General features: G+C 31.9%; 1 protein-coding gene and 5 long non-coding RNA genes across 6 annotated transcripts; 3 read left to right on the top strand and 3 right to left on the bottom strand.

Moving 5' to 3' along the window:
- Positions 1-2372: 2372 nt before the first annotated feature.
- Positions 2373-3679, bottom strand: LOC116025741. Its single transcript, XR_004099717.1, has 3 exons — positions 3429-3679; positions 2999-3065; positions 2373-2625 (listed from the first exon to the last, which is right to left on the bottom strand). It is a non-coding gene; the product is annotated as an uncharacterized LOC116025741 (long non-coding RNA).
- Positions 3680-19734: 16055 nt separating this feature from the next.
- Positions 19735-21593, top strand: LOC116025849. The gene is made up of 2 exons (XR_004099727.1): positions 19735-19881; positions 21143-21593. It is a non-coding gene; the product is annotated as an uncharacterized LOC116025849 (long non-coding RNA).
- Positions 21594-23371: 1778 nt separating this feature from the next.
- LOC116025903 lies at positions 23372-25336 on the top strand. Its single transcript, XR_004099743.1, has 2 exons — positions 23372-23521; positions 24895-25336. It is a non-coding gene; the product is annotated as an uncharacterized LOC116025903 (long non-coding RNA).
- A 3767-nt stretch (positions 25337-29103) lies between these two features.
- Positions 29104-29798, top strand: LOC116025773. Its single transcript, XR_004099720.1, has 2 exons — positions 29104-29257; positions 29381-29798. It is a non-coding gene; the product is annotated as an uncharacterized LOC116025773 (long non-coding RNA).
- An 830-nt stretch (positions 29799-30628) lies between these two features.
- LOC116025844 lies at positions 30629-31873 on the bottom strand. Its single transcript, XR_004099724.1, has 2 exons — positions 31659-31873; positions 30629-30862 (listed from the first exon to the last, which is right to left on the bottom strand). It is a non-coding gene; the product is annotated as an uncharacterized LOC116025844 (long non-coding RNA).
- A 2994-nt stretch (positions 31874-34867) lies between these two features.
- LOC116025625 (ABC transporter G family member 21) lies at positions 34868-40854 on the bottom strand. Its single transcript, XM_031266926.1, has 5 exons — positions 40423-40854; positions 39298-40099; positions 36711-36896; positions 35821-35999; positions 34868-35698 (listed from the first exon to the last, which is right to left on the bottom strand). Exons 1-5 carry the CDS (start codon positions 40642-40644, stop codon positions 35057-35059), a joined length of 2031 nt encoding a protein of 676 aa, XP_031122786.1. The 5' UTR covers positions 40645-40854; the 3' UTR covers positions 34868-35056.
- Positions 40855-72089: the final 31235 nt, after the last annotated feature.

Genomic DNA, 72089 nt, shown 5'->3' with positions numbered 1-72089 from the left:
CAAATTAACCAATGTCCAATGCATAAAATAAAACAAATAAATAAAAGATAATCGCTAAAACAAATGTTGATTAACTATAATTTACACTACAGAAAATTTTTAGTTATTCAAAAATAGCTATGGTCATCCTTTGTAGAAGATGGCGCCGGATAGAGTTCCAAGACCAAAAACCATACCTTTCCCAGTTTTGTTAGTATTTGTGGACTTAATTACAAACCATGGTTTAATTTGGGGGCGTTTTTTTCCGGTTTTTTTTCAGTTGGTTTTTGTTTGATATTTTAAAAATGATACCATTTTCTAATTAGTTCAGTCGACTATTCGGTTTGGAATAAACTCAATCCTCAACATTCCCTAAATTACTAGTGCGAATTATTATTTATTTATTTTTATTTACAATAATAATTTAAATCTTAAAATCTTAAAATATAAACAAAGCAAATAAGTAAAATAACCAATAATTTTCATTCCAGTGCTAGCAATGGAATTTCATTGACTTTGAGAACCTAAAGCTATGAAGCTCCAATACACTTGTGCAGTTTCTTGAAATGGTAATCAATTGCATAAATAGATCGACTTCGTAGTTCACTCAATAGCAGATTGGTCAATGGGCAAAAATCAAGTGGATTGAGTAATTTTAAGGTAATTCTCCTTTAAGAATTACGTTTGTCATCAAAAACAGGAGTTTATTCAATTTCTTAATTATTTTTTAAACATAAAATATGAGAAACAGTCCAAAGGAGTTTCTTTCAGGTCTCTAAGAACTGATCTTTTATTAAGCACATAGCAGATAGCAACTTTCACAATATTCCACAGGACATATTTTGAGCATGTAGTTCAAGTCACCTAAAAACCCCATGACCATAATGAATTTACGTGTACTAAAAAATCGTGCTTGGCCATTCAGATAAACACAACAGATATTCAAACATGCTGATATCTGTGCACATTACAATCATAAAATGAAGTATGAAGTGTAGTTAACAGACCAATACGATGCCAGATCTCTGAGGTAAATCTCAGAGCAAAGATTATTGAGTAATTTTGTGAACTCATTAATAGCATTGAAAAAGAAAAGACCCTTCACTGTATCCATAGGTTTCAATACACTTAAAGAGTTGGGCATTCCTCATCATGAGGAAGCACAATTATTTACAAGTAAACAATATAGAGAATGAACTATGGATACACTCATACATGGAAGAGAAAATTGCAAACAAGACATTAGACAATTGACAAATACCATATACATATATGGATTACATTATATGCAAGCATTAACTAAGTAACCATCTTACTAGACAATTAAATGCAAGTCAATTAAACAAATGTACTAGGCATAACTAATAATCAAAGCACCCAAGCCACCATAAAGAAGACAAACAAAGAACATTTCACCTTAATTACAGCAGTGAGTCAAAAATAACACAACTCAATATATCAAAACCACATGAACAAATAATGAACAAAAAAAAAAAGCCAAAGCAGCATCAAGTATAAGAATTCACCTCAGTTAATCTAAAACACAACTCAATATATCAAAAACACATAGAACAAATAATGAACAGAAAAACCCAAAGCCCCATCAAGCATAAGAATTCACCTCAGGTTATCTAAGCAGACAGGAATCAATCAAGAATACAATTCACCTTATATTACAGTACAATTTATCAAAATAAAACAATTCAATATATCCAAAAATGAAACACTTGATGATAAAAGCACAAAAACCACAACCGAAAAGAGAATCAAATATCAATTCACCTTATATATTTAAGCACACGGTCAAAATAATCCAATTCACTATATAAAAAACAAAGGAACTCCAAAACACACAAATAATTAATCAACATTGCCACATAGACAAACGTACACAATAACATATACAATTGAATTTATTACCAACCGTATTCAGTGAAAAAATAATACTTGAAAGATTATAAATCAAAAATAAAAAGAACCATTCAAAACACTGGAAAAATTAGTTCAACTAGAAGCTAAATTGAAAATTAAAAAGAACCATTCAAAACACTGAACAAATAATACTTGACAGAAACTACATTAAAGGAACCAAAAAATAATACTTGAAAGAAGCTAAATTGAAAATTAAAAAGAACCATTCAAAACACTGCAAAATTAGTTCAGTAAGAAGCTAAATTAAAAATTAAAAAGAACCATTCAAAACACTCAAAAAGGAACACTTAAAAACGCTGCACATCATTTTAACAACTAAAAAAGAATACTTAAAAATGTTGAACATCATTTCAAAAACTAAAAAGAATACTAATGCTGAATCATTTCAAAAACAAGTCAAACACCTCAACCCACTGAAAATCATTCACAATTAGCCTTACTTACTGCAATTTACTGCAATGTGTCAAAACATCACAATTCAATATATCAAAAACACATTTGAACAAATAATGATCAAAGAACCCAAAGCCTCATCAACACAGAATCAATAAGAATTCACCTTAAATTACAACACACTGTCAAAATAACCCAATGAGTAGAACACAGACTCGAACGAGAAGAACCCATAACTCACCTTATATTAAGGCACAGAAGCACAGAAGTCCCCACCAAAATGAATAAATAACGACCCAACATATATTGAAGCGCCGCACTCTGTAAAAATAGCAAAATTCACTATACAAAATTCACTATACAAAAAAAAAAAAAAAAAAAAAAAAAAAAAAAAAAAAAAAACAAAGGAGCTCCAAAACCCACAAATAATTACAACGAATAAACAGAACCCTATTAATAAATACTTCAACAGAGACAAAACCATACACAACATTAATAAATACAATTGAATTTACCAGTGGAAGATAAACACCCCAAAAAAAAACAGAATTCTTGAATTCGAAAACTCAGAACCCATCCAACCGGTTATTTGCATAGATCTACAGATCTTTGTATAAAATTAACCCAAAATGTTTTCGTCCACCAAGCAATGAAAAAAGACGGAGGTAAAGGATGGGGGATATGATGAATTTACCTCAAAAGTTTTTCGGATAAGAACGCTGGCTTGGGAGGGGCAGATTACCAAAACCCACAAATAATTACTATGAATAAACAGAACCCTATTAGTAAATACTTCAACAGAGACAAAACCATACACAACATTAATAAATACAATTGAATTAACCAGAGGAAGATAAACCCCCCAAAAAAACCCAGAATTCTTGAATTCAAAAACTCAGAACAAAACCATACACAACATTAATAAATACAATTGAATTTACCAGTGGAAGATAAACCCCCCAAAAAACCCAGAATTCTTGAATTCAAAAACAGAATTCTTGAATTCAAAACCGGTTATTTGCAGAGATCTAGAGATTTGTATAAAATTAAACAACCCAGAATGTTTTCATCCAAACAATGAAAAAAGACCGGAGGTAAAGGATGGGGGGATATGATGAATTTACCTCAAGTTTTTCGGAGAAGAACGCTGGCTTGCGAGGGCAGATGAGATCCTTGACAGAGAGGGGGCAAGGTGTCAGCAACCTTTCGTCGCAAGTGCAAAGATAGTGTTCAAAAAATATTTACTACTATGAAGCCGAACTATTTCGGCTCCATGAATGCACGAGCCAGTTAGTCCAGCTCACTGCGTGCCCATGAAGTGATGGGGCATTGTGAATAAATTGGAGCCTTGAGGCTCCTTTTATAGAAGCCTCAAGGCTCCCATGTCAGTTTTCCCACCGATGTGGGAAAGGTGGCAAAACCACCGGCTCCCCTTTTTGTTTTTGTTTTTATTTTTCCTTTTTTTTTATAAAAAGTTATATCTTTTAAATAATAATAATAATAACAATTATTTGCTGATACGGCTGATCAAACTCGCTAATATAATCCGTTATTTGTTAACCGTTGATTGCCAAACAAGGTTAGGGAAAGATCTAAGTATAGTGGTGGAGAGAGTATGGCGCCTAAATACTTTTTTATTTTGCTTATCTATACACATTATGGTCTAATCTTTCCCAACAACTCAATCTTCATCATCTCCACGAATTGGTACTTGCAAGCCAATCTTTCACTCCAAGCTTCAACAAATCATCATCGAGCCTCAACAAATAAACCAAATCCACTCACACATTTTATATGCTGTTCGTATAGCAATAGTATGTAAGAAAATAGAAAATCAATTAATATAAGAATTAGCCTTTGGAATGCAGCAAGCTCTTCTTTCCCATCCACTTTCGAATTTCCCTTCAAATTAACATGTAGACTTAGCTAATCAAAAGAATATTTAGAATTGGAATGCAGTAGCTTCTCCATTGAAATTATCATCCACGCTCCTTTATATAATAATCAACTTTAAATGCAGCCATCCTTGTTTCTAGCTGCAATATTTCCTTAAAATAATGAGAATCACTCATTTCAAAATCTTGCCGGAAGACTTATCTTTATCTTTATAACAATTAAATTCTGTTAGCAATCCTCGTATGTTATCCTTTGAAGCAGATACAGACAGTAGTATAGAGTCTAAAAAATAGCATAACAAGACAAACTAAGTTTTGATGACAAATAATATGCCAATAAATATATATTATCATATGTACCATTTTTACACTTACAATCTCCTTTTTTGGCAATTATTTGTCAAAAACAAAACACATACATTCTTAAAAAATCATTAGAATTTTATTTATTATAACAAAAGCCTTAAAAGACATGTTGTGTGGATAAGCAAAATATCATATAATATAATAAAGATAGCTAGAGACTGAGAAATGAAATCTGCCAAGAAAATGATGATTCAAACATACCATGTCCAATCATTCACCATATTAATCAATACCAAGTCATGTGTTACACTATTTATTTTTTGATCTCACCATAGAATTTCTCAATCAATTAAGTAATTAACTTTGGTTTAACCAGAGACTTTTAGTTAAACGGGAAGAGACTAACTTCCATCATTTCATCCACACTTCCATAGGTGTCATGTGTTACGCTATATTATTTACTCTTGATTTCACTTATGTAAGCAATTTTCAGCGATAGACAATAAGTATCTAATTGTGATTCATGCACGGTTTTCCTTCTTACGGTGCACTTTTTTTCTTTTTAAAGTGTGTCGGTCTAAAGCTTTAGGTGTGTGGTTTTCTTCTTAAGGTGCATTGTTTTTCTTCTTAAAGTGTTTTTGTTTTCCTTCTTAAGGTACGTTGTTTTCCTTCTTAAGGTGCGTGATTTTCACAGTTTTTTTTTTCACTCAATAGTATGTATATATATAATTATAATCATATAAGAATCACTCCAAGTGAGAACTTATGGACAAATCAAAACCATTAATATGCAAGCTAAGGATCTTAGAATTTGGGTGGACTTGTCAAGACCGATAGCGTTTGAACCGTCTTAGTCCTTCCATGTGACCATGCATGTGTAGTGTGTGAAGACTTATATGTTGACTAGTGTTACAATTCTAATAAAATCGTAACGGATAGGTAAATTTTACGTAGACGCCATCTTTATATGCTTACACTTTGAACGTGTGATGATTCCCGAAAAGGGGCCGAATAGGATAAGGAATGAGTGGGAGGGAAACAGAAGTTAATTGGAGCAAGAATAGATGATTCCATTTAATGTCTAAATATATCACTATTTATACAATTAAACTATTGCATATACAAATTTTCGGGCACAGTTCAATTTGGATTTAGCTTAGCATTAATTGTAGCTTGTTGACAGGTTGAGACACATCTCATGATTTACTTCATCCACTGATCTCCACAACAGTAGCCGGGTAAATATGGTAATGATGATCATAGCATAATGTCTTGTAATATGTCATGATTATATTGTCATGGGGCATCACCTTGCAAGTTGCAAAAATAATGAATGATGGAGAACAATCACAATAGATATTTCCAGGCATGCCAGTGTGGAAAAGTCTTGTGTTTTGAGAAATGTTAGATGCACAATATGCCTATAAAAGGGGGCATATATATAGCTCAATTGTGTGTATACACAAAATCTACACTCTACACATATACATATCAGCCCTGAATGCCAAGCTCTTTTCTCTTTTCTTCATACTTCTCTTCATTGTTTCTCCCCTCACATGTGCTCGAGAACTGTCCGATGAAACTCACGGTATATTTCTATTTCTATTTCTATTTCTATTTTGAATATACATTGCAGATTATATAAACACACACATACACACATACCGTTAACTTCATGCTACTCAAGGTCTTTGAATTGATCGATCGATCTTACTATAAATTTTGATTATTTAATTTATCACAGGAGGTCATATAGTTTCCAACAATCCTTTTAAAAAAGGGCCATATGTAATAAAGGTAGATATGGCAACTGTATTGGTGCCACCCCAAAGCCTAAAAGAAGTTGCAACTTCCACAATCGCGCTTGCACTCCTCCATCAGAGCCATCCAATTAAACCAAGCAACCATGTAACGAGAGACATATAGTATTGTGTGGGATTGTCTCATATAAGACCGTGTAATACTTTTAGTTAAAATGTATATTTTTTTTATAAATTTATAAAAAAAAATATTACATTTTAAAAAAAGTACGTATTACACGTCTTAGTATTACCAGCTTTATTTAAACATTATTGTACTTCGCATATTTTAGTAAAAAAGTATTACGCATCTACATAATAACAGTGGTGTCATCACACTACATAGTAATAGTTGATAGCCCCAGCTTTATTAATTTGTCATTATATTTGCTTATAGAAATATTCCTGCATGCATCTTTTTTCTTTTTTTTTTTTTGGAAAATAAACGGGGATGAAATATCATTAAAAAATCAAATATTCAGAAATACAACCAGGCGGAATAGAAAACCACGAATCCAGGCCAGACCATGAACCAGTTGCCATTAATTAGCTCCTCTGATCTTGTATGAATATTGAATAATAGTCTAAATGTTTATGGCTATTTTCTTTTGTCCAGTATGGTGGTAATTATTCATACAATTTAGGGGCGGAGGTACGTGGGTGCGTAGGGGAGCCTTTGCCCCCTCCCCCCTACCCCGGCCCAATAATGTTAATAAATATTTATGTATGTATTATTATATTAGAAATAAAGATTCTCTTTTGTCCCTCTCAATTATTTTTTTAAAATTATACTGTATATATTAAATAAGTCCAAAACATATATTGAAGTCCAAATTCACCAAATAAAAAATAAATCAAGTAATAATTAATTATTTAGTTATTATGTACTTTTATTATTTATTTACACTTTTAAGATGTACATTTGCTAATTCAAAAGATTAGTTTTGAAATTGGAAAAACTAATTTTAATATTGATTCTTTAATTTGTGATTTTGAGTTTTGTCATCATACCTTAAAGTTTAGGATATTAAGTTAATTAATAAAATGAATATCATTTAATTATGTAAAAGAATATGCCAACAAAATAATTAACAGCTTTTATTTGATAAAAGAGTGATAAGCAAGATTATTATTATATGTATTTGGTGTTATGTGAAAAAATATAAAATATCAATTGACATCGATACCAATTGTTACATAAAGTATCATTAAAAATTATTATTGATAATATATAATATAATTATGTATGGTATATATATATATATATGATATCATAAATGATCAGATATTGATTGACATTGTAAAATTTTACTATAATTTTACCCTTTATATAAATTTTCTGGCTCTACTCTTACATACATATATACGATTTTTCAGGATCGTTCCAAAATATATATATGAGTGGATGGAAGATGGGAAGTGAGGAATTTGCGTGGACTTGTCAAGACAGATGGGATTTCAACTGTCTTGGTCCTTCCATGTGGCCATGCATGCATGTCTACACTACAAGAAAAATGCACATAGACAACACTAAAACGACAACAGTTTTTGACAAAAGTGTTGTCTTTTTTGTAAAAGACAGCAATTTAGGACAAAACCGTTGTCTTTAACGCAACACTTTTATAAAAGACAACGGTTTTTACCGAACCGTTGTCTTTAGTATGTTGTCTTTGTGCATTTTATCAAAAGACAACACCGCAAAGACAACGGTTTTTAAAAACCATTGTCTATGTGCATTTTTTTAAATAAAAGACAATAGTTTTATTTACCGTTGTTGTTGGTGTGTTGTCTTTAAGCGCACTTGAATACACAACACTATAAAGACTACAGTTTTTTTAAGACCGTTGTCTTTGCGCAATTTTTTTTAAAAATGACAACGGTTTTATTTAACTGTTGTCGTTTGTGTGTTGTCTTTAAGCACACTTGAATAGACAACACTTCAACAACAACGGTTTATTAAAATCGTTGTCTTTGTGCACCCATTTTTATTTTTAGACAACAGTTGTATTTAACCGTTGTTGTTGGTGTGTTGTCTTTAAGCACACTTGAATAGACAACACTGCAACGACAACGGTTTATTAAAACCGTTGTCTTTGTGCACCCGTTTTTATTTTTAGACAATGGTTGTATAAACCATTGTTACTGGTGTGTTGTCTTTAAGCACACTTGAATAGACAACACTTCAACGACAACGGTTTATTAAAACCGTTGTCTTTGTGCACCCGTTTTTATTTTTAGACAACGGTTGTATTTAACCGCTATTGTTGGTGTGTTGTCTTTTAGCACATTTGAATAGACAACAATTCAACGACAACGGTTTATTAAAACCGTTGTCTTTGTGCACCCGTTTTTATTTTTAGACAACGGCTGTATTTAACCGTTGTTGTCGGTGTGTTGTCTTTAAGTGCACTTGAATACATAACACTACAAAGACAACAGTTTTTTCTTTGTGAGTTTTTTTTTAAAGACAACAATTTTATTTACCTATTTTCGTTGGTGTGTTGTTATTATACTTAAAACCGTTGTCTATTTGAACACATAACCTTCCTTAAACCACATACATCCTTATCCACTAAACAATTACATCAATTAGTTACCTAAGCGCTGCTTAATGCATTTATTCCTTCAGTTGTGGCTAAGCTATTAGAAACATTGGTGTAAAATATAAAAATAGAATGCTACAAGTAGAATTAAACCCACAACCTCTCACATTACACACAAAAACTTAACCACCAAGCCACTTTATCACCTTATTATTAAAAGGCTGCACCTAATATTTAAATCCAAATTTCCGGGAGGGTAGACTTACAAACTGGCTACTGGCTGCCTGGCTATGGCGCCCCAACGGCGCCGGGGGTGCTCTGTGGAGTGGCAACAACACCCCAAGCAGGGCAGGCTCAACGATGGTTCACCAAGTTAAATCTGGTGGTTTGGCCTCCTCAAGGAAAGGGTCTTCTCTTGAAGACACACCTCAAGTCACGAAGACAGAAGACTTTCCGAGTCTGGTTGTTTGGCCTCCTCCCTCCTACTGGCATGCCTACCTAGGTTCAAATCCTAGTGGTAATATAGTTAGACTATTTTATATTTATTCATTAGTCATTCAATTATTTATTTATTTATTATTTGGGTCGCATTTGTCTTTTGGGCCAGTATTTGTGGGCTTTGTACATATCATATTGGGCCTCACACCCCAATTAATAATATTATTATTTTCCTATTCCGCTCAATATTGTTATGACATTGTTTTGCAATTAGCGGTTAGCGAATTATGTTAGCGGTAATTAACAATAAAAAATACATAAAATTATATGTTTTGGATTAGCGGATAACATGTAAAATAACATATATATGTAAGGACATTAGTGCATTGTTGTTTTCTTAATTGTTATGGGTAATAGTTTTATAACCTTTTAGAACATATTTGAGTACGAAGATTTGCAATGGTCGTTAGTGTATGTGTTGTCAATATATTTAGATAATTATTATATTTTATCTACTTATACTTAATTTTTTTTTAAAAAAGGCCTTTTATAAAAAAAAATGAAGACTTTATTATATGTTAAATGACTTATTATAAAAAAAATTAATAAAGTCCTAATTATATGTTATAAGATTTTAAAAGAAATAAAAGTTAAAATAATTATATTTTGATTTTCAAGACTTTGTTAAAAAATTTTCTTATTCTCTCTCAAATAAAAATTTTCCTTATTCCCTNATTTTCTTATTCTCTCTCAAATAAAAATTTTCCTTATTCCCTCTCAAATAAAAATTTTCCTTTTTCAATTCCCACCTTAAATTACGTGACCCTTCAGTTTTGAAAAAAAAAAAAAAAAACAAAAGAAGAAAGGAGAAGAAACTGCCTTCTCAATTACATACGTTGCTGCTCTGCAAACCCTGCTCAGTCACGTCGTCGACAGCCGCATTCCGCCGCCCCTCTCTTCGACAACTCGCCGTCCACAGCCTCTCTCAGTCGCAGCCCGTCCTCCACCGGCCAGTTCTCTCCGACAACATCGCCCGGCCTCCCCAAACTTCGCTCAACCGCAGCTCGCCCTCCGCCGGCCCTCTCTCCGGAAGCCTCGCCGTCAACAGCCTCGGTCAGTCGCAGCCAACCCTCCACTGTCCTCACACTTGGGATACTGTATTTAAGGTAAGTTTTAGTTTCTTGTAATATAATTTATGTTTTTATTTTTTTTAACAAAAAATTTCCATAGATTTTTCATTTTTTTTTTGGAAACAAAAATTCCAGTAGGTTATGAATTGGTTTGTTTATTTGTTTGTTTTTTTTTTTTTTTTTTTTGAAAATTTCCATAGGTTTTTGTTATTTCCATTTGTTTTTATACCAGTTTGTTTGTTTGTTTCCAGTGTTTGTTTGGTTTCCGTGGATAGAATGTGTGAACTTGAAAGTGAACCCTCTATGCTTTTGACTTGTTTATGATACAATGTAGTATGTATATATTTACAAACTCATAGAATGTGTGAACTTGAAGGTGAATCCTCTATGCTTTTGACATGTTTATGATACAATGTAGTATGTATATATTTACAAACTCATTTTTGTACTCCGTATTTTAATTAAGGTTTCATAGAACAAGAAGATTAAGACATTAACTTTAGCTAGCATGTGATTGTTGTTTGGTTTCTTCAATATCTTTTTCTATTATGACCTGTTCACTACCTGTCAAAGATTGGAGAAAAGGAAAATGTTTTATAGGGAAAAGTTTGTAAAAGCTTTTTAGTTTATATTGTGGGAAAACATTTTACACTTGTTTAGTTAGGAATATTTTTAGGATAAAAAAAAGAAGAAGCATAAAACATCAACATCTTGATCTGTCACTAAAAGGTTATTTACAGGCATAAAAAGTGAGGTTTCCAGGATAACTATTGTAGTCAAATGAATAGTGTAAGATAGTAGTTGTAAAATGTTTAATGTGAAAAAATTTGTGCCTGTTTTATGCAAAGTGAATGGGGGCATAAATAAATGGGACACAATTATGGTTCATATTGCATCAAATACTTCCACATTTCACTATGTGCAATGTGCCATTCAAAAACATAAATTAATTACTCTCAATAAGTGTCTCTGAACTACTTTTCTTAGTTATACTAGGTGGGAAGAAAAAGTCAGTGATTAATGAAAAACATTGAGCTGGAGAAAGATGTATTAACTTTATTGTGGGTGACACACTGCTAGTGCTCATTTTTGCTTTTATCATTTTTACATGAATCAAGTGATGTTATAATAATATCTTGTCCTTAAATTAAATGGCTTGCTTTGCGTGATGCTGCTGGTATAACATCATTGATTCCCTCTTGCAGGCAACATTAACATCTTTTGTAAAACAAGGTGGTTCTGCTCAGGACCAAGCAGAGGAAACTGCTTCCTGGGAGACGGCCTCTGACACAGTTGCAAGGACCCCACCTCCTAAAGCTACAGTGGCTAGTTCTTTTCTTCCAACAACACCTTCAAGTAAACACATGACTTCCAGTACTAGTCATCTCAAAACTTATGAGTATCAACTACTTCAAGTATGTATGCATTTGATAAGAACTTAGTGAACATTGACTTAGTGATTGGAATTGTTCATTGTATTTTGAAGTAGATGATGAATTTTTGTGTATTTTGAAATACTTTAAAGATTATTATAATAATGAATTGATGCTTTGGTATTTATGGTGTTTAGATAAATTGTTTTTATTATATTATGCTTAAAATCAAAACAGGTTAAAAACAACGGTTTAAAACCGTTGTCTATACTCCTAAAAAAAAACCGTTGTCTATAAATGTGGGAATAATGAATTTTAACCGTTGTCTTATATATCAAAGACAACGGTTTAAAATCGTTGTCTATCGGTGTGACTTTCAACAACGCTTGTTTTAACAACACATAATAGCAACGGTTAAAAACCGTTGTTTTATATAGAAAACACAACGGTTAAAAATCGTTGTCTATGCCTGTGACTATAAACAACACCCGTTTCAACAACACTCAATAGACAACGGTTAAAAAACCGTTGCCTTTTATAGAAAAGACAACGGTTAAAAACTGTTGTCTATGTGCATGATTTTTAACAACACCGGTTTCAACAACACTCAATAGACAACGGTTAAAAACCGTTGTCTATGTGCGTGACTTTCAACAACAACGGCTTCAACAACACTCAATAGACAACGGTTAAAAAACTGTTGTCTTTTCTAGAAAAGACAACAGTTAAAAACCGTTGTCTTTGCGCGAGACTTACAACAACACCGGCTTCAACAACAAAACTTTTACCTCATAGACAACGGTTTTTAACCGTTGTCTATGAGCATTTTTCTTGTAGTGCTAGTTGTGTAAAAATTTATATAGTGACATCTGTTACCATTTCAATCATAACGAATATGTATCTTTTGACTTTATATTGACACCAAATGCAATTGTTATACAATGGAACATGGTCCACAGGACACATCGTTGTATGGTCCATCTTTTGATCTAAATAAATGTAAATATGAAATCTACTAACACAAAAAAAAAATATTATTATTATTATTTTAATAAATCTAACGGACCTTTCTCCGTCTGTTTAACGGTTCGAGCCCACTCAAGTTCTCTCCGAAAGACACATGAGCTGGCCCGGCGGGAATCGTCACTAATTTATTATTATTATTATTATATTCAAGTGTTTTGAAATTTACCACTTTTGCCTTAATCTATTATTTACCAAACACTAATTTTTGTAGTTTGATTTAGATAAATTTCTATTCACTATTCACCAAACACACTCAGTTTCAAATATATATATTTTTTGAAAGCAGTTTCATATTTTTTTTCTTTGTAAAAGAAAAAATTATTCTCATTAGATATTCTCATTATCAACAAATATTTGGCCTATATTTCTTGGCCATTTTTGCCTTCTTTCGCCATCCTATTGATTTGATTTTTTTTTTTTGGTGACAAAAAATTCGCAATCCCTATCCGAAGGTATCTATGGAATAAATCATATGTAACACATTTTTATTGGCTAACCTTATTTCATATTTTATTGTGTTTTTTTCTAATTTATTGATTAAGGCATATATATAATTAGAATTGTTAAAAATAAAATATTAATTATGATAATGATTATTAGGCCAATTTGCGGGCTATACTCGCGTTTTATCTATCAATAGTTTTCATGGCCCTAACTCACCTCATCGTGGGTTGGTCCCCGAGTTTTGACCCACTTTGACACCTCTAGGATAGGTAATTAACCTATATTGATTTACCTTCTTGTGGTGTTTTGTTAAGTAAGGTCACAAGGCATGAATTTACTTGGAGCACACCTTCGAGTAGCAACTGCTAACTTTCCGTAAATCAATTGTGTTACCTTTAAAGAAAGTGAATATTATGAATCCTTATATGTGAGACGATCAAGTCATTATGAAAATGTAATATTTATGCTGAAAAATGTAAGTAATAAATTGCTTGTTTTTTAGGGTATAGAAATTTATTGTTACTTATAAGGAAAAGTGCAATAATATATTTGAAGAAAAATGTAATACTTTTAAATCAAAATGTAATGTTTAGGGTTGAATACTTATTTATGAGAAAAAAATGTAATACTAATCATAGATAAATTGTTTAATTGTTATTTATGAGAAAAAAGTGTAATACTTATAACGAAAAATGTGATACTTTTGATGAAAAATGTATTATATTTTTTAAATAAAAAAATATATTATTAAGATTTGAAAAGTTACTTATAATGAAAATTGTAATACTTACTCGTAAAAAGTGTAATATTTGAAAAAAATGTAAGTCTTTGTATCAAAAACTCAACCCGTCTCACGAATGAGGATCCATGGGACAATTTCATAGGAGAATTTGTCTAAAAAATATCGATTATAAACTTTTTAATTAACTATTGAAAATGATTCATACATGATTTTTAATGAATGATGAAAAATATATGAGTGATATATTTCCATCAAAATTAGAAAATGAATGAGAAGCTAGGATAGAATTTACGTAGACCTGTCAAGACGGTCTTATTCCTTCCATGTCTACTGCGCGAAGACTTGGACATTGACTTGCAAGTTGCAAGAAAAATAATGCATAAATTGAAGGACAGGAGGCATTTATTGCATCAAGATACTTATGATTAGATCAGAGCTAATACATCTGGTAACATGAATGACAGACAAATGTAAAACTTCTCATTTTATATTAAATATTTCATTTGAACTACCAACTACTATGTAAGGTGATGCCTAATATTTTAATAAAATAATAAAAACAAGATTATTACAATTTTTTTAATTTATAATGATCAATATTTTTATTATTTGACGTCGTATACTTTTTCAGGATCGATATTTCAGTTTAAGGGCTTCCCTGGCCTATTGGCGAGTTTTCTTTTTGAGTTTTTAGTGATGTAGAGAAGAGAGAGGAGAAAGGAGAAAGCGAATGGGGAGGGGGTGAGGTTTATTAATGGGGTTTTTGGTTAGAGTAAAAAAAAAAATATCAAAGAAATTACGTGTGGCTGCGAGCCCCTTCTACTCGTCAAATGGTCGCCGACTTGCGATCACTTGACTTTTTTATTTATTATCTTTTATTTCTGTTTCCTCTTTTACAACTTGGCTCCAAAAAGTTGAAAAAGTTCTAATCATTATTACGCAGAATATTGTTTCTTTAATAGCACCTCTATCAATATTTTTTAAGAGGTTTTTTACTTGGGGGAGAAAAGAGGTGAAGTGAAGGGAAGAGAAGAGATGAGAGAGAGCATTTTTGTGTTTGTATTAATTTGATTTTTTGTGTCTCAAAAAAAAAAATTAATTCACTAGTGCCTTTCTCGCGCAGTTAAGCCCACCATTGCCCGGTGCATAAAAGATTTTTTTAATTATTATTCTTCTCTTTTTTTCCCTCATTTTTCCACTTCTCCTCCTTATGTGGCAAAAATTTCTAAAAAAAAAAAATCAAAGCTGTTGGAAATTGAAGTAGAAAATGGGAGTGAGGAATTTGCGTTGACTTGTGAAGACTGACAGCATTCCCGACAGTGAATGTCTACTGTGCCAACACTTAATGACTTGCGAAAATAATTTACAAACAGATTTTCGTAAATTTGTAAACAAAAATTTACCATTATAAAAATTTGTAAATATATTACTGAAATTCGTATATATTTAATTTACAAACAGATTTTCGTAATTGAAACACTATATATGTATTTAAATTGTAGCTATTTATCTATTGGTAAATTTGTTGGTATTTTTTATAGTGACAGAAATTTAGAACTAGAATTTCCAGTCAAGTTAATCAGATTGTTGACTTAGTAATCACAAGGTTCCAAGTTTCCATCTCCATTGAATTACTTGTCCTTCTTAATTTGAGCCGATCAGCTATAAGCACAGGTGAGCCATATGGAATTTGATTATCCGTAAAAGTTTTAAAAAAAAAAATCTATAACTAGCTTAGAGAGTAAAACAACTAATGCAGTATAAGAAGTAGTACAGTTATTTTTCCTATTATTAAATTTGATATTCAATAATTTTACCTAACGTTGTTCCACTTGTTCATGTGGATCTTTTATCTTCCACATCAGTGCATAGTATGCCCTATAAAAGGGAGGTCAGTTCAGTTGTTTGTATACACAAATCTACACACATATATCCAATATAGTATATAAGCCATGAACTCCAAGCCATTTTCTTTTTCTTTCATACTTCTCTTGATGATCACAACACTTCTTGTTTCACCCTTAGCATGTGCTCGAAAAATGTTGTGTGAAAATTCTGCTTCTCATTTTTATTCTATATTTATGTCACCAAACTATAAAGTTTTCGACATTGGTATTTTTATTTTTTAAAATTTATCTTTAATGTTTTGTTTAGTTGATGAACTTATGGTCTATGTTAAGTTTCAAATAAGTTATATATATTAGCTTCATCTGTTTGGTAAATAAAAATGTATTTAAAATACAAGCTTATTTGAACCATTATCTCTATAATGTTTAATCTGCTGAGCTTTGAGCTTTTAATTTTTTTTAATTTATGAACTCTATTAATTTACAAAATTAACACTCTTTGTCTGCTGACATTAAAACCTAATTTTTCTCAATTTGCACATAAAATTCATATGTATTCATCATTTCAAAATTACACATTATTAATAAATTTTTATATATATCTTAAATAAATATTTCTTTTCAAAATATAAGATAAACGGTGTATGTGACACATTGACATATTTATTATACAAAGATATCTTTTGGGTTTTTTTACATATGTTAATTTACTCAACAGTTCAATTTTACCAAACATTTTTAAATCTAATAAAATAGTTTAAAAACTATTCATTCTCAACTTTTAACTTTTACAATGTATTTGATTCACTGATTGAATTTTGAGGGAATAGCTGAATAAGAATCCAAATAGAAAATGGAATAAATAAAGAATATAATATGAACAATTTTTTTTAGTGACAAGAAAAATTCACAACCAGTATGAAGAATATGCACTGATAAATTACATCCTATGACCCTAGACGGTAAAAGACCGGCTCAAACCAAAAAATCTAATAGGCTGCTCTCATTGAGAGTTGAACTTATAACCTTATTGTTACGAAGTTAACAATCTGACCAAGTTGGCTAAGATTGCCCCAAGTTGAATTAATTCTGGTATCGTTTGCAGGAGACACAACGACAAGGAGTGATGTAATAAGTTATGGGATCACATCGAGTCCAGCTTCAGCTCCGAAAGCCATGAGAAATCCCCGCCGGCGAAGATGCGACTTAGTCTACAGTCGCTCCTGTAATCCGCCGGAGCCGTCAAATTAAACCGTGCAAGTAACCGGGTAAACCGGCCGACGGCCAGCTTATAGATGAAAATAAATAAGCAAATGAGCTGAGCACAAAACCTCAGCTTTAATTTATATATTGTACTGCTTTCTTTTATTTGCTTATCGCACTTATTCCTCTATATATCTTTCCACCTAATTGTGCTTAGCTTCTCTTGTATGAATATTAAATAACAATCCACTCCGGTTGAGGCATATCCCATAATCATCTTATCTACCACTTTCAGAGTAGAAATGGAAAAGAGTTCTTAAGTTTGAAGTTCAAACTTATATTAAATATAATGAAAAGGCATATCCTGCAATCATTTATCTACCAGTTTCACAGTAGAAACGGAGAAATGTGCTTAAGTTTGGAGTTCAAACTTGTATTAAATATATATAATGAAATATAAAAGTTTATGACTATTTTCTTAAATCTTGCAGCAGGTAAAAAAGGGACAAAAGGGGGACCAATAATGGTAAAAAAGCATAAATTTTGTTGTTGGTGTTGTTATCAATAAGAGAAAATTACAATTTTGGTCCTATGATGGCTATTGGAGTCTTGTTAATTTAAGTGCTTGACTTTAAAAATTAACAATTTAGTCCCGTAATTATGCAATTTTTAACACATTTGGTCCACCCGGCCAAATGTTACCGGAAAATATAAATAAATCATTTTTAATTATTAAATCACAAGGGTAAATCGGTCATTTATTTATCTAGCGTTAGTTGTTGAAACCATCGCTAAATAATTGAAGTTTTGGTTTGTATTTATTTATGAAAAAAATCAAATTAATCATCGAACTACACTTTAAAATGCAATTGGGTCATCCAATTTAAATTTACAATTGACTCCCTGAGCTATCCAAAATTATACAATTCAACCAAAATTGACATGTTCCGATCCTCCGATTAATAGTGATATGACAGTCATACTATTAAAAAAATTATTTTTACAATTTATGTTAACAATTTTAAATGAAATAAAATTAATTTCTAAAAAAAAAAAAAAGAAAAGCACAACCTTCTCTCTCTTCATCGCTGGTCGGAGACAAAGAAAACGTCATCATCTTTGACCAGAGTCGAAGAAACTTCTTCGTCCTTGACCAAAGACAAAGAATTCTCTTTGTCTCTGGCAGCCGGAGACGAAGACGGGAAGGGTGGTTTTATTTAGTTTTAATTTTATTTTATTTAAAATTATTAAAATAAATTTTAAAAATAATTTTTAATAAGATCCACACGTGAACGATAATCAAAAGAAAAACTCATTTTAATCAAATTGCATAATTTTGATCAGTTTAAGGATCGAATAAGGGTCTGTGAGACGGTCTCACACAAGTGTGATCCTTTAATTTTTTTTATTAGATGACGTAATTACATTTACGTGTATATATCAGTGACTAATTTGAAATTTTTTTTCTTTGTTTACTTTTTGTATTGATGCGGAACTTGTCAAGACCGACGGCTTTCGAACTTAGTTTTCCATGTGACTAGTGTGCGACGACTTGCATGTTGACTTGGAAAAAGTAATGCATGTGGGAGAGAATTCTGCAGAACCGATAATTCCACCCACGCCACTGTCAATATATACATATTTTTATTTTTAGTGAAGAAGGAAATTTGCCATCTTTATTAAAAGTATGTAAATAAATCTCACTTTATTATAATAATATAACTGACAAATGATCACAAGAAATCAGTCTAGGTAAGTTGCTCATAGTTAATCATTTCATATCGAGAAAGTTACGTTAATAGACTGCTCCGTTGAGAGTTGAACTTGTAACCTTATAATTATCAAGTCAATAGTTTGACCAACATGGCTAAATTGACCCCAACATATAGAAAATGTTAGATGGACTCCCAAGGTGTATATATAACTCCCGCCACATGTACATATTTTATTGAATAAAGAAAATTGAGTGAATAAAAATAGTAGTCTCCTATTGTTTTTTAATCAATCATTATATGATACATCATAGAGAGTAGAAAATTAAATGAAGTATAAAATATGAGTAGATGTAATATTGCTCCCAATATATTTATGAATGTATAAAGTGTGGAAAAGTCTTCTGTGCAAATTAAAGTCTTTATATTGGAAAATGGAAATATAAAAAAAAATGAACACAATTTAATATATGTTGATGTGAACTCATTAAATATTTAATTCATAATATATAGTCCATAAATAACAGGACTCGTGAAATTAAGGTTGTTATATTAATTAAGCGCTTACTATTACGCCAAAAGTTTAAAATTATAACTAGTAATAAAGGCACAATATTATGAAAATAGATCAGAAAAGTTATGACAAAAGACTATAACCGGAGACAATCTAACATAACCAAGTTGGTCAGATTATTGATTTGGTAATCACAAAGTTTCAAGTTTAACTCATAATAATTTCTTATTTTGAGTCGATCAGGTATAAACAATCTGCTTGTGATCGTTTGCTTACTAGGTCACAATGTGCTGTTTATCCTATACACTAATACACATAACGGTAGATACGGATTTTTCCATAGACCAAAGATTTTTAATTATTTCACGTTGTCATTTTGATGTCGATTTTCCACGCATCTTCCTAGCTCGTCACTGCACAGCATGCCAGTATGCCTATAAAATGGGGCATAGCTCATTACCTGTGAGCATACACAAAATCTACACACACACATATATTAGCCATGAATCCCAAGCCCTTTTCTCTATTTGTCATACTTTTCTTGATCGGAACAGTACTTGTTTCGCCCATAACATGTGCCCGGGAACTATCCACTAAAGATCAAGGTAAATTTCTAGCTTTCTTTCAAATATAAATAGTATATATTAATAAATTATATACTAAATAGTAGAGGGGCCACACACTTAGCTTGGCTTGGGTCGAGCTCGTGTTGATTTGAGCTTGGCCCTCCTTAGAGGGGCTCAGGGCTAGCCCTATAAATACAGGGCTAGTCTTGGGCCCGAGTTTCTAATGGGTCGGGCCAATATTATTAAATTCTTTACATTTTAATTTATAAAAAATATTATTTTTATATACTTTCTAAACTTATATAGTTTCGATATTAAATGTTATATAACTTAATATCCTTATTTTAAAGATTTTCAAATATTTAGTATAATTTTTAAATGGTCCAACCATGACTAGTTTCACCCCAATTGCTATATCATGGACCACTATCCACCTTATATTGTAGACCCTGGTACAAAATGACGTTCAGATAATATGTCTACGATTAACATATTATGGCCTTGTTTGGTAAATAATTAGCCTATCAGCAAATTTTGGCTTATTTGACCACTATTAGTTGTTTGGTTAATAAACTTTTTGTAACTCTAAAATGCTAAAATTCAAAAGGCTACTCAAAGCAGCCTTTTCAATTAGTTTTTTGAGAAAATAAATTATACCAAATAGCTATCAACTAACAGCTAATTTATCAAACAACTTTCTACAATCAGCTAATATTATCAACAAATCATTCATTCTAACCCAAACAGCCAACCCAATCAGCCAACAACCATTTACCAAACAGGGCCTATGTATTTTTAATTAATAAATTATGTGCATGCTACACTTAGCAAATTATGTATATGCAGTTAACATATTATGTGCCTGTAATTAATCAATTGTATACATGCAATCAACACATTCTGTACCTTTAATTTATTTGTAGATAAATAATCTGTTAACTGCAAGTTTGCAACACGTAATATGTTAACCTCATACACAATATTCATTTTCGATCGGTGACCACAATGCAAGGTGGACATGGTCCATTGTATAATTTGTTGCTCCGCAATGGGCGGCCTTGGTCCATGCCTATGTTGGCCTAGGAATCACTAGGTCCAAGCCCTTTTTTCTCGGGCCAGTTTAGGGCTAGTTCAGTCTTGAACCGGCTAATGACCACTTCTACCAAGTAGTTCCATATATTAATGAATCGGATGGACATATCATTAATAAATTATATAAATGTGTTTGAGATGACTAATAATAGAATTTTACCTTAATTCGCTAGAATTTTACCTTAATTCGCCCCTCTATTAATTGCAGATGTTGGTCACAAGCCTATAAGTTATGGGGCATTAAGTCCGCCAGCCATATGCAACAAACTAAGATATAGGAGCTGTGTTGAGCCACCAAAGAAGAAGTGCCCTAATCCCTACAGCCGGAACTGTAGTCCGTGAGAGAGCCGTCCGATTTGCCGGCCGGCAAGTCGCCGGAGTCGCCTGGCCAGGCTAAACAACGATGGATATACGAATGGAATAAATAAATGAGCTGAGCAGAAAATCTCAGCTTCAGTTTAATGTGTATGCATATTGTAGTGTGTTGTTATATTTGCTTGTTGCAATTGTCCTTCGTTCCCATCTATCGATCTCTCTAGCTCATTTTCATTAGCTACTGTCCTTTGCTTATGTAAGAATATATATATGGAGTACACAAATCTAATAATGGCTATGAGTTTATCTCGTCATGTAATAAAAAATATAAAAGTTTGTACTTATTTCTGTTTAATTTGTTAATACTTAATAAGTATGATAATTGCCAAGGACCTTGTAGTCCAGTAGTATCAAAAAAAAAAAGTATGATAATTAAATCTTAATAAACACAATTATTGCAACGAATTAAAAATGTCATTCGATCTTCTATATTAAAATCATTACATAATTCTCAAGAAAAATTGTAAGTTATGTCTTTCATGTATAGTCCAATTATAAATGTCACCCTTGAATTCCAGGTGATAGAAATGTTATCCCTAAATTACCAAAATGTGATCATATATTGCCTCATATAGGCATTAACAATTGACCAATCTAACTGACTTGCAATTTGCAATAATAATAATAATAAGGGACACACTTGTGTGAGACCGTCTCACGGATCCTTATTCGTGAGACGGGTGGGGTCGGGTCAAAGCACCATGCAAATGTCATACTTATATGTGCAAATCTCACACTTATATGCTCAAATATAACACTAATCAAAAATACAATTTTTGTTACTTATAAGAGAAAAAGTAATACATTTTTCATAATAAGTAATGTTGACAAGTACCTCTCACTTATAAGGGCAAATATAATACTTTTGAGAAAAATGTATTACTTTTAAATCGAAATGTAAAAGTATTGTATTTTCCCTTAAAAGTATTACATTTACCCTAATAAGTAACAATAATTTTATTCGTAATTAGTATCACATTTGAGCATATAAGTATGGCATTTGTGCATATAAGTGTTACATTTGCATCTTGACCCGACCCGACCCGTCCCATGGTGAGACGGTCTCACACAAGTTTTTGTCTAATAATAATAATAATAATAATAATAATAATGTTGTTATATTATTATTATTATTATTATTATTATTACTTTTATTGTATTTTTATTAATTTGTTGACATTAAGTCACTAATGACTAATCAGGGAAACAAATGGGAGAAGTTACCTTGAAAGAAGGGATTGAATGGGTAAAACATGGTAATTAAATCTTAACACAATTGTCTCCACTAAGATTAAAAAAATCTTATTAACACAATTATTACACTATTATTTATAAACACGCATGACAAAAAAATTATTCAATGAAAACAATGATGGTGAAATTATATAATAAAAATACATGTAAAATTGCATGACCTTATAACTATTATTACAAAAAATTATAAAATATCATAAAATAATTAATATATTATGTGTAAATAAAAAATAAAAAATTAGAAAGAATTTGTGAGTCTATAATAAAAATAAGCAAAATTTACATATTATATTATTTAGTAGTGTTAACAATTTAGGGGAGTAAAAGGAGGTGGATGAATGTCAAAATTGTAAAGAATTATTTGTGAATGTACAGTAGAGAAAGTACATTGTATAAGTTAACACTGCATTTAACTATATATATAACAAATTTTTTTATTCCTATTATAATTTTGTCATTATTAACTTTTATTATGTTTTATTTTATTTAATATAATAACAATATAAGATAAGATTTAAGATAATGATTATCAATTACAAATTTAGATATGGTATTTTCTAAATATTTATTGATTATTCGCAATACAAGTTGACCAACCTATAATATTTGCGTTTATAAGTCTTCTTGTTTTATTTAATAATGAATTGACAATTGGGGTAGTCGATATCATGCGCAATGCAAATAAAGGAACTTTTGTGGTAGGAAATGAACTACATACCACGCTTCAAAAGAAAATTATCACTTTTGATGTTCCAGGCATCTTCCTCGTCACTGCACAGCATGCCATTATGCCCTATATAAAAGGGGGCATAGCTCATTAGCTGTGTGCATACACAAAATCAACACACACATATATTAGCCATGAATCCCAAGCCCTTTTCTCTATTTTTCATACTTTTCTTGATCGCAACCCTGCTTATTTCGCCCATAACATGTGCCCGGGAACTATCCACTAAAGGTACATTTCTAGCTTTCTTTCGAATATAAATATAAATCATGTATATTATAAATTATATACCAAGTAGTAGAGGGGGGCCAGACCCTTAGCTTGGCATGGGTCGAGCTCGTGTTGATTCGGGCCTGGCCCTCCTTAGAGGGGCTTAGGGCTAGCCCTATAGATACATGGCCAATCTTGGGCCCGGGTTTTAATTTTTTAAAATTTAATTTATAAAAATTATTATTTTTATTACTTTCTAATCTTATATAGTTTCTATAATAAATGTTGTATAACTTAATATCCTTATTTCTAAAGATTTTTAAATATTTAGTATAATTTTTAAATGGTCTGACCAGGACTAGCTTCGTACCAATTGCTATATCATGGACCACAGTCCACCTTATATTGTAGACCTTGATACAAAACGACATTCAGATTATAAACACATTATGTACTTTCAGTTAATTAATAAATTATGTGCATACTACAAGCTAGTAACATATTATGTATATGTAGTTAACATATTATGTGTCTGTAGTTAATCAATTATGTACATGCAATTAACATATTATGTACCTTTAATTTATTTATAAATAAATAATCTGCTAACTGCAACACGCAATATGTTAACCGCAGACTAGTGACCACCAAGGTTGCAAAAATCGCTAGGCGACCTCTAGGCGCCTGGGGGGAGCCTAGGTTTTTTTTTTTTTTTTTAATCTAAAAAAAATTTAAAATTTTTTTTAAGTGTTAATAATTGTAAAGTATTTAATATTGTAAGTCTTTACACTTTAATAGTTAAATAGTTAATACTTATTAAGTTATTAGTTATTATTTATTAATTATTAGTGCATTACGTATTAGTTTAATTTAGTTATTACTTATTATTTTATTAAGTTATTACTTATTAGACTATTAGAGTATTAGTTAATACATTATAATATTAATAGTTTAAATGTTTAAGATTTACAATTAAAAAAAAAAAAAAAAAGCTGGTCGGTGGCCCAGGCGGGCTAGGCACCGCCTAGTCAGCCGGCGGCCCAAGCAGGCTAGGCGGCGCCCGACTGCGGAGGAGGACGATTTTGGCCTTTCTCGACGCGGTCGGGCGCCGATTAATCGGCGCCTAAGCGCGATTTTGCAACAGTGGTGACCACAATGCAAGGTAGACCTGGTCCATTGAATAATTTGTCGCTGCGCAAAGGGCAGCCCCAGTCCATGCCTAGGTTGGCCTAGGAATCACTAGGAATCAGTTCTGAATCGGCCCATGACCACTTCTATTAAGTAGTTCCACCTATTAATGAATCAGATCGACATATCGTTAATAAATGATATGAATGTGTTTGAGATGATTAATAATAGAATTTTACCTTAATTCGACCCTCTATTAATTGCAGATGTTGGCGACCCCAAGCGTATAGGTTACGGGGCATTAAGTCCGAAACCCTTATGCAACAAACTAAGATATAGGAGCTGTCTTGAGCCACGACCACCAAAGAAGAAGTGCCCTAAACCCTACATCCGCGGTTGTATTCCGTGAGAGAGCCGTCCGATTTGCCGGCGTCGCCTGGGCTAAACAACGATGCAAATACGAATGGAATAAATAAAATAAATGAGCTGAGCAGAAAATGTCAGCTTCAGTTTAGTGTATTGTATGCATATATGTAGTGTGTATGTTGTTATATTTGCTTGTTGCAATTGTACTTCCCATCTATCTATCTTTCTAGCTAATTTTCATTAGCTACTGTCCTTTGCTTATGTAAGAATATATGGAGCCCACCGAAAAATGGTTGTGAGTTTATCTCCTCATCTAATAAAAAATATAAAAGTTTGTATTTATTTTTGTTTAATTTGTTAATACTTAATAGGTATATATGATAATTAAATCTTAATAAACACAATTATTGCAACAAATTTAAAATATTATTCCATCTTCTCTATAAAATCTTTATATAATAATTAGAACAAATTTTTGTCTTTCATGTATCATCCAATTATAAATGTCACCCTTCAATTCTAAGTAACAGAAATGTTATCTCTGAATTGTCGAAATGTGATCATATATTGACCCATATAGGTATTAACAATCAAACAGTCTTAAATTGATTTGCAATTCGCAATAATAATAATAATAATAATAATAATAATAATAATAAATTGTTGACATTAAGTCACTAATCAGAGAAATAAATGGGAGAAGTTACCTTGAAAGAGAAGGGATTGAATGGGTAAAGCATGGTAATTAAATCTTAACACAATTATTTATAAACACGCTTGACAAAAAAATTATTCAATGAAAAAAATGATTATGAAATTATATAATCAAAAAAATGTAAAACTGCACGATCTTATAACTATTATTACAAAAAAAAATTATAAACTATCATAAAATAATTAAGGGAAAAGGGTCAAATACGCCCTCGAACATTTCATAAGAAGTCAATTAGGTCCATTAACTTTTAAAACATGCAATTAGACCCTCAAACATGTCAAAATAAGTCAATGAAGCCCACGAACAAGTAATTGACCTGTTATAACTGGTCATTTGGATTTTCCGACCACCGGCGACACAGTTCGGCGAATGGCCGCCTTCTGATCTGGTCGCCTTCTTCATGGAGAAAGAAGGCGACCAGAAATAGTCGCCTTCTTCACGGAGAAGGCGACCAGATCTGGTCACCTTCTCTGTGAAGAAGGCGACCAGAACTCTGGTCGCCTTTATCATCGCAAACAGAAAGAGAAGGAGGAGGAGAAGAAGAAATCACTGTAATGTGATTGAGGGGAATATGTTTAAGCTCATCAGCAACATCCATGAACGTAAGAGCCCCTCTTTCTCCACACCTTGACAGCAACTTGTTCGCTTCTTCTCTCCTCATCAACACCTTCACTCTCACCACCCCTCCTCCGCCGCCGCCGCCGTTATTCTCCCTCTCGCGGCGGCGGCGGTTGGAACCGTATTCTGGATCTACGCTTTGGTGTTCTGATGGCTTCAAATCAAATTTGACTTGCTTCTTATTAGCTTTCCTGCAGTGTGGCGGCGGCGGCTTCTTGTCTAGCTCATCTCTAAACACACAACTAGAAGTTTGAGGAACAATTTTGAGTTTTCTTGATTTCTGTGGTTTGAAGAAGGAACCCAGGGTTTTCAACAATTTTTTTTTTTTTAAATTCTTACGTTTGAAGAGTGAAGAGAAATGATAAGAAAGGATGAAGTGAGCAGATGGATGGGGGCAATCCATGTTTATATACACGCCGGATTAATGGAGGAAGCATAAATTTTAATTTGCCGGTCGCCGGAAAGTGCCACAGGTCGCCGGAAAGTGCCACCGGTCGCCGGTGGCCGGAAAATCCAAATGACATGTAATAACAGGTCAATTACCTGTTCGTGGGCTTCATTGTCTTATTTTAACATGTTTGAGGGTCTAATTGCACGTTTTAAAAGTTCATGGACCAAATTGACTTCTTATGAAATGTTCGAGTGCCTATTCGACCCTTTTCCCAATAATTAATATATTATTTGTAAATAAAAAATATAAAATTAGAAAGAATTTGTGAGTCTATAATAAAATAAGCACAATTTACATGTTATTATATTTAACAGTGATATTTAGTAGTGTTAACAACTTAGAGGAGTAAAAGGATGTGGAAGAATGTCAAAATTGAAAAGAATTTGTGAATGTATAGTAGAAAAGTACATTGTATAAGTTAACAGTGCATTTAACTATACAACAAGCTGAAGGCCTTGTGATCAAGCGGTATGAAGTGATTCTCTCAAGTGGGAGGTTATGGGTTCGAGCCTCAGTGGGGGCAATGTTGAATTTGTTGGGTTTTAGTAGGTTGAGAAAGTATATGGACAGATACTACATGTAACAGGGTCAATAGTATTTCAAAAAAAAAAAAAACTATACAACAAATTTTTTATTCCTGTTATAAATTTCCATTATTAACTTTTATTATATTTTACTAGTTTTTCTTATACACGATGCGCAAAAAATAGGTGCCTAATATTAGTATTTCATATTAAAATTTTAAATTTATTTAAATTTTAATATAGTAAATAATAATAATAATAATGTAAAATATTTTTATAAATTGGATATTTATATTTTAAAAAATAACTAACATATAACTCTAACATTTAATGTGTATATATTATTATTATTGAAGAAGATAAGAAAATATATGGTGGATGCATGTGCATAGTAACAATAGTGGAAAAGATAACAGAAGTAATAACGGTAGGGGTATATTTGTCCAAAATATAATGTAGTACAACTTTTATAGCATAATGTACAAAAAAACTTAACGGAAAAAATGGACATAAATGAGGGGTATAACATTCATTTACATTTATTATGTTTTTAGATTTAATAACAAGATAACATAAGATTTAAGATAAAGATTATCAATTACAAATTTAGATATGGTATTTTCTAAATATATTTATTGATTATTCGCAAGTTCACCGAGCTATAATTTTTGCGTTTATAAGTCTTCTTGTTGTATTTAATATCAATTGACAATTGGGGTAGTCGATATCATGCGCAATGCAAATGAATGAACTTCTGTTGTAGGAAATGAACTATATACCATACACTTCAAAAGAAAAATATCACTTGACTAAACCCGGATGAGGCCCTACAATCAAATACACCGACCTGTGTATTTTTGGTAAAATCTGTCTTGTGATTTTAATTTGTAAATGATTAAAATGAGGTAAACTAGCTAGCATAGATTTTTCAAAGTTAATTGATTGTAATCGAAAAGGTCAGTAGATCTCAGCTCTTCCCCTTGAGTCGAACTTAAAATCTTATAGTTGCCAGACCAACAAACTCGACTAACTTCAATTCATTGGGATTGCCTCATTATTTCAATTAATTTGCTAAGAATAGTCTGATACAACACGTTACAATTGATTTATTATTAAATTATGGGACACTTTTAAAGTAGACATGTAATCAATCATAATGTGTTACAACGCAAGATATTTTTAGCACAAATTCGAAGCCATGATTTTACGTGGACTTGTCAAAACCGACGGCTTTTCAATTGTCTTAGTCCTTCCAATTTTCCATGTGATGATGTGAACATGTATGTCTAGTGTGAAGACTTATACATTGACTTGCAAGTTGCAAAAATAATGTATGGATTGTAGGACAGCATTCACAACTATCATAATAATAAAGCATTGATGTAGCACAAATAGTCTCTCAGTGAGTCTCTATTATTAACTTAAGTGATTTATTTTTACACATTCTTGTCAATTTGGAGAGTCTAATTTTTAATCCGGCAATCCTAGTTCCAAAATATCACCCTGTTGTTGGTGCGGTGATTTTAGGTCAGGTGGTCTACCACTTGAGTTAGCATCAGTGATGCAAATTAAAACCTATTATTTCCTTATACTTGTGTAATAGTATTGGATCCGTGTGGCCTCATACCAATTGCTCGATCAAGTATTCATTCTATGCCAGAAGTTATTTTTTTATACTTGCTTAATAATCCACCTCATGTTTCAATGGTAGATACTAAATTTGAGTATTTGACTCTTCAAAACGCAGCCTAACAAATCCTCATCATCAGTGCACAATATGCCTATAAAAGGAGCCATATATATAGCTCAATTGTGTGTATACAAAATCTACAGACTACACCTACTATACATATCAGCCATGAATACCAAACCCTTTTCTCTTGTTCTCATACTCCTCCTCTTGACTATTGTTTCGCCCCTAACATCTGCTAGGAAACTCTTTGCTGAAACTCAAGGTACATTTCTCTTGCCAATATCGTTCATATTTTTTTGTTTTGATCTACTCGTTGTCTTTAAATTGATCAAAATTTTATAACGAGTTATCACATCTCAGTTATTTTTTACATACTTTATTTCAGTCTCGGCATCAGGAGACTTGGGGCACGCAACAGGCCATGTAGTTTACAAACCTTTGAAGAAAAAACCCATATGTAATGGTTCGAGGTACAGCAGCTGTTTTCCTGCCCCCCCAAAAAAGCCACCATGCAATCCTTACCATCGCAACTGCAATTAAACCAAGCATGTAATCTGCGACCGGGCTAAGGATATATATATATTATCAAATAAATAAATGAGTTGAGTAGAAAATTTGCAGTATGATGGTGTGCACTAGATAAACCCACTCATAATGTTTAAGTATGAGAATCGTATTCTATTTATCCTGACACCCTTTGAAGGCAATAATTATTATTCCATCTCTGTAGCTATAAGTTACTTTCCTTTGCTTCCTTATGGGGATATATTAAGTAATAAAATATAAAAAGTTTATGGACTTTATTTATTTATTTATTTTTGTTCTGGATGATGCTTAAATCATTTTACCAGTCCAAATAGGTGACCACATGATCCAACCTGATGGTAAGACATTGATTCTTTAAACAAAAAAAGATTGAAAAAATATAAAAATAAGTACTACTTGTAAATAATCATGTGTTTAATTTAAAGGTGTTTGAGGGTTTTGATGGAGTGTTTCAAAAAACAAAACAAAAAAAAAAAAAAAAAAACTGCTTAGATTTTACTCATTGATGTAACAATTGATGATTAGTTATATTATATTCATTCTCCGGGCCCCAATGAAAATGTCAACATAAAATTTTTGTGAGAGTAAAAATTGAGAGTAGAATTTGAGGAATATTTTCCTAAATTAGGAGACCCTCGTCAGACATATATATGTGGTGTTTGGTATATAGCTTATAGCGGTTAGCTGATTGCAATAATGAGTTTGACTAGTTAATAGCGTTAGCGTATTGTAGAAAGATGTTTGGTGAATTAACTGTTAGCTGATAGTTGATTACATGAAAAATGACTTTCTCAAAAAGCTGATCGGAAAAGTTCTTTTTGAATTTTAGCGTTTTGGAGCAATAAGTTGTTACAAAAAACTAATTAATCAAATACTTATATTAGTTGTTTAACCAAGTCAAACAACACTTTGTGCTTAAATGACATGTACTGACTCTCCATATAATCGGTCATGAGATCAAGCCTCAATCGTCGATATTAGCTCCATACACAGATATTACAATGTAATAAGCTAATAATGTTACCAGGCCATAATCAATTATTATGTGTCAGATTTAACCAAAAAAAAAAAGAAAAAAAGATTGAAATAGAGAATAAAAACCATTAAGGCAAATATAACATTATAAGGCAGATGCAATCAAGCTTACAAGCCAGTAAGTGCTTTAATTACATCATGCAAAAACTAAAACCAGCAGCCACATCTGCTTTATATGAAAATCACACAGATACATCATACATATATATATAGAGTCTTTAAGTCTTAAACTTTTCAATCATCCTTCTCCTTAGTTTTTAGCAGCAGATGACTTGCTACCTGATGTCTGCATGCAAAACAAAGAGCACAATTCATTATAATATTCACCAAATTAACCAAACAAATTAATTTGCGTAAACAAGAATCCAAATCCAAAAAATTGGGGTTCACAAAAAGTGACCAATGATGTTCTTTTTGATTGGCATCGAGAATGGTTGAAAAGAAAGGCATTTTTAACCAAAAACCTTCCATTTCTAACCATTTTCTGGTGATCGCATAAAAATCACAGGATTTCCTGCCGTGACTTTTACCTTCTTCTTAGGTTCTAGGGGTTTCATAAAATTATTCACCAAATTAACCAAACAAATTAATTTGCCTAAACAACAATCCAAATCCAAAAAATTTTGGTTGACACTGACAATCTAAATGACTAAATTTCATTAAAAAAAAAAAAGAAATGACCAATGATGATCACTTTGATTGGTATGAGAGTGGTTGAAAAAGGCCTTTTCAAAAAAAAACCCTCAATTTCTAACCACTTTTTGGTGATCGCATGAGAATCACAGAATTTTCACCGTGACTTTTACCTTCTTCTTAGGGTCCATGGGCTTCATAAAATTATTCACCAAATTAACCAAATAAATTTGCAAAAACAAGAAATTTCAAACCTAGAAAATTAGGGTTGACATTGACAACCTAACTGACTAAAGTTTTTTACTACCAGAAAAAGTGACCGGTGATCACTTTAACTAGTATCGAGAGTGGTTGGAAAAGGTGTTTTTTTTAACAGAAACCCTCAATTTCCAACCATGTACTTCTGAACGATCACATAAAATCACAGGATTTCTAGCAGTGACTTTTACCTTCTTCTTGGGCTCTCGAGGCTTCTTGGGGGTCGATTTGGAGGCCGGAGCTTTGGCCTCCTTCTTGGAAGGGGCAGCAGGTTGAGAGCCAGCAGGTTTCTCAAGCTTCATGGAGGCCATCTTCTGAATTCTTCTTCACAAAGAGATATTTGTATGAGCAAATATAAGCTTAATTGCTAGCTTGATGGTAGTGATGATGGGCTTCAGCTCCCTCTGAAGACACCTATTTATACCACTCTATGGCAAGTGGATTTAATGGAACCACTGAACTAGAAACCCTTGCAAAAGTTACTGCATCTGATGCTTAGCATATATTTTAACTGCCATTATTTAGGGGATCAATTCTGATGTACCAATGTACCTTTAACAGGTAGCTTGGCTTGTTTTTTTTTCCCAAAATAAAATTTGATTTGGCCTGTTGTTAGTTGAGTAGTGTATTTAGAATATATCCTCATCAAATGGAGGTTAATTTCTAGTCCTTTGTCAATTGGCACACCAAATATGCTTATCTCAAATATATGCCAAATGCTATTCTGATCTGCAAGAAGTTGAGGTTGGATGCAGGGTGTAATAAATTTCCAAAGGCCGGGAACAATTGTGTAGATTACTTGGTAAATTTTTATTATATCGGGATAAAAAAAAAGTATGTTGTTTTCTAGAATGACTATATATATAAGTGTGTTGTGTTGACCCGGGCCAGACTCACATGGGCTTGGGCTTGGTATTATTACGAGTCATATTGTACCAGTAGTTCACCTTAAAATGTAATACAAATAGGCTCGAATTTACATTTTGAGATTGTCGGTCCAGCCTGGCCCACCTATGCTAGTTGGAGTTGTTATACCATGGGCCAGGGTCCATCTTGCAAGGCAAATTATACTGTGCACCACCGTGCACATAGCAATGTGCACCACGTACCTAAACGACGTCGTTTTGAGCATTGTAAACTAATCGTCCGTTTTTTTTGGAAATCACGTTTCCCGTTTCGGCCAGTCTATGTATTTATGTTAATATTTTGTGTATTCCAGGCAATCATTCTGTGTATTCTAGGCAACCGTTCTGTGTATTATAGGCAACCGTTATGTGTATTCATGTTAGTAACACATGTTGTGATTTCATGTTAGTAACACATGTTGTGATGTGTTTGTGCATTCGAATGTTTAAGAGGATGAGTTCTGTGTATTTTGTGTAAATATTATGTGTATTCATGTTATTAACACAAGTTGTGATGTGTTTGTGCATTCAAATGTTAGGAGGATGAGTTCTGTGTATTTTGCGTCAATATTCTGTGTATTATAGGCAAACATTCTGTGTATTCTAGGCAAACGTTCTGTGTATTCTATATAATGATTATGTGTATTATAGATAATGAATTTCCTGAGTCATTCGCGTCCGCGTCTACTAACACCAAAACGACGTCATTTTACGTACGTGGTGCACATTGCTATGTGCACCGTGGTGCAGGGTATAACGATTGATCTTGCAAGGTGGGCACCGGTCCTAAACGACGTAGTTCTGCACCAATTGATGTGCATTTTTTGTATTGGAATTGTGAATTTTTAGAATATAAATTATTTTTTTAAGTCAAAAACTGTAGAAGGGAAGTTGTGAATAAATTACAGGTTCATCAAATCATAATCTATTAATACTGCAGTATTTGAAAATAACTTGTGATTACAGAACATGGTAATCAATTACATACGGAGTATATATTAACATTGTCTGTTTGTAATATACAAATTGCAAATTTTTAAAACGTAAATTGTGAACTTTTAAATTGTGTATAGATTCACCTTGCAAGGTAGATCCGGATCCACAGAATAATTTGCTTGCTAGTTGCCTACTTGCCTTTGGCATCATAGCTTGGCATTTTACTATTTTAAGTAGCTCACAGAAAATGGGAACTCAGATACAGAGGAAAGATGTTACATCCACTAGAAAAAAAAAAAAAGAATATCATTTGAAGAATAATAAGTTTTTGTACACTGTTTTTCAGATAGCAGATTTGAGTTCAAATCATAATTAGCTTATTACCCCTGATTCCCAATCAGATGTATCAAAAACTAAAGGAATATGATATATGGACCCCAGATTGTAAGACTGTCATGCATATAGTAGGGTGATTTTATTGATAAAAGAAAAAGAAAAATGAAAACTATGTTTACTCCTGCAGTTACTCTCTGATGGGGATATTGGGCATGGGTTACGACTTGTTGGGCTTGTGCTAGTGGGCTGGGGTGAGATAGGTCCGAGCGGTTAAGGGTGTCGCCGGCTGGCTGTCGGCAAGCGCACTGGTCGCGGTCGTGCCGCGGCCTGGTGCCCCTTCGCGCCACCAGTCGCATGATGTGACAAAGGAGGGGGTGTGGGGGGTGGGGGTGCGGTGCGGTGTGTGGTGTGGTGTGCAGTGGTGGTACGTGGACCACGTGGCGCAGGGGGCTGAAGCGTGATCCTAAGGTGTACACGTTGACAGTTCAAGGAGGAGGAAAGTTATTATAATTTATAAATAAGGCGCTTGGCTTCTTATCAGGACATGTCAACACTACAAGCACTATAGTCCAGTGGTCCTTGGTTCTTACTTTCTACCCGTCTGTTGGGTTCGATTATTCTCTTTAGCCTAGTTGATCAATAGCCTATTCCTTGGGCCTTAGTCTTGTTGTGGGCCCTCTTGTCTTATGGTCATGACCTCGGATATTTTTCCCATCCTGTTGGGCCCAGTAATCCAAGTTGTATTCTTTATACACGGTTTATGGTGGACTTGGTCCCAATAAAACAATCATTCTCTAAGGGTGTGCATTGAGTTTGCCTTTTGACCTTAGCTGGTGGTAAATGACTACAAAGAGGGTAAATGACCACAAAGAGATAAACTAGCCTAGATTGTTTACGACTCAAACCAAGAAGGTCAATAGGTTGGGCTCATACAAAAAAAAAGCCAATAGGCCGCTCTCACTGAGAGTCAAACTTGGAATCTTGTGGTTACCAAGTCAACAACCCAACCAACTTGTAACATAATTTATTAATTGAAGGTACATAATATATTAATTGTAAGTACATCATCTGAATGTGTTGTGGACCTTGATCCATGCGTCCATGGTATAACAATTGACTTAGAACTTACTTTCTTTTTTACTTTGTTTTTTTTTTTTTTTGAATGAGCAGAGTATGTCATGTAACTGATGTAAGTAGAGTAAAACCTCAAAGTGCAAGTAGTATTACTGGAAACTAATAAACTCATTAATTATAAATTAATTGCTTAGAGTAAATACATATCAAATTTACACTTTAATAATTCTCAGAGTGACTGATGAGATTCAAGGAAGACATCTCTTAATCAATATTACTCCCTCCTAACCTCTGTTGCAATCAGATTATTATAACCAACCCCACTAAACATCCTTAAACTATCGAACCCTCAAGGCAACATAGGCCAAAATCCTAAACCCCACAAGCATGGCACCCAAAGCAGCAACATCAAACACCATATTACCAATGTCAAGACACTTAATCCCTTCAAAATCCCTCACCCTGCATTGCCTCCCAACCCCACACTCATAAACCTCATTTTCAGGGTACTGAACCCCCACAAGAAGCTTATAACTGAAGTGACTAAAAGATGTGTATTTCATCCATGTGAGGAAAGCTGGGATGTGTTGAATGTAGTATCCACTCACCAACAAGAACACGAGCATCATGACCGAGGAGAGCGTGGCGGCCTGCTTAACGTCCATCAGGATGGCCCCGAGGGCCAGGCCGAGGCTCTGGGAGACGAGGACGTTGAAGAGGATGATGAGGAGGGTTAAGGTGAAGGTTAGGAGGGACGGTTTTAGCCCGCCCATCCAATAAGTAACGGTGACGAATATAGTCGGGAGGACGAGCTCCATTGGCAAATCGCCCACGGTTCGAGCAAAGTAGTAGGAGGACAGGCGGTACATTCCTGAGGAGCGTTCCCGGATGAGCATTGGGCGTTCTTGTGGGAAGGCGAAGATGGCGTTGAACATTGGGAAGAATCCCCAGAAGATTGAGAAGAAAAAGAGTAATCCCACCTGTGAGAATTGGGGGAGAAATGGTTAATTATGTAACAGAGTCAATAGTACTAAAAAACTGTGAAGTTGGGAAAGAAAATGCAGAATATGTAGAGGTTATAGGTTATATAAGTTATGAGTACCTGATCTTGAATGTGGTTTGTGTCACAGTGCCACCATAGAAGCCCTGAGAGAAATGACACAGACACCACCTGGAAAATCCTCAGCCCAGAAAAGGATTCATGTCTTCTTTCCTTTAGGCCTCTGCTCAACAACACACTGAACTGCAGCCACCAGCTTGTTGTCCATTGTTCTTCAGAACCTTAAAAACAGAACAAAAAACCTCTGTAATGAGTTCCCATTTGGGCAACAAAAACCTCCCCCACCCAATTTGGTTATGTTGTTTACTTGGTGGGAGCTATAGACAAAAAATCAAAGCTTATTGGTTTTTTTAGTTTGAGCCGGTCCATTATGGACAACATTGACCTTATAGGTTTGAGCCTATTACAAGTTTGACTTGAGTAACCTATTAGTTTTTTTGGTTTGAATCGATCAACTATGAACAACATTAGCCTTCTTATTTTGAGTCGGTTACAAGTTGAACTCTAAACGGAAGCGACCTATTAGCCTTCTTGGTTTGAGCCGGCCAGCTATGGACAACCTATAGGTAACATTAGTCTTCTTGGTTTGAATCAGTTACAAAGTCGGTTCCCAACAAGAGCAGTCTATTAGCCTTCTTTAGTTTAAACCGGCTATGGGCAACCTATAGGCAACATTTGGCCTTGTTGGCTTGAGCCGGTTACGAATTCGGCTCCGAGCTGCTTTCTTAATTTGAGTCGATTACAAATTCTACTTCCAATGAAAACGGCCTATTGACCTTCTTGGTTTGACCCAACTATGAGTAACCTAGGCTGATTTATCTCCTTGTGATTTTTTATCTACTAGGGTAACAAGACTGGATTTACCCAATAAATAATGACTGTGAGTTTCCCTCTCCCACCTAAAATGCAACAATACAGAGATATTAACATACTTCTCAATGGCGAATTCCTCCTGCCTGCTCGAATTGAATCATGGGAGCTCCTCTCCACCTCCTCCTTCTTAACACTCTTCTTGTAACAGGAAATCAAGAACTGCTTAGTTGAAGTTTGGCTGTCAACATTCTCTGGTCTTCCAACCAATTCATGTTGATCATCCTGCCTTGTATCAGGGGCTATACCTGCAACAGTTATTCCCATGAACTCAAAAAACCTTTTTGAGAAAAAGTAATGAACAAAACATGAATGATTAGCACAGAATCAAATCAAAATGCACAGATTAGCTGTAATCTACACAGGTCAATATGTTTCCCTAATGGGACCTGAAAGAAAAAGGAGAAAAGAGAAACCAAAGTATAAAGCTGTAATAACATGAAGAAAGCAGAAAAGCAGTCAATTAACTTTTGCTCATTATTTCATAATTGACTAGCTTTTGATTAAACAAGTGGACAGAATTGTAAAGTTAAAGATGAAATAAAGCATGATTTTATTATTACTATTAATTTTGGGCAAATTAAATCCCTACTTGTTCATCTTATCTAAATCAATCACAAACTAGCACATAAGATCAAAACCCGCCATCTCTGATCTAAAATCTTTTGTTAGTCAGATTGTTGATTTGGTAATCACAAAGTTTCAATTTTTACTCCTACCGGGAGCAGCTATTGGTCTTCTTGGTTTGAGCTGGTCAGCTACAGCTACAGGCAACCTAGGCTAGTTTTCCTCGTCTTTTATTGGCTAGGGTCACAAGATGGGATTTACTCGGTGCACACCATCAAATAGTAACTACGTGTTCCACCGTCGCCCAAATGTTTTGTTGGTAACAGTATGATTACATAATTGATCTGATATGAAAATCATGTCAGGGATATCAATTCTTCCTAATCACACTCAGAGATCATATCAAATTAGAGCTAAAGAAGCCCAGACAAAGCTAGAAAACAAGCCCAACAGTCCTTAAATAGAATTCCCTTGTTTCCTGTCTGCTGGTTCTGTTAATGTAAGTACCAACTTGCTCTTTGTATATAGTTGGCTGTCATTAATGCCAAACAGACCCATTTTGACTTGTATTAGAAATGAGCTAACATTTAGCAATTTTTTCTCAATCAAAATGGTGGCAGATGTCATAAGCAATCTGCATTCACTGCTGTCAGGATCTTGAAATGGAAACCCATAATTTTCTCGACTTTTATTGTGTGGTTTTTGTGAGAGTCTTCTGTGAGCTAAGCTTGACTTGTGTTTTGTAGTTAGGTAGAATGTCCAGTCATTTAATTTACTCCCTTAGCCCACCGTTACTGATCAGACACTGACATGTAGAGACTGAGAGTGAAGCTAAGCCCATCATTTCCCACTAAAGTCGAAATTCCCTCGTCCATAGGACCCGCACTCCAGCCCAATAAGATAATAGAGTGATAAATTACGGTGATTTAACAACTCATTAGGTGGTAGGACTGGTGCTTAATGTTCACAAAGTGTAATTCATACACTGCTACGGACATGACTAGATTCTGTATCCGTGCTTACAGAATTACAGTCTACAACTTAGGAATCAACTGAGCTGCCTTTACTTGTAGAATGAACCCAATCTAAATTGATAGAAAATCATATTGTAGTGTATGACAGAAGACACAAATCCACCCACCCACCCACTTGCCACCTCCCTAGCCTCCTGGAAGATAGGAAAGTTTGAAAGACGGAAGAAAACCCATGAAGAATTTAAGTCTCCGTACCAATCTAATTTTGCAGGGAGTACTCACTCCCAAAAATCAGGGTGTATATCGTCGGTACATAACCATTTGACACTGATTTGTAAGGTGGACACATTAAGCATCATTTTATTTAAAAAAAAAAAACAATAAAAACAACTTAATCTAAATCTAACATAAGTTTTAACTGTTCGATTCTTAAATTCTCACTCATTTATCGTCATGATTGCAGACGATTGCAGACAACGTTAGTTTTAACAATACTAATTAAACCCTCAATCTATGTCCAAGACTTTGTGTTGGTTTTAACCGACATATACTAAACAATACTTGTTCTATGTTAAGATTTTGTGTTGATTTTAACTTGCCACGGTATAAGTAATAGTTAACCTCTGTCTAGCCACCCCTGTAATACTTTACTCAAGTTGGCTAAAGGTTAATCCTAATCTGAATTCTGAAAATATCTGTTATATATATCCTAGATATCTAGCACATGTGGAATTAACAATAAACACTTTTTCACTTATAGATAAATATGGACATATCATCACTTCCCTGAAAGAATAATATCAACCACATCATTATTACTCATATGCCAAACTTCTGGAACTAAACTGCAATTTCAACCAAGTTAGTCAGATTTTTAACTTGGTAATTAAAAAGTTATGATTTTCTCCGGATTTAAAAAAATTTTGTTGAGTTTTTGTTGGGTTGGCCGAGTTCAGTACCTACTCGATTCGAGAGGTATATTGTAGCTTACCAGAGAGGGATATGGTTAAATTGTTAATATTATGACACCATAATCAAAGAACTATGTAGTTAAGCATGTAGTTTTGAAACTAAACAAATAAGATTAAGGAGGAGAAAATTTTCATACCATTTGCAAGATCGAGGAGAAAATCTGCAGGATTCATGAAGTTGAAAGCAGGAACATATCCAATGGCTGCAAAATAGTCCATGACAGAGCTGCCCTTTCCACTATAAATGGGACAACCTTCGGACAGCACCAAAACCTCGTCAAACATCCGGTAAAGCCGGCTGGAGGGCTGGTGGATAGTGGTAACGACGGTCCGGCCGCCGCGGGCCAGCCAGCGCAAGGTAGCAACGATGCGCTGGGCCGTGGTGGAGTCCAGCCCGGAGGTCGGCTCATCTAGAAGCAACAAACTCGGATTCACCAACATTTCTTGACCAATACTCACCCGTTTCCTCTCCCCGCCGGAAACCCCGCGGAACAAAGTCCCGCCGATCATGCTATTCCGGCACCGGTTTAGCCCCAGCTCCATGATCACCATCTCCGCCTGCTCCGCCTTCTCTGCTTTCGTCAGCTTCTCCGGCAACCTTAACAGAGCGGCGTACGTTAGCGTCTCGAGGACGGTTAAATGAGGGTACAAAACCTCGTCTTGGGTCACGAATCCTATCCGCCGCTTCACCGAGCTGGAAATCGGTTGGGCGTTGTACGTCACGGAGCCGGAGAATTTCCCCGGCAGCCGTCCGGCCAGCGCCGTCAGCAGCGTCGTCTTCCCGCTCCCGGACGGCCCCAACATCGCCAGAAGCTCGCCGGGCCTCGCCGTCCCGCTCACGCCGTTGAGTAAAACTCGAGTTTGATTCCGTTTAGACGACGTTAATAAACAGCTCCCTCCATTGCTCTCTATCTTGATAGAATACGCAACATCCTCAAACTGCAACGTTTAAGGATGTTTCAACTTTCAAAGCCATAATCCAAACAACACATAATATAAGCCGGCCAATTAACCTTCTTAGTTTAAACCAGTCAGCTATAACCAATCTAATTTAATTTAAATCTTTTACAGATTAAGATCACAAGACAGAATTTACCAGTGTACACTCTCTCTGATAAACCTCCTTGTGATTCTTTATTACCAGCTAAAATCAGATAGAGTTTACCTGACGCTCACTCTCAGACAGTGGCTTAGGGTTTCTCGTCACCCAGAAAAAAGAACATAAGAAATTAATGACACCATGATCAAACATTACATAATACCTTGAGTGTCACGGGGTGAGAGGAGGCACGTAGGACTGAAAACTGGCCAGGAGGGGAGTGATCTTGATCTGGGATATCATTATTGGAGCAGGGACTAACATTACTTTTTGAGGAACTTATAGGAGGATCAATAATCTGGAGCTTAACACTCTCCATCCTAGAACACACAAGAACATTCGAAGAGCCGCCATGAACACTATCCTCTCGATCAGGATGCAACATTTTGAATTGGTTATGTTAACCCAGGAACAAAGGTGAAGAAGAAGATGAAAGTGAGGGAGAAATAGAGAGATGAAGGGGAAATAGTTGTTACAAGAATCACATGCAAAAGAAAGGTGGAAAAAGAAAGGGGGGGTATGTGTGAGAGTTTTCTGGGCACGAGAAGAAGGAGATAGTGCTGGGAGTAAAGATATAGGCGTCAGCAGAGAGAGAAAGAAGGAGAGAGAGAGAGAAAGAGAGGGGCAAAAAGTGTACATTATATTTTGTTGGGGTGTAGGGGAGATGTATAAAATTGAATGAAATTGGGGCATACAAGTGTCACTTTCCACTCTCTTTTGTTGTAATTAAGTTTGTGCGTAATTTAAAAAGTTTCTAGTAGTGGATAAAGTCATACTATTATATTGTGATTTTAGTCGGCAAAAAAGTTTAGAAGTAAATAATCTAGTTTAGGTTGATGGTTCAAATTAAGAAGACTATAATAGATAGCTTTCACAATAAATTTAAAAATTAAATTAAATTATTATCATTATATATTTAATTATAATAAATATTTAAATAAGTATTATTTTTATAATTTTCATATCTAATTAAACTATCCTCAATACAATCAAGTCATGGCTTGTTTGGTAGAACTTATTTAGAAGCTTATAGCTTATTTTAAGCTACTAATAAGCTATAAGTTCTGTTTGGTAATGTTCCTAAAATAAGCTATTAGCTTAAAATAAGAGCTTATTTTTTAAGATAGCGTTTCAGAATAAGCTAGTAGCTTCCTAACTTTTTTTCCATCTTTAATCTTATAAAGAAATGACATCATTTATCCTTCCCAATTAAAACCTTTTTGACTTTTTCTCTTCAATATGTTTGGTTGTAATTTCAATTTGACATTTGTGTTTGAACATTGATTTTTGTATGAACTAATCTTATAAATTATAAACATTTTGTTTTACTTTATATGTTTTCAAATATATGTTCTTACTTTATATTTTATTAAAATATATTAATTTCACTATTTTATATTTTAATATATAAACAAACCTATTTAATTTAAAACTATTTAAATTGTATGAAGATGTCCTTTTTAGTCTTTTTTACATTTATCAGCTTATCAAAAAGTTAATTTTACCAAACATTTTTAAGCATAAGAGCTAGCTTAACAGCTTTTAAGATTTCAGCTTCGAGCTTATAATTTTTCAGTTTTCAGTTACTTTTCAACTTTCAGCTACCTTTTCAGCTAGGTTTGCCAAACATAGCCCATATAAAGATAATTCAGTTAGACTAAGATGAACTTTGTTCTCAAATGCCTTAACAAAAAAAAGAAGATATATACCTAAGATTACAAAAGAAAATATTTTCTTAATAGTTAATACTCGAATAATTCAAATTTCTTTAGAAAAAAGTTTCAATGAACCAATTAAATTTTCCTCAAATTTTATGAATTTTAATTCCTTCAGTATACTAGAACTTTACACATTGAGACTAATTACGAATAGGAACTCAAACCCGACACATTTAGTTAAGGTGGAAGAAACTTGTGTCATCTCATCCGCGCTCCATTGGTAATTCCTTGGAAGTCCCTCCTATATTAGAACAGATCTAAGTCATATAAAATAAAAGATCAATGGTCATTATTAAACTTATGTAATTAGCATTCAAAAAAAAAAAAAGAAGAAATGATTACCATTTAGCTAGGGGAAAATTAGTCTTTTGTGTGTATGGAAAGTCCATCTACATATGAAAAACCGGAGATTCCCCCTTCCATTTATTATGCTTGTATTATATATTTATTTATGGTTGATTTGTTCCGTATATCAATGTCGACGGTACTACGGTGTGTGCACTTTAGTATGCTTCGGACATATGCACACTATTACACGTTTATGCACTTGTGTTGTGCACATATATGCTGTTTGCAGTTGTGTGCACTCACATGGTTNTTTCACTATTTTATATTTTAATATATAAACAAACCTATTTAATTTAAAACTATTTAAATTGTATGAAGATGTCCTTTTTAGTCTTTTTTACATTTATCAGCTTATCAAAAAGTTAATTTTACCAAACATTTTTAAGCATAAGAGCTAGCTTAACAGCTTTTAAGATTTCAGCTTCGAGCTTATAATTTTTCAGTTTTCAGTTACTTTTCAACTTTCAGCTACCTTTTCAGCTAGGTTTGCCAAACATAGCCCATATAAAGATAATTCAGTTAGACTAAGATGAACTTTGTTCTCAAATGCCTTAACAAAAAAAAGAAGATATATACCTAAGATTACAAAAGAAAATATTTTCTTAATAGTTAATACTCGAATAATTCAAATTTCTTTAGAAAAAAGTTTCAATGAACCAATTAAATTTTCCTCAAATTTTATGAATTTTAATTCCTTCAGTATACTAGAACTTTACACATTGAGACTAATTACGAATAGGAACTCAAACCCGACACATTTAGTTAAGGTGGAAGAAACTTGTGTCATCTCATCCGCGCTCCATTGGTAATTCCTTGGAAGTCCCTCCTATATTAGAACAGATCTAAGTCATATAAAATAAAAGATCAATGGTCATTATTAAACTTATGTAATTAGCATTCAAAAAAAAAAAAAGAAGAAATGATTACCATTTAGCTAGGGGAAAATTAGTCTTTTGTGTGTATGGAAAGTCCATCTACATATGAAAAACCGGAGATTCCCCCTTCCATTTATTATGCTTGTATTATATATTTATTTATGGTTGATTTGTTCCGTATATCAATGTCGACGGTACTACGGTGTGTGCACTTTAGTATGCTTCGGACATATGCACACTATTACACGTTTATGCACTTGTGTTGTGCACATATATGCTGTTTGCAGTTGTGTGCACTCACATGGTTGTTTGTGTTAATTCTACATGGGTTGATATGCATTTATTCATACATTTTATCATAAAAAATTAATACATTTTTAAATGCACACATAATTACAATTTCACCCCTAAAAAACAATAATACCAAAATTAAGGAACAATCTTATCCATTAAAAATGATTTGATGCGTTCTCATGTGGGAAGGTGTTCTTATATGATTCCAGGATCAAATGAGAAAAGGATTTTTCGGTAAAAAAGTAAGAACTAATCTCAACCGCCAATCAAGACTTCTTCAATGGTTTTATATATATATATATATATATATATATATATATATATATATATATATATATATATATATATATATGCGTGTGTGTGTGTGTGTGTATGTATGTATGTATGTATGTATGTATGTATGTGTGTATGTATGTATGTATGTATTGTTTCTAGTGCAAACGGCTTCGCGGGTGCTAACGTGCAGACAAATCTAGTCCATCCATCTAAAGATGATGATGACCAAAGGCTGAAAATTAATAAAAATGAGAAAAAACGTGGTGTCATTTTTAAAAATTTTCTATAATTACAATTGTGCATTTAGAAATGTTTGATAGTGAATTTGAAAATGCTTTGAGTGCACAAAAGTCACTACTTGTTCTCATCACATTTTTCCTTCGTGTCACCACAAGAGTTCCGAAATGCACGTTCAGGTATATGCGGATGCACTGTCAAACATTTTTAAATGCACAATTGTAAATTAAGAGAAAAATAAGATGATATTTTTTATAAAATTTTGTAATTATAATTGTGCATTTATAAATGTTTAACAATGCATTTGCATGTTCTCTTCTGGAGTCTTTTCCAATTTTGATCCCTACACACACACACAATATTGATGCAGTAGTAGTAGTTATTATCAATATATAAGCTTGATAGTTTGAGATAGTTGATAGGTGGACTATAAATGCAATTGCAAAGTTAGTGGATTGACTAAGAGAATCAAACTCTATAAGCGCAACCCAAAGTGAATCTGAATTAATCTCATAGAAAATTGTGTTGGTAGATAATTTATTGTTGAAAAACTTACAATTTTTGGCTACCCTAGTGTGTTTGAAACCCTAAGTTTTCAAAAAAAAAAAAAAAAAGAATAAGGGTCAAATAGGCCACCGAACTACACACGAAACTGCAATTAGGCCATTGAACTCAAAAACAATGCAATTGGGTCCCTGAACTACACAAATTCATGCAAATTAACCCAAAGTGACTTGTTGACTTGATCTTCCGGTTACCAACTTTAAAAATAATATTTTAAAATAATTTGAAATTAATTAATTAATTAAAATAAAAATAAAATAAAAATAACAGGAACAAGTCAATTGGGTCCTTTTTTTAATTTTTAATTTAATTTTAATTAATTATTTTATTTAAAATTATTTTAAAATATTATTTTTAAAGTTGGTAACCAGAAGATCAAGTCAAACAAGTCACTTTGGGCTAATTTGCATGGATTTGTGTAGTTCAGGGACCCAATTGCATTGTTTTTGAGTTCAATGGCCTAATTGCAGTTTCGTGTGTAGTTCGATGGCCTATTTAACCCTTATTCCAAAAAAAAAAATGATCTTCTTGAATTGATCACTTTGGAAATTTGAAAAAAAAATTGATCGTTATTCTTTTCTAATATCTAAAAGTAATCGGTAATACTAAGCACCAACAAAGTAGTAAAAAATTTGGCTGACCAAGACAGTCCGCGATTACTAATACTTTTTACCACAAAATGGTTTGAAACTGTAAATATATTAAATAAAAAAAATAAAAAAATTTCAGCCATGAATGTTGAAAAATGATCTCGTCCTCTCATTTTATTTTATTATTAAAAAAATTTATGGGTAGATTCCATTAATTTTCTGGTCCTCTTCTTCTTCTCTTCTTTTATTTTATTTTATTTTTATTTTTGAAAGAAAGATATTCAATCTTGGAACAATATAATTCCTGGAATGTGATTACAGGATCACTGTGGTCGTCCAAACAGTGCCGAGGATTTGAAGAACAGTAACCAGTCGGAGTATATATACATTTGTTGTCATTTTGAGTATACAAGATTATATTGCATATTTGCATCTAGCTTATAGCCACCTCTGGCCTACTTGGCTTTATATATACTACGGAGATCATGCCCTTCTTTTATCCACCAAAATTCTCAAGTTTTAAATCTCCACCTCAATTCATAAATTTATTCTTATTTTTCACATCTATAATTTATAGAATCCCTATATACCGACCACATAGAATAGTGTTGGATCGACTAGACTAGGCACAACCTGTACATAAGTATATTGTTTGAGTTTGGGTGGTTGCCATATGTCCCTTTCTTAAAACTTTGGTAGAGGAAATAAATGGTAGGATAGGTCTCAAACAATTGATCAGTTTTAATTCATAAAGTGTTTGTACATTGGTATGTACCAATAATAGAGTTAATTTCATATATATTTTTGTACTTTACACCTTGCAACTGCTAAACAAAATAGAGTTATGGATTCTCTTTGGATTAGTCAATCAGTTAAGTTGTGTCTCAAGGGTAACTGTATTATTATTATCCTTCTGAGAAAAAAAAAAGGCTTACGAATTGTGCAATTAATTTGGAGTCTTGTTGGAGGAGGTAGGTAAATTGCAAGATATATCTCAACAAGTTATTCAAAGTATTCATACATTAATATCCACTTGTCAGTGAAAACAGGGCTCTTGATTCTGCCAACCAACTGAGTTATGCTCCTAAAATCAATGCTTTAAATTTATTTAAAATAAGAAGATGTGTGTTTGTGTGTGTGTGTGTGTGTATATATATATATATATATATATATATATATAGACATGATCACATGAGAACTAGTCCACCATCAAAGAACTGTGGACTAATACGGACCATAAATTTTACAGGATCAATGACTAGATGTGGATTCCAAATTTATGGTTCAATCCTACAATTGGAGGGCACGTGCACAACTTAATAACCAACTAAGGGCACATCAGTAAATGAGGATTCCAATAACTAATCTTGAAAAATGTTGCACAACACATATCAACGGGTTGCACACCACACCACACCACAACGGGTTGAACAACCCACACAGGTGAGCACAGGCACCCCAACATGTTCAATAGACCGGTTGGACCAACGGGTCTATTGAACTCACTGATATGCCATGTGAACTGATCCTATGACATGAATAAATAAAATTGAAATACATTGCACAACCCACACAAGGGTTGCACAATCCACAATAACGACTTACGCACCGCACCACAATGGGTTGGACAACAACATAAGGGAATACAGGCTCCAAAGCAAGTTAAATAGACCCGCTGAGTAGTTTCGTTGGACCCACAGGTTTATTGAACCCATTGATATGTTCCGTGATCTTTCAACCAACAGGTCGGGAAACAAATGAAATCGAAATACGTTGCACAACTCATACACAAAGGTTGCACAAACCTCAACAACGGATTGCACAACTCACAACACTCGGTTGCCCAACCAACACAACCAAATGCACAACCATATTACCCAGAATGCATACATATACACCGACATCCAAATATGGACAATAGAAAAAAAATACTAATCACTTTTCATGATCAAACACTTGATCGATGATGAAGCAACTATAATTCATAGCAATGATGATTAAAAAAAAAGGAAACAAAATTGTGGAAATCTCCAACCGCTAGTTACCAAAATAATAATAATAGTAATAGTAATAGTAATAATAATACTAATACTAAAAATAAAGCAAAAAAGGCATTACTACCTCACTTAAAAAAAAATCAATATGTTTTCAAAAAAAAAAAAAATCTGTTTAATCTTGTGAAATCAAATGTAGGTCATCCAAAAAAAATAAAAATAAAAAATAAACGCACAATTAATCCATAATTTTCACATAGGGACTAGTTCTCATTTTATCATATATACATATATAGGGATGACTTCTGGTGTGGAGATAGCTTCCTGTGTAGTTGTGCGGTTAACACAAAATCATGCATCTTAAGCATTAAAATGACGTACCTTAAATACACAAATCACTCACCTTAAGCACACAAACAAAACATCTTAAGAACACAAATCACGCATCTTAAGCATTAAAATGGAACACCTTAAGTACACAAATCACACACCTTAAGCATTAAAATGGCACACCTTAAGTACACAACACGCACCTTAAGAACCTTAATTTCAATAACTCACGCACCTTAAGCATACAAATCACGTACCTTAAAAAGGAAAACCACGTACCTTAAACTTCAAGTTGACGCACCTTGCGTTTCAACAACTACTCACCTTAAGCACATAATCCACGCACCTTAAGCACAAAAACCATGCATCTTAAGCACAAAAACCACACACCTTAAGAACGAAAACCGCTCACCTTAAATTTTACCTACATGCAAAAATTATCAAATTGCCACCACATTTTTTTTTAAATTTTGTTAATCCTAGACGTTGATTTAAGTAAGATCAATGGCTCAAATTTAATCGCACAATCGCACGGAGCACACCCAACCGCAGGGAACTGAATTATATATATATAGAGCTGGCCCTGAAGGCGGGCGAGATGAGCACCCGCCCTGGGCCCAACGGTTGGAGGGGACCCCTAGCTTGATTTTTTTTTATTTTATTTTTGATAAAGTTAAAAAAAAAATACTTGTATATACAAAGGTTTGAATCCATGACTTTGAAATTATTTATTAAATTTAAATCTACTTAAAAATTATAACCATTTGATATACTTATTTCAATTAATAGATATATATTAGCGAACGTTGAATTTATTTATAATTACATTTCATATAGGGGCCCAAAGTTGAATGAGCACTATTCCAAGATTATTCTAAAATGTTTTTTTTAAATAAAAGAATTATAGGTTTACAAAATTCAAAATTATCATTTAATTATTTTCAATTAACCAATAGAATCTTTTAACTTCATATATTAATTAAGGGCCTTTTTATTTTGTCTCGAGCATATAAAATGATAGGACGGGCCGCACATATATATATATATATATATATATATATATGATCATAAGTTTGATTAAAATGGATGATTATCCTCCCATTTTTGGGTCTTTTTCCCCTCTTTCTTTTCTTGTAGCTTTATGGGTACGTGATGACAGAGGTGCAATACTGTGGCTTTAGTATCTCTCCTTTATTTCATGGCTATTATGAGGGAGGGAGAAAAATAAAAGGTTGGCAAAGTGCCGCTTCTTCGTGCCTTTCTATGTGGCAAATGCCCATTCCCTAAGCCAAAAATGGTGGATAGATGAGATTAAGATTGTGTCGTTATTTACTTATTTACTAAATAATTTTTATATAAGAAAAAATAAAAAGTTTTCTGTAATCACCATCATCCAAAGGGGTTGCCTGCTTGCCTCCTTTTTTTTCAGGATTATTGCATCATCAATGTTAATAATTATTTGATTAATTTAGGTAGACGTAAATAAAATGACACTGGTCTCTTTTAAATTAATTAATTGTTTTGGACTCGCTAAAATAAAAAGAAAATTATTGGGTATTTGGAGTTTTTAGCAAACAATTAATTAAAAAACAATAATAATAATTATAATAATAATTAGTAATATTTAATAAAATATATTTTAAATTAAAAATAATTTAAAGATAATTCAATAAATAAAACAATAAATTTGTATGCTTATAAGTTATCCTTACATATTACTCCGTACATGTTAATGGTAAAAATTTATCAAACATTTTTCTTTAAATGCTAATACCATATCTGATCAAATTAGCTAAATAACACAATTATTTATCAATTATTCGTTAATTTTCAAACATTCCCATTATAAGTTGCAAATTTTTTAAATCACAACGTTAATATAATGGAGTTCTATTACATTTACCTTTTGATTTTATGCTTTACCATTGACTTTCTATATTGTATTATTCGAATGATTTTTTTTAATAAAATCATTTTAATGTAAATCTATTTTTAATGCATCATGGAATCAATCAATTAATAAATATAAAGAGTTTTATTATTGTGTCACAAGGTAAACATTAGAAGGTAATTTCTAGAAGGGAAAATATTTTTTTCAACATATAGATAACTTCTTAATTTTATTTTTATTTCTTTAATTAATGTCTTTCTCAAAAAAAAAAGAAAAGAAGAAAAAGTAGAGAACATTTTTTGTCATATACCACTTTACCTATTATTTTCAACCTAGTAAAAATGACTAAAATATCCTCCGTTTTATTTTTATTTTCATTTCTTTTACTTTTCAAAGAAATGAGAGTAAAGAGACATTTTGAAACAATTTCATAAATGCTTTTTGGTGAAAAAAATATTAAAATATTCATATCCTATGATAAGGACATCAAAACCTTTAACATAATATTAAACGTTTTTTCATATTATAGATATATTCAAAATTTTAAAATTTGAGAATTTAATATCAAATTTTGTATCTTGTAACAATTATATCTATTATAAATAGCTAACTTAATAAAAAATTTATTTTAATATAATCTGATATTGTTTAGTTAGAGCACAAATTATTTAAATATCAAACAATAAAATCATTTACTTCATTTTTCAGGTGCGAAGATAGCTTCCCGTGTGAAAGTGCAGTGATCAATGACTCTTTAGTCTTAAAAAAAATTCTAAGCTGATGCACCTTAAGCTTTGAATCTATTCACCTTAAACTGAAAAACAATGCGCCTTAAGATAAAAATTGACGCACTTTAAACTTTAAACTTAAGCACCTTAAGTTATAAACTGATTCAACTTAAGTTTTGAATTGACGCACCTTAAGTGTTACTAAGACGCACCTTAAGTCTTAACATCATGCACCTTCAGTTTTTAAAATGGTGCACCTTAAGTGTTACAAAGAAGCACCTTAAGTAGTAAAATCAAACACCTTAAGTGTTAAAATGATGCACATTAAGTGTATAACTGACGCACCTTAAATGTTAAAATATACATTTGAACAAAAAAATGCACCCTTAAGTTCTCAAGTGTATAATTGACGCACCTTAAGTATTAAAACGGTGCACCTTAAGTATTAACGTGACGCACCTTAAGCACAGAAAACACGCATGCACCTTAAGATTGAACAATACGCAAAATGACAAAATTGTCACCGCATTTAAAAAAAAAAAAATCTATGTTCATCCTAGACGTTGATTTTGGCAAGATCAGTGGATATAATCTCACTGCATGTTTCACCTGGACACAACCTCCGCATCTGGTCTGTATTATTATATATATATATATATATATATAGGGGCAGAATTAGAAATTTTTTCAAGTAAAAAATATTAAAACAAAAGAGATAGTTTGAAAAAAATGAAAAACTTAGGAAGCATAGCCATAAATATTGTTTTAATCGATGAATATATATATATATATATATATATATATATATATATATATATATATATATAGGGGCAGACTCATAAATATTTTCAAGTGGGGGCAAAATATTAAAATAAAATATATAGTTTGAAAAAATATGAAAAACTTAAGAAGCATAGCCATAAATATTGTTTTAATCGACGAAAAATAAATTACATAAAAAATATATAAAAGTATTTATAACAAAATATGAATTGTTGTATAGAAAAATTAAATGCATGAAGGTTATCTGTATTATCTAGTGTGGCTACTGCTTCCCGTGCGGCAATGACGGTTCAAACCTATGACCTCCCATTTGGGAGAATCACAATTATGTTTCTTGACCACAATATGGCTATGTTTGACAAACATAGCTAAAAAGGTAGCTGAAAGCTGAAAAGTAGCTGAAAACTGAAAAGCTATAAGCTCGAAGCTGAAATCTGAAGAGCTGTTAAGCTAGCTGTTATGCTAAAAGTGTTTGGTAAAATTAGCTTTTTGATAAACTGATAAATGTAAAAAGACTAAAAAGGACATCTTCATACAATTTAAATAATTTTAAATTTAAATAGGTTTGTTTACATAATAAAATATAAAATAATAAAATCAATATATTTAAATAAAATATAAAGTAAGGACATATATTTGAAAATATATAAAGTAAAAAAACAAAATTTATAATTCATAAGATTAGTTCATACAAAAATTAATGTTCAAACATAAATATCAAACTGAAATTACAACCAAACATAATGAAAAGAAAATGTCAAAAGGGTTTTAATTGGGAGGGGTAAATGATGTCATTTATTTAAAATAATAAGGATAAAGATGGAAAAAAGTTAAAAAGCTACTAGCTTATTTTGAAAAGCTACCCCATTCAAAATAAGCTCTTATTTTAAGCTACTAGCTTATTTTGAGAACATTACAAAACAGAGCTTATAGCTTATTAGTAGCTTAAAATAAACTATAAACTCCTAAATAAGCTTTGCCAACCAGAGCCTATATATTATTTATTTGTATTTATATAAAGTCATGTTTTATCATTATAGTGACAAAACTAATATCTAAATCAAAAGAGATTTAATTGTTTTTAGTGTAAATTAATATAGGAGTAATATTATATCCACATCCTAAATTTCTCATCCAGAAATATTCATCTCATGACGTGGTGCTATGTTATTATATTATATTTATTTATTTATTTAATTTTTTGATTAGAGTGAAGCTATATTCCACTCTTGATTTCACCTCCTTTCATGATTATTTTTTATTAGTTTCTTTTACATTTGATTAAAAAGTATATTCCTATTATAACATTTGGTAGGTTCAACCAATTTATAATAACCACGCAAATGAATAGAAATTATTTTAATTCCACATTAAGGAATAAACATATGAGGGGAAATAGCATTATTCATTTCAGATTTAAATTCATTTTTAACTCGTGGTAAGTATGTAATTAAAATAAATAATTTTATTTTCATGTTGGAATGTGAACCTAGAAGAGGAAAATAACATTATTAATAATATATAATTAGGTACAATGTTACAACACTAAATAATTTGGCATTAAACTATCAAATTTTAAAAGTTCTAATATAATTGTTGCAAGGCATAAAGCTTTGAATTTTTTAACCAATAAGCTTTCAAAATAATAATAATAATAATAATAATAATAATAATAATAATAATAATAATAACAACAACAACAATAATAATAATAATAATATAATAATAATAATAATAATAATAATATAATAATAATAATAATAATAATAATAATAATAATAATAATAATAATAATAATAATAATAATAAGATTCTAAGTAAAAGTTCTCAGAATTTTTCTTATTCTAGATGCACAAAATTAAAGAGATATTTTGAAACAATTTATATACCAAATGAATGAATGATGATATTTCTTTAATTTTATGTAGAAAAAGTCCTTAATTAGCATACGTTGAACCAGAATCCACCCGTTGCACCAATCAATTACCTTATTTGTTAATTTTATTTTTCTTAAAAGAAAGTGCAACATGGCCAACATAATTTATTCTAAATAATATAGTCTATTATTTTGTACCCTCAACTTTTGCCACACCTTATAATTTTACAACATTATTTGGCCAACTCATTTGCTAGATTTAGCATCTTCCTCAAAAATTAAGAAATACTTGTTACACACAAGCAAGTGTTATCCTCATCTATCATAATCCAATTTGACAAGAGTATCAACAAAAAATTATTGAAGTTTTTTATAACTTTCTTTTTTCTTTTTGTCAAACAACAGTTTTAATTTCCTCCGTGAATGTACACAAGGATCTCACACATACACTCGGACTAATAATGTTCATGCCAAGTACGACCTCAAAAAGTGGCAAAGCACTTCACTGTGATTTTAAGATAGTTGTATTCCCAAGGGTCAACCTGAAGACCTGTGGTTGAGATAGAAAAGAGTCACGTCATCTCATCCACATCTCATGGGTAATTTTTGTATAACTTTGTGCACCAAGAAAATAGTGTTTTTTTCGAAAGGGGTGGCTGAGTAGGTGGGGCATAATTATTGTACTAGAAGGTTACGCATTCAATTCTTATCAACAACTTCTCGATCAGGCCTATTACATAGAATCTTTCTTTACTTCCCCTATGCGGTTTGCATGTTATTGTATAAGATCAGAGCAGCATTTAGTCTTAGGCTATGTTTGACAAGCCTAGCTGAAAAGGTAGTTGAAAGCTGAAAAGCTATAAGTTAGAAATTGAAATATGAAGAGCTGTTAAGCTAGCTGTTATACTTAAAAGTGTTTGGTAAAATTAACTTTTTGATAAGTTGATAAATGTAAAAAGACTAAAAATGACATCTTCATAACATTTAAATAATTTTAAATTTAAATAGATTTGTTTACATATTAAAATATAAAATAATGATACAATTATATTTTAATAAAATATAAAGTAAGAACATATATTTGAAAATATATAAAGTAAAACAAAATGTTTATAGTCTATAAAATTAGTTCATACAAAAATTAATGTTCAAACACACAAATGTCAAATGAAATTTCAACTTATCATATTGAAGAAAAAAGACCAAAAGGGTTTTAATTGGTAGGGGTAAAGAATGTCATTTATTTATAATAATAATGATAAAGATGGAAAAAAACATTAGAAAACTACTAACTTATTTTGAAACACTACCTAGGAATCTAGGATAGCTTTTGATTTTTCAAAATAAGTTTTTATTTTAAGTTACTAGCTTATTTTGTGAATATTACCAAACAGAACTATAGCTTTTTACTTATTAGTAGCTTAAAATAAGCTATAAACTCCTAAATAAACTATGTCAAACATAGCCTTAATTAGAAAGAAAGGAACAAAAATCCGGCACCTTATGAAAAATTAAAATTATTAATAATATTCACGTCATTAATTGAAGGATTAAAATCGTAATTTCTATAAATACAAGACGGAACCTTATTTTCCCTATAATAATATTTAAACTCGTTTGAATACATGTAACATCATCCTTAAAGAAATGAAAGAAAAATAGAATAAACCTTGGATGCTTAGCTTAAACATAAATTCGGAAAATTCAAACTTAAAGAATATCTTTGTCCGTGTGCCACGAGACAGTGGGTTCGATAATTTCAAACACCCACCAAAAAAAAAATAAATAAATAAAAGTAGAAAAAAGTAGTGGTGTGGTGTTATGGCTATCTGACTGACAAGTGTAAATAATAATGCTTTGTTTTTAAGCTTTGCTACCTCATGCTTCTCTTTAATTTCTTTCCTCCCATTGATGATAGGAGTATGGGACTATTATTTATTTACTTATATATTATTATTTTTTGAATAATAATATTATTTCAGAATGTGTACAATATTAACTTCGATTTATGAACCTAGCTAGCAAATAATTATATTGAGGTAAATCAGTTTAGGCTGTTCATAGCTTGTCGACTCAAACTAAGAAGGTTAATAGACAGATCTCGCTGTGAGTCAAACTTATAACGCTATAGCTGTCAAGTTTATTTATTTATTTATTTATTTATTTATTAATAAATGTGTTTTTGACCTCAATTTTTAGAAATTTATAATTAAAAATAATAATTTAATCTTAACTTTTCTCCCCTAAAAAGAAATGATTGACAACTACTTCATGCCTAAAGTTGGTGCACCAATGGCTTTAAAGGGATTCGAATAATCTATGCCTATATATAGTATTGGAATGTGATTCTTTAATAACTTGTGGAAATAATTAATGATCTTTTAATTATTTTGATATATAAATAAAGTATATATATTATAGTTAATTAAAAGAACTGTGAACCTTTTAGTGACAGCAAAGCATTGATATAATGGAGTTATTATTAATTATTATTCATAGTTTGGAGAGTATGGAGTTCCTCTCTTTGTGTCATCATTACCAAAATATGGAGAAGAAAAAATAATAATTTTTTTATATTAATGGAATAAAATTGTAATACGTTTATTTTAAATTTGAGGTAATCTCTAATCTTTGATTTAATATTGGGTCAAAGTTTTGATATTTTGGCAAATGTATATATACTACTCCGTAATAAAGAATTCTATACTATATTACTAATTAGGTGACATGTGGCATAGTATCATCTACTGATTCTTGTTATGAAAACGTCATCATCTACGTTGGTCAGTGAGTGCATAGAGAGAGAATGAACGAATGATTGATTGATTGATATATAATAATAATAATAATAATTATAATTATGGTTGTTTTTTTTTTAATAATAAAGGATAGAATAATATTAAGCATCTAGATACACGTAGGATAAGAGTAAAACCAACTACGAGAACCAGATTGTAAACATGCTACCCTAGCTAATGTATGAGCCAACTTATTATCTTATTTATGAATGAAACCAAAAGACATAGAATCAAAATGTCTTTAGGCACTCCCTAATAACACATCCACCATAAAAGAAGTTTATAGGAATAATATCAAGCATTGAGCATACTACATCTCTCGCCACCCTTGATCTATAGCCCAAGAGAGGGCTTCTTTAATCGCTATCGCGCCTTAGCCAGATGCAGATCCGCTAAACAACGAACCCTTCCATTACACGCAGCCAAGAAGTCACCATTCCCCGTATGAGCAATAGCCGAAACAAAGCCAGTATCGTTTCCCGAGAAGACAGCAACATCAACATGAATACGTATAGCAGTGTTTGATAAAAGTTTAGTATTTAAAAGAGGAGTTAATGACATATTGGGTCTTTCAAATATAGTGATTTTTGACACATTTAATCATAAACTTTTAAATTAATCACATATGGTTCTTCAACTTTCAAATTGTTACCATTCGTGATCGAAGTTAACCGTCCATAATTTTTCAACTTTCAAAATTTAACCAGTCGTGGTCCTCGTGGAAGAACCATAGGTTGTTAAAATTTGATAGTTGAATGACCATGAGTGATTAATAAGTTCGACTACGGATGGTAATAATTTGAAAGTCGAAAGACCACGACTGATCAATTTGAAAATATGACTAAATTCATAATGCGACAAAACTACTATACTCGAAAGATCCCAGATGATATTAGAGCATAATTTTATCACGTAAAAGTGTAAGTACATTGATGTAAAACATATTTACACATTTTCGCACTAGAAATCTTTTGCACCAAAATCTCTGTCATGCGCACACACGCACACCTATGTGTGTAAATTTGCATGTATACAAAAAAGTTCATTGTATCTTTCGTTTAAATTTCTATATATTAAAGATCTTTTCAAAACAATACAGGTTTTCCCAAATTGTTGCGTGTTTTACCCCAAAGTGATGTTGTTTTACCACTAAATGATATAATGAAAGTTTTTCATATTTTTTTAAAAAGTATCACCACATTTTTTTAAAAATTTAAGTATAGATTTTATCCATTCATTATTTGTGATGAACGGATAAGATTTATTCATATTTTTTACCATAGGACCCATAAGCAAAAATGATATATATATATATATATATATATATATATATATATATATATATATATATATGAACGGATAAGATTTATTCATATTTTTTACCATAGGACCCATAAGCAAAAATGATATATATATATATATATATATATAGGAATGATAATATGAGAAAAGCTCAGCTCTTAGCTAAAAGGATTAATCTCATCCATCTATATGGGTTGATCAATAGTAAAAAAAAAAAAGAAAACAAGGGATAATAAAATGCGACGACATTTTCATAGTTATTATGATGCATGGATTAAGAAATACTTGTTTTCTTTTTCGTGGAAAGAAATACTTATTTTTGTATGAGTTAATTCTATTTTTGGTCCTACATTTATAGGTGACAGTCCAATTTTAAGGGTTTTTTTTTTTTAGAACATTCACTTTTGGTCATAGTATTATTGTGGCATGGCCTATTTTGGTCCTTTATCAACAAAACAATTTAAATATCGCTAAATATAAAGGCATTTTAATTTGGTCTTCAATTATGGATTTTTTTTTAAAAATAAACATAAAAATTATAGTGATTCAATCTACACTTTGTATAAAAAAAAAGATTGAAATGCCTTTGTAATTAACAAAATTTCAACGATTTTGTTGATGGAGGACTAAAAATGGTCATGCCACAATAATAGTAGGACCAAATGGGGATGTTCTAATAAATAAGGACTAAAAGTGGATTGTCACATATAAATCTAGGACAAAAAATGGAATTAACTCTTTTTGTATCATGGATACCTAATAGTACATACACTTAACTGCAGTATTATAGTTCTAAGTGTACGGTCAAATGGTCAATTATTTACAAATGCACTGTCGAGTGATTCTAAATGCACTTAATAATTATGAAAAGACCACAACATTTTTACCTTAAATTTTAACCCTTGATCATTTTTGATTGATAGATTAGATTAACCTACACCTTTTACTTGAGAACTTGTTCTAACTTCAACATGTACGTATATATATGAGAAAATATCAATTTTAGTCCCTCGACTATAATACATGTGTCAATTTTGGTTCTTGACTATTAAATTTTTTAAATTAGGTGCATGATTATTCAATTTGCATTATATTTGGTCCTTGACTATTAACATTTTCAAATTAGGTGCAAAGTATTCAATTTGTATCACATTTGATCTTGTCGTTAAATTTTCTGATCAAATTTTTGGCCATGTCACCGGTGACCGACTAATTTATTTAATTTTTATTTTAATAATTTTTAAATTTAAAAACTTAAAAATAAAAAAATAGAAAACGTCGGCTACCCCCAACCTCTTCCTTCGTCTCCAACGGAGATGAAGGGGGGGGGGGGGGTCACCGACATTCTCTTCCCCCAGTGTTCTTTTATTTTGATTTTTAAGTTTTATAATTTAAAAATTATTAAAATACTTTTTAAAATAAAAATTAAATAAATTAGCCGGTCACCGGTGACTTGGTCGGAAAATTTAACGGTAGGACCAAATGTGATACAAATTGAATAGTCATGAATTTAATTTGAAAATCTTAATAGTCAATGACCAAAATTGATACGAATTGAATAGTCATGCACCTAATTTGAAATTTTTAATAGTCAATAACCAAAATTGATACATGTATTATATTATAGTCGATGGTTTAAAAATGATATTTTCTATATATATATATATATATATATATATATATATATATATATATATATATATATATATATATATATATATATATGTAATTTAGTTCCCGTGCGGTTGTGCGGTGACTTTAGGTGTATAATTTTCTTCTTAAGGTGCGTGATTTGTATGCTTAATGTGCATGATTTTCCTTCTTAAGGTGTGTTGTTTTCCTTTTTAAGGTGCGTGATATGTATGCTTAAGGTGCACGATATGTATGCTTAAGGTGCGTAAGTTACGTTGTTGAAACTTAAGGTGCTTCATTTTAAAACTTTAGGTGCGTGATTTGTGTTCTTAAGGTGCGCGGCTTGTGTGCTTAAGGTGCGTGGTTTGGGTACTTAAGGTGCGTAGTGTATTTTCAACTAAAAGTGCACCATTTAAAAACTTTAGGTGCGTGGTTTATGTTTTTAACTTAAGGTGTGTGATTTGTGTACTTAAGGTGCGCCATTTTAATGCTTAAGGTGAGTAACGTGCAACCGTACGGGAAGATATACCCGCAATTGAACCTTTCCATATATATATATATATATATATATATATAATAAACATAATAAATGTGAATGAAGGTTATACGCCTCATTTATGTCCGTGTTTTCCGTTAAATTTTTTTGTACATTATGCTATAAAAGTTGTACTACATAATATTTTGGACAAATATACCCCTAACGTTATAACTTCTGTTATCCTTTTCACTATTGTTACTATGCACATGCATCCACCATATATTTTCTTATCTTCTTCAATAATAATAATAATATATACACATTAAATATTCGAGTTATATGTTAGTTATTTTTTAAAATATAAATACTCAATTTATAAAAATATTTTACATTATTATTATTATTATATTAAAATTTAAATAAATTTAAAATTTTAATATAAAATACTAATATTGGACACCTATTTTTTGGGATCGCGCGCATAAGAAAAACTAAGAACCAAATTGATTAATAGACTCTATGTCTACATATTAATAATTGATTATTGGAGATTGTTGACTTCTTGGTGGGGGTGGATTTTGAGATCTCAAAATCTAGGTTAACTGGTGTGACAAAAAGCTCACTAATTAAAGATAAGAGGGCTCAAGATTTTGCTAAATCTTTCAAATAGTCTTTGACAATCTGTCTACAACGATATAAATGGCTTAGAATTAATTAGAATTAGATCCGTTTTTTCCCTTATATTTCTATCAAAAAAAGATGTAATTGATTATTGTAGAATGCATGCACGTATGTGTGTGGTTAGAATTTTCATTTGCACATAAACTCTGTTTGGCAGAGCTTATTTAGAAGCTTATAGCTTATTTTAAGTTACTAATAAGCTATAAGCTCTGTTTGGTAATGTTCCTAAAATAAGTTAGTAGCTTAAAATAAGAGCTTATTTTTGAACGCTACTTTAGGTAGCGTTTCAAAATAAGCTAGTAGCTTCCTAACTTTTTTTCCATCTTTAACCTTATTATTTTAAAGAAATGACATCATTTACCCTTCCCAATTAAAACCTTTTTGCCTAAACCTTTTTGACTTTTTCTTTTCAATATGTTTGATTGTAATTTCAATTTGACATTTGTGTTTAAACATTGATTTTTGTATGAACTAATCTTATGAATTATAAACATTTTGTTTTACTTTATATGTTTTCAAATATATGTTCTTACTTTATATTTTATTAAAATATATTGATTTCACTATTTTATATTTTAATATATAAACAAACCTAGTTAAATTTAAAACTATTTAAATTGTATGAAGATGTCATTTTTAGTCTTTTTACATTTATCAGTTTATCAAAAAGCTAATTTTACCAAACACTTTTAAACATAACAGTTAGCTTAATAACTCTTCAGATTTCAGCTTCGAGCTTATAGCTTTTCAGTTTTCAGCTACTTTTCAGCTTTCAGCTACCTTTTCAGCTAGGTTTGCCAAACATAGCCATAATTGACCTAAATCCTTTGATTTATGAAAAAGTTTGCGGTCAGTATTTGAATGTGAGTTATAAGTAAAGTCTGTCTTGTGATCTTAGTAGACAAAAAATTACATGGAGATAAATTAACCTAGATTGTCCATAATTTGTTAACTCAAACCGAGAAGGCTAATAGACACAGCTCTTACTATGAATCAAACTTGAAATATTGTGATTACCAAATTAATTACTTTCACTCACTCCGATCTTTGGTACCGAGTAAAAATTGAAGATAATTTACCTGTGATTGCTTTTATACATACAAATAAAGACAATAAATTAATGGTCACTTACAGCGCTTAGCTGATGGGCTTTTTACGGCGTGGTTGTCAATGATGGGCATGGGGTTTTTGTAGCTGCAACTAATGGTCACTTACGGTGCTTAACTGATTCACATTTGGCAGAGGCCTTGCAATTAAAGAAGCTTTATCATGGTGCAAGGACAGAAATTTTGCAAAGACATAAATTTTGAAATTAGAAATAACTGTGTTCAACGGTCAATTCTTGCATAGGATAGGTACCATTTCAAAACAACCCTGAAAATCAATTTTCATTCATGTGGTGATTGTTGGAAAAATAGCATAAAATGATTTTTTTAAGTGGCTATTTTGTGGTACAATTATATGTGGGGTCCACTTCCAATTTGGATCGGGTCAAAGCGGATTCAGGTTCTTTGTAGTTAGACGAAGAGATTGGTATATTGTACGCACAAAACGGATAATGGGTCAGGGGTTATAAGCCTGTTTTTATTATGAGATTAAGTGTCATGAATAAATGCTATTTAATCCTTCAACTCCTATATCAGTTCCAGGTTGAGTAGCACATTTTGCACAGTAACAACAAGCAACACAGCACAAAAACACTTGCTTTCATTCTCGAAACTCTACTCTTCCTTCGTTCAAGCCACATGTGTTCATCCCGCGTTCTCTTTCGCCGGGTTCTAAGTTTGAGTGCTCAAATGTTAGAACCATAGTACGTTTTATCTTGGGAAACCTAGACCGTAACGCTCCTAGCACCCTGGGAGGCGGTAAATAAGGTTTTAAGGAGAGAGGCAACTCGACTCGTACTTCCACCTACCCGAGATCATCCTCATCTTCGTCCCCTTTCTACTTCCAGGTTTTATCTTAACCTTTCGCAGGTTAATTTCCAGTTTTATTTACGTTTCGTAGGTTTGTATTTTCTCCATTCTTTTGGGAATATATTCCTGCAGATCCTGCCATTGAAAAGTGATGTTAATGACTCTGCAAGTATAGATAAATAAAATTGTATATCAACTATGATACTAATAATTATAACTTTTGGTGGAATAGTGAACATTTCTTCTGATAATCATTAGAACAATATGCAATATAATTAAGTTTTTAGAGTCAAATACGCAAGTGGAATGAAGCATACCAAAACTTGTGATATGTTAAGACCATTTCCAACCCAAAACATCAAATTCTGTGCAAAATTTTACATAAAAAAGAATATTCCAAACATATTCTTACACCAAATTTTTGTTCATCTCCAGTCATTAACACCAAATTCTGCACCAGATTTTATTTCATCTCCAATTCATTTACACCAAATTCTATTCATACACTAAAATAATTTGTATTCTTATAATTTAAAACTTTAATTTTTTTACTTTAATTATTTTAATATAAAATATAATTTTGATATAAATTATTGTATAATATTAAAAAATGAAATTTATGTTTCTATGTATTTTAATTTTTAATTATTTTATAGTCGATATTGATATTGTTTTAAACTTCTCAATGAGATCGATTTTTAAATCTTTATAATTTATTTTTAATAATATAAATTTTTAAAAGAAAATAATTGACAACAGATTTTAAAAATTCTATATATAGTAAAATTGTGTAAATGAATAGTGTTACACCATATTTAGTGTAATAGTACTATTCGTTTACACCATTTTAGTGTAGAATTTGGTGTCTTCCTTGAAGGGATGTTGCACCAAATTTTTACATACACCAAAATGGTGTTTTGGTGCCTTCTTTGGAGATGGTGGATTTGCCCAAAACAGCCACGAAACCATATTCTTACGTTAAAGAGATCAGAGAAGAAATTTAGGAAAAGTCCTAGGAAACAAGTGGGAAACATTCCAAGAGCAGATAATCAAATAGGAAAGAAAACTCTTCCTTGGAAATGCAAAACTTCAAATCCCAAACAAACCCACCCACAACGAACATTCGTATTGATGATTTGCCTTCTAAATCTCATCACTTATAATTGCACGCACGACATTCAATTCCAATTATTTCCCCAATATCTGTTATAGAATCAAGGACATGCATGCCTGCCTGCCTTAGCATGCCCAACATGAAATGAATGGTGGCCATTTGGATCAACAATTCAATTTTCAAATTAAGACTGACATATTAAGTAAGAAAATATCTTTTATTGCTTTCACGTACAATTTTTTTTCTTTTAAAATCGTTATTTACGTTGTCCATCCCTTAAAAAATTGATGTTACTTGGTATGTCACAATTTTTAGAATTGTGATTGGATTAAGTTTCAAGACCCTCCGATGAAAATTATGGGACAACTTGAGGTTAATAATAGAGCGATGGTGGCACTCGAAAAGAGTGTCGATAGAGCGAGACACTTGTCTTGTCTGGTAATCTCTTCCCTACCTCCCCAAAAAATAAAAGATTAAACTATCATTTTCTTTTTTAAAAATGAAATAAAAAGAAAGCTACCGGAAGACTGAAAATAAAATAGGAGGAAGATAGACTAGGCCAGTAGCAAAAAAAGAAAAAAAAAGTTGGGGTTGATTGATTTATTTATTTTTTAATGATGAGGGAAGCACACAACTACTATTCCAAGATGTGCACTAAATAAACTGGTCTTATGCATTAGTCCGCAAATTACAAAGAAAGGTAAATCACACTAGAAAGACTATATGCGACAAGTTCAATCGAGAAAATATTTGTAAGAATCAAACTTGTAATCATTATATATAAGACTCGTGTTCAATCCATTCGCCTACCTCTTTCGGGACAATTGGGCATAATCTTAATATGAAGTTAAAGATCAATGAATGGTATTGGCAAGACCAGCTGTTCAAGAAATAAACACGAAATTCACTTTAATTTCTTACTAATCGAATCGGCCGCCTCTTTTTAAAGGAATTACACTTGATTTTGGTAAGGCAAAGGTAGCTATTCTCTAGACCAAATCCAACCCAAAAACCTTAAACTTTTCCCTTTGCCGAACACGTAATTAAGTTTGTATGTTCTTATTTGGAAAGTTTAAGATACGCATGCTATCTAAACATGGAAATGCCATAGTGTCATACACTCATACATATCAATGCTTCTCGAAGTGTTATAATGAAAATAACATAAACTATGAGGGGTTTCAAATCAGCACGTGGGCAGTGCGTGGGCTCCATTTGTCAGCAAAAGAATTCTTCCACTTTCTTAATTATATTTTTTAATACTGTCAACTACTACCTCCGTCCCAAAATTGTTGTCTGATTCGTTTAACGAGGTTTGACTGAAGTAATTTTTAATCCAATTTTTTATATTATTAAGTTTAGTATTAATATATAAAATTTATATATTTAGAAACTACATTAAAAGTACTATTAAACAAAAAAAAATTAAATTTAAAAATAATAAAAAATTACTAAAGAAAATATATAAGCAAAGAAGGAAGAGTTGATTTGACCAATGAATAGTAAATAGGACAGGTAAAATGGGACAGAGGGAGTATATTAGAAGTTAACATTTGTTCAATATACTTTCTTTATCTGTGTGTAGATCCTGTGAGGCTGTGACCTTCCCTGAAGGACAGTCATAGAGATAACAATTGATCGAGCACAATGTGTTTTACTCTTAATTATCTTTTATTTACCTGTTTAATTAATGGAAACCTTTATTAATTTGATTCACAAAAGATTTTATCAAAAATTGTAGGAATTTTTTTTATTTATCATGTTATTATTAACTAACTTGAGAGGTCCTTGGTTACTCATAAATTTATCATTTTGATTTATCATTGTTTACCTTAGACGTGGAGTAAAATATGATACAAAGTTTTGTGATCTAAGAGACAGTTTAGTAATAAGAAAAATTCAAATTCTTCAGACAATTTAAATTAAGGAAGCTGTTATCATATTTGAGTGTGCTTTGATTCCATGTGAAAAAAAGTTATTCCAAACTACAGCGTAAGGGTGACCTGTAGATACCTTTCTCAATATAACTAGGAATGTATAAACTATATCCACTTACTTTGTTATCTTGTTTGTATGCGACATGATTGAGCATATTAAAGATTTTAAAAATCCGCCCTGAAAGGAATGTGCGGATGAGTTAAATATGATTCTAATACTAAAAAGTCACGAGTTCGATTCTTGCTAATAGTATATTCTTGGTCAATCTTATCATGCAGAATGTTCATAAAGCAATTTATCTTTGTAATTATATAGGAGCAGAGTTTACCAATACAAATCATTGATCGGATAGCTAGTAATGACTGATTTTCCACGAACCAAAAAATATCAATTGTAAAGAGCAAATTTTTGAAATAACTTTATAAGGAATTTGATTATTTTGTATTTTTGTTTAAGGGTCCACTCTCCTCTTTAAGTAATTTTCAATCACGGAAAGCTGCCTTTACTCCATTCTTTCATGGGATAACTATTAGAAAAGCTGGCAAAACATGATATACATGACGGTGAAATTCAAATGTAATTTTTTAATTTATTTTAATTATATTAAAATCCATGTTTTATCAATTATTAAATGTTTGAATTATTATGCTGTGAAAATTTACAGTTTATTGGCAATTTCTTGTTTGTGTAAAAGATGAAACCTTTGAGCTAGTGTTCTGACAATTATAGATATATCTTTAAACTTTGATAATTTCCTATTAAATTTTAAAAGATTTGTTATTAAAATTTAAAGATTGATACAATTTTAATTATTCTTTTTTGAATACACAATCCAAAAATTTCATTAAAATATAAGTGAAAATGATTGATTTATTAGTTCGGAATTGAAATAACATTGAAATGTTACATACAAGTTATACTAAAATCATTATTATAATAATATACCATGTACCTAAGTATAAATGATCATTGTATAACATTAAGGTAATTGATTATTTATATATTTTGTCAAAGCAGTACTCAATAAGTGTTGGAAGGAGCTTTAGAAAGTCGAGTTTAACATCTTGTCATTGAAATGTGGCGCTGATTGCTATGTAATTAAAAGAAAATAAAGTTATACATTTGATATAATTAGTTACAACTTTTGGCATAGTGATACATGTTATATCTTGACGCAATATGATTATTTTGAATCTATTGCAACTCAAAGAGTCAATACCCTACTACCAGAATTCGATCATGTGACATTTAATTTCCTTAAGGAGAGTCACATAGGTGCCATTTGAGCACAAGATGCACGGCAACTTATGGTAAGGTTTTAAATTTTGATATTAAACTAAAAATTTCAATTCAAAACATCTACCATAATTATTGAACTGTAAACAATTTAAATATTTCTTTAATGAGTATTTATTATTTTATATTTATCACGAATATAGTTGTCGGGTGCATAGATAACACAAGAAATAGTAAATTGGATTAGGTATTTGTAGTGATTTAAAACATTTATAAAAGTAAAAGTAAAAGGAAAAGGAAAAGCAAAGGAAAATCATGTCATTAAAAATTTATAAGATACGGTGACTAGTGATAAGCATGAGTAATTTGTTTGTTATATCATTAATTAATGTTTTTTGAGGCATTACAAATTTAGACATGTCAATATTTTACCTGATACGAAAACCAAAATGATAAAAATGTGTTCAAGTTTAGTTTTATTGTGTCTAGGTCATTAACAAATTGATATAATGACCTGATTACTTTCAAGTTCTTAACATGTTAGCCCATTAACAAATTGATATATTATTGTCTCTATCTAAATATTGAGTAATACTAACAGTTGTATCAGTAGTAGATCAATTGTTATATTATGGACTAGAGTTCCTGATCCAAAATGTCATTTAGATTATGTACATGCATATAACATATTATGTACATTTAGTTTATTTACAGATAAATAATATATATATTAACTAAAGGTACATAATATGTTAATTGTAAGTATGCATATAACCTGGATGTCATTTTGAATTATAGTCCACAATACAAAATAGACCATGGTCCATGATGGAGTGTTAATTTGCTGTAGTAGACTAGTAATTATTATTATTATGAAAAACTAAAATTTTCTTTGTATTTATGAAATAACCTTAGCTTTTAAACTTTTAATAATTAATTAAAACTTTTAATTAATACATTTTAGCTGTTAAATAACAACAACAACAAGCCAAGCACCTTGTGCTCAAATGGCATGTAGTGGCCTTCCTCAAATGAAAGGTCAGGGAGTTTGAGCCTTAGTGGAGGAGATATCGAAATTGACACCTCTTTGTTCTTCAACAGGTTGAGAAAAGTATCACAGATACAACAACAACAATATAATTATTACTCATACTTATATGAAGCTAAGTTCGTTTTGAAAAAAAGAACAAAAAAAAAAAAAAAAAAACTAAGTTAACAAATTTATTCGAATAGTACCAACTCGCAGTAGTTATACCGTGGACCATGATCCATAATGCATTGTGGACTATGGGTCATGGCTGATACTGCAATTGTGTTGAACGGATACTGCAGTTGTATTGAATTGATACTGTAGTTGTGTTGAAAGGGAATTGCAGTTGCGCGGAACAGAGGCCGTTTTATCCGTTTGGACTGCAGTTGTGTTGAACAGATACTGCAGTTGTGTTGAACGGATGAACGACCTCTGTTCCGCGCAACTGTGTTGAAAGGGAATTGCAGTTGCGCGGAACAGAGGCCGTTTTATCCGTTTGGACTGCGGTTGTGTTGAACAGATACTGCAGTTGTGTTGAACAGATACTGCAGTTGTGTTGAACGGATGAACGACCTCTGTTCCGCGCAACTGTAGTTTCCTTTCAACACAACTGCAGTATCCGTTCAACACAACTGAAATATCAGCTATGATCATTGTCCACAGTATAATTTGCAACCAACTCGTATAATTTGAAATGTATATAAACGTGAATTTACATTTAAAGAGGTCGATAAATTACCATAATTTACGTGACTAAGAGGACAATAAACTTGACCTTTCGAAGGTGTGAATATACTTATCATTTTTCAAGAATATAATCGAACAAGGAGGACACGCGTCCAGCAACATTGTTCCAACAGCTGTCAAAGTCTTAGGTGTTGAAGTTAAGGTTCTCTGCAGACCAAAAAAAGGTGGTTTGTTTGCATCTTTTTTGACTATGTTTTTGTGTCACTTTCTGTGAAGCTGTGTGCTGTGAGGTGGTAGTCACTTTCATTGGCAACTCCTGAGATCGAGTTTTAGTCGCACATATGTATATATATTTCGTAAGGGTTTTTATTTTCTGCAGATTATAATGGAGACGTTTGTCCATTGGATAAAATATATAAAATACGATACTTGTCAAGTGCCATCTTTGAAGATTTTGCATTATAATAATTTTGGGCGTAATTTGGCATATTTCTATTCGATGCTGATATGTAATAGTATGCTTTGGAATATTTTGATTTGATGTCGGGTACACCTGGATGGTTGCATACATATTTCAATATTATTACTTAATTGATGCAAACCCGAAGATGCGTGGACCACAAAACCAACATAGGTTGTTCATACTTAATCAATTCAAATGGAGATCGAAGACTAATAATAAGTGTGGGAATTGAACTTAGAACTTTATGATTATCAATTCAGTTAATTATTCGACGGATTTGGCTTATCAACATTTTGTCTTTGTACTTGTAATTTGTATGCTTATTAGTATGGGATAAGGTCATAATTAAGGATAATACTTTTCATTCCTACTATACAATTACCAAATTAAAGCCAGTTAATATAATGTAGGAATTGGACTTGCATCTATAGACTAAGTGGAGCGACATATGTTAGGCTTAAGGAGCCAATCAATGAGAGGTTTAGATTGCCCTAACTAAGGAACCTCCCTAAGTGGAGCGACATATGTTAGGCTTAAGGAGCCAATAAATGAGAGGTTTAGATTGCCCTAATTAAGGAACCTCCCTAAGTTAGTTGATCATTATAATAGTCTGTTCTAAACTTGTAATTTGACTCTTATTTTAATATTATTTATTAGAGAATTCAAAAGGCCGGCACCTACAACCCAACGTCCCTTTTAATAATTCACCGTATTTGTTGTCAATTTTACCCTTAAATACCTAGTTCCATTATAGGTTTGGTTCAAAAAATCATCACCATTGATTATTTATCTCATTAATTTTCTCATAACAATAATATATACTTAATTTTATCTCATTTCTCGTGTTATTGTTGCATGTTCAGTATGCTTTGAATCATCCCGTTCCTTATTATTTACTCTCAAAGCTACTGAAAAACCTAACTCCAAACTTAGGGAATAATTAAAATTTACAAAACACCATTATTTTAATAACCAAAAGTACGTTACGCTGTAGCTAGCTTGTCCATCCCGGTATGTTTTATGCTTATTCTCCACGAGAAATATGTCATTTTGTCTTGTTCGACGTGTGTTCTACACATAATTAACGTAATGAAAATGCAAATTAAAGGCAAAGTCGCTTTCTGAAACAAGAGAAGAGTTGTATGTAATGCGCGGGTGAGTGTGATATATTATGATGCATGTGGTGCACTATCCGCAGTGGCTTTCGTTTGTCGTATGGAATGTGTGCCGACCGTGAAGCACTCTCCCTCTTACGTGTGTCTTTCGTCCTAGAATTTTCAGTTCATCGGATCGTACGAACTCATCCAGCACGGGACAACAAACCTCATCTCCCAAGGTCGTTTTTGTGCTGTTACGTCCAATCTCACTAACGCTACCATGGCATGACTTATAATGCCGCCTTCTTCTTCTTCTTCTTCTTCTTTTTTTTTAGAGCGATTGGAAGCTCACAGCTACTACTCAAAACTATACACAAGATAAATCTCGTCTCTATTCTTGGCGATAAACCAGTTTAAGTTATCCATAGTTAACAAGTTCAAATCGAGAAGGTTAATAGACACCACTTTTATTGAGAATTGAACTTAGAACCTTGTAGTTAATTATCAAGTTAGTAGCCCGACCAAAAGTCCACTTATAATGCCTTTGTTGATTACTTACCCAAAAGTGTTTTATTATTATTATTATTATTATTATTTGTGACAAGGAAAGTCTACTGCCACTACTCGGGGATGTGCACTAGGTAAACATCATTCCTATCATTTTATATAAAAATCCGTAAACTACACATGAGTTAAACTCCATTAGAAAACTAAACAAGGTATTTCTCGTGTGGTCTTTTGCTGACTAGGGGCCACATGAGGTAAACCCTAACTGGTAAAGGTACCTCATGTGGTCATCCTTTGTAAATTTAAATTGTATTTAAAAGACCTTATGCGACAGCTCGACTAAAAAAGTGTTGAAAAATTAAACTTTTGACATTTAATACGAAAATTATATTTTCCCTAATTAGTTGGATATTCATTAAGGGACAAATAAAAGTGTTATTAATTATTGTGCTTAAGGCCGGTTCAAAGTAAATATCTGTGGAGTATAAAACTAAACCTCCTGATTATAGTGTAATGTGTTAGTGGCGCGCGCACAAGACAAAGGGCACTTGGATTGACCAACTAATTAATTATGTAGGCGATGCAGACAAAACTTGTCAAAATTCTTCATCATCATCCGTGGGTTTTGCATAATTTGTCAATACGGACAACTCCTTTGATACTTAAATAGCATATTATGATCAAAGATTATGCAAAGTCGATACTTAGCAGTCGCATTGTGAGAGTTACACATAATGTGACGAATCTCTTATCTTTTTAATTAAGAGACCGTTGAGTTACCATAATTTACCCATCTACTGTCCTGTTAAGTCAGGGTGAGGGGCGTTTGAGACGAAAAAGTTGGGCAGGGTTTTACTTAATTTAGGGTTGGACTTTTGGTTTTGAATGTAATGCTTTGTAGCCATTGTTAGTGGGGTTTAATAATTACTTGTTAGTACAGTGAGTTAATAATTGAATATTACTATTTGAATGAAATTTGTATAGACATGGTTTCATCTTATTACACGTAGTTTGATGATAAGGTAAAACAGATAATGTGATTTAGGCGTATTTGACTTAATTACTTGACATCTCTATGTCAATAAGTTTGGCTAATTGGTCAGTGCAAATTAATACCTCTACCATTTTCATTTTAGCTTCTAATTTAGAAGAAAGTTTTTCATTAATAATAGAATAAGTGTTAGAATTAAGCGCTTGTCAATATGACAAAAGTTATAGCTAATAATGAAAGCAAAATTTCTTTACTCTGATAACAATTATGAATATCAAACGCTTTACTACTATGCTAAAACTTATAGCTAAGCTAGTAACGAAATTGAATAACTGTTAGTGTCATATTTTAATAGTAGGATGCTAGACTTGACCCTCCAAATCCTTGTTAAACAATAATAAGTTAGACAATATTAACAAAATACAACATCATGGTATAATAAATATAGCAATACACTTATAACAATCATCTAGGTACAAGTTAATTCAATACACATAAATTAATGAGACTAATTGTTTGTTTTGAAACCTAGAAAATGTTTATGAAAAATAATTTTAAGAAAATGATTCATTTTTTAAAAAATATTTTCATTTACTAATGTGTGGTTGGAAGTTATAAAAAAACATCTTTTTTTATTTAATTCATTTTTAAAAAGTGAACAAAAATCTATACAAAATTATTTATTATAAAACATTAATTATTTAAAATTGATTGATATATTAACTTCAAACTATTCTTTTCTTAAACAACAAAGGTAAATACTTAGGGTGCGTTTGGTTCGCACATGGGAATCGGAATCGGAATGGGTATCAAATACTTGGTAAGGGTAATGGGTTTTGGTGAAAGTATTTAGCATGTTTGGTAGTTGGGTGGAATGGGAATGATTATTAATAGTTGGGGAAGAAATGATGAAGGAAGATGAAACCCTTATTTAATAAGGGTATGGGTTTTGCCATTAATGGGGTATTCCAAACCCATAGTAGCATTCACAAAACCTATCAACCAAACACTAACAATCACTTTGATACCCATACCTTATGCCTAAACCCCCAACCAAACACACCCTTAATTTATTAAAGTTCTGAGGCAGGCTAGACCAAAAAATTTTACTATTTGATTCGGCTCAACCTGCTTGAATTTAACTAGGCCAGCAAAATTTAGTCCAAATAATAACTAGGCAAATGGTGAATTGACCCATTTATTAAACACCACTCAAAGAAAGGCAAGAGAGACAGAGCTAAATCAGAAAGAGATCATGAAAATATCTTTGAAATAAAAATTAGGAAGATATTTTCGGTAAAAAATAGGTCGACCAACATGTGCATTTTTTGTTGGCTTGTTTTATTTAAATAAATAACCAAATACTGAAAAATTAAAAAACGACCGAGTTTTTATATTATGCACAGCAGGCTTTTGATGAAAGGTAAACATTCTACATGGACTTTGCTCCAGCATT

This window comes from Ipomoea triloba, chromosome 7 (assembly GCF_003576645.1).
Source record: "Ipomoea triloba cultivar NCNSP0323 chromosome 7, ASM357664v1".
In the NCBI taxonomy this organism is placed as follows: domain Eukaryota; kingdom Viridiplantae; phylum Streptophyta; class Magnoliopsida; order Solanales; family Convolvulaceae; genus Ipomoea; species Ipomoea triloba.
The sequence above is the reverse complement of the archived record's forward strand: the minus strand, read 5'-3'. Positions and strand labels throughout refer to the sequence as shown.

Coding starts and splice junctions, on each gene's coding strand:
- LOC116025625 (XM_031266926.1), bottom strand. CDS start 40,644: ATGTTGCATCCTGATCGAGAGGATAGTGTTCATGGCGGCTCTTCGAAT. Junction 40,100..40,422: donor CTCACCCCGTGACACTCAAG/GTATTATGTAAT, acceptor TAAACGTTGCAG/TTTGAGGATGTTGCGTATTC. Junction 36,000..36,710: donor GAGGAATTCGCCATTGAGAA/GTATGTTAATAT, acceptor TCTGTTTTTAAG/GTTCTGAAGAACAATGGACA.